The sequence below is a fragment of the Electrophorus electricus genome, chromosome 7 (assembly GCF_041902795.1).
Source record: "Electrophorus electricus isolate QZ-2024a chromosome 7, ASM4190279v1, whole genome shotgun sequence".
Taxonomy (NCBI): domain Eukaryota; kingdom Metazoa; phylum Chordata; class Actinopteri; order Gymnotiformes; family Gymnotidae; genus Electrophorus; species Electrophorus electricus.
The window spans coordinates 11,109,227-11,173,875 of NC_137503.1; the positions used below are offsets into that span (position 1 = coordinate 11,109,227).

At 41.7% G+C, this 64,649-nt stretch overlaps 1 protein-coding gene across 1 annotated transcript; it reads right to left on the reverse strand.

Annotated features, from left to right (window-relative positions):
- Positions 1-4,351: 4,351 nt before the first annotated feature.
- tafa3a (TAFA chemokine like family member 3a) lies at positions 4,352-60,349 on the reverse strand. The gene is made up of 5 exons (XM_027019207.3): positions 59,829-60,349; positions 25,240-25,352; positions 11,758-11,907; positions 10,023-10,147; positions 4,352-6,452 (listed from the first exon to the last, which is right to left on the reverse strand). Exons 2-5 carry the CDS (start codon positions 25,349-25,351, stop codon positions 6,441-6,443), a joined length of 399 nt encoding a protein of 132 aa, XP_026875008.1. The 5' UTR covers position 25,352; positions 59,829-60,349; the 3' UTR covers positions 4,352-6,440.
- Positions 60,350-64,649: the final 4,300 nt, after the last annotated feature.

A 64,649-nucleotide genomic window follows, 5' to 3' on the forward strand; every position in this document is an offset into this window, starting at 1 on the left:
ACGCATTTGGAAAAGATTACAAAGTTCTTCTCTAAGTCACTCTGGACAAGGGCATCTGCCAAATGTATCTAATCTAGAAGTTCTAAAAGCATATACTAGGTTCTCAGCATTATGCAGGGTTAACGTGTAATTTCTTAAATTATAATGTTCATGTTTAGATATGTTTTTATATGGGAGTTATGTGGTATTATTTCTAAAATGATAATATTAAATTTTAGAATATTACTTAATTAAGACTCAAAGTTAATTATGAAAAAAAAAACTATGAAGAGTTAAACCACCATCCTTTGAAGTTGTACAGTTTTTGGTTGTACAGAAAAACTACTGGGGTCAAGACTAAAATCTGCAACCTTGTAGCAGACTTTTCTTTTTCTGTTATCCAGAAATGTCTTCTTCAATTGTTTATGATCAGACCGATAGCACTCAGACCATGCCCTTCTAAAGTGATCATGTTCAAGCCTGTTCATTAAAACATGTTGCCAATAGTGTCAAATTCAGCACTCAGATCCAGCAGTACAAAACATACCATTTGAGGGAAGCAATAGGTCACTGACCACTTCTGGGATGTGATACTCCTGGAAACTTGATTAAATATTTTGAATATGTTATGTGAAAAGATCAGGACTGTCTCCAAAATCTTAGATAAAAAAGGTACATTACAAATATGACAAGGATTGAAAAGCCCAAAGCTATAAAGATGAAGTTTCACAAGAACATGGCCCAGAGTGGATGGTCCACCTAGAGGACAGCATCATGATGCCTAGCTTATTATATCCAACTAGAGTAAACTCTTCAAATTTTTTTATGGGCCCTCCTGACCAATATTAACATACAGTACATATGGATTGCTAGCTTTATTTGACCTCTTATGGATTCTATTTTCTTTCTGAAGAAGCCTGAGAATCCTTTGCTCCTAAAGAGTGGAGGAGTCTGCTCATTAAAGGCCCAGCCATTTAATATAGATACAGTACTAAACAAGAGTTTAATATTATTCTTAGTGCTTTGTTTCAGGTCTGAAAGGTATGCTACTCTAACTTCAATCAGAGCCAACACATCATCATTTTGTCACTGAAGATCACTTAGTATTCATTTTCTTTTAACATTTATGTCAGTATTATAGCAACTAAGAAAGCAAGGGGTGGCTTCATAAAAAGAGTGTTTAATATTAATGCAATATTACACCCATAAAGGTGAATCGATGAAGGCATCTGCTGGAACATTAATGGGGTTATGGGAAGCATATAGGTTAATTCTTCTCTCCGGATCTAGATTTACATTATTGTTTGTAGAGTAAAGAAAGGCCTTTTTTGAGAATGGACAACTTGTGTTTGCCCTCTGCTATGTGGAGAAGCTGAATGTACTGCTGTCTGATTAATCTTAATGAATTATGCAAATAGACTTTTTCTCCAGCGATTTTTGGAATGTTTCTGTATTGTTTTATTAATGCACGCTTGAATTGCTTCATACAATCACAAAGTTCCCTCTCTCCTTTCTGCTGGCTGCTTTGCTGTGTTTCGATATTCAGGCCCTTTCCTTTATTAAAAACCCACGGTGGTCTCTGGTGAATTGCACGCACGAATAAGAAATTAGTCATTTAATGTAATTTAATGACTTTTAACCAAACAAGACTGCAGTCTAGATTGCTAACAGTAACCCCCCACCCTCCCACTACATCCCCAGGGCCTGATCTTTGGGAGCATGTCTCCTTAATTTCTACTTAATTAATTACGTTCGTTATCAGGACTACCCTGTGGTGAGAGCACAGTTTCAATTATAGGAGCAAAATTGACATAAAACATAAAAGGCCTTGACTAATGCTCTGTTAGAAGCATCTGTCTATTGGAGACTTCTAGAAGCTTGGTCTTTAATGAAAAGAACCTCTTTGCAAGCTGGTAAAATCTTCTGAAGAGACAGTTGCAGGTATTTTATTGTTCTTGAGGGTTAACTTTTGGGAATTCCACCAGTAAGTGACTCATTAAAAGACATGTTATTAAAATGCTCCTGTATATATCTTCAAATCTTTCCAGATAAAGAATTCAGCTACTGACTAAAGACTGCATTTGTTATCTCAATGAATATGGTAAATGTAAAATGATAATAAGGTTTAGCTGAATATGTTGGTAGAAATTCTTTGGATATGGAATTAGATAGGTTAATTAGAAACATAAAAATACATAGGCTCCAGTGAATTATATTTATTATTCAAATGCCTCAATATATAACTGGCCCATAAAATGACAACTTATGCATTCTAATCAGGACAGCCAAGGATTATTTATTGTAGTATTTATTCTAACATTTATTCTAACATTTCATATTCAAAACATAATGTTGACAGGCTTATCAATGTGTTAGCAATGCCAGCAGATGACACTAGAATGTGAGCTGTATGGATCCCTATATATATCACTTAAATGTCCTATTGGATGGGTGTCCTCTATGAATACATGTTAATCTTATTTTTTATGGATGTGATTAATGAAGATTTCTTTCCTTTTCCTTCCATTTGAAAATGTAATGGATATCACTTCTCCAGTTAGACATCAAAATAAGCATTAGAAATCAAGACTACGACTATCAGGGAAGATTTTTGTTGGTCAGTGTTACACTGAGGCAAAGATGATGTATCAATTAATTAGTAAACAGCATACATAAATGTTACATACCCAAATCTTGTGCTGCTTTCGTACATATGTACTCATGCCATTGGGTGGAGTTTCCTGAACCCCACAATTACATGACACGCTGTGTATGAACATAATCTATCCCCAGGGCTTCAGAAATGACAGGGGAGGTAAGATACTACTTTATAAACATGGAATATGCTAATCTTCCTTTATATAAATCTCTCTGGCTACTCTTGAAACATATCCCTTTCATCTGATGAAGGTCCAGAAAGGGTCATGAAGAACATATTGTGGTGGAGCGTCTTATTCATGTCTTCCATAACTGTTCTGCTGGTAGTCATTTTCTCTTATCAGTAAAGCATCACCAGCCAACACATATAATCGCAATGCAAGACTTTGTTATGTCCTGAAAATAAGTGAACAAACTCCGCAGGGTAGCAAAACCTCACTGAAAACCATCCAAAACAGCTCAAGCTGGCTCACCCTTAAATGTCTCATGAATTGCATTAAACTTGGCATTTTCACACATTTGAATGGTTGCACACAGAAATTTACTTACATGTACACACAAAGACATATATACACACACAGACAAACACAGACATCCCTCCATCCCCACCTTCTGTGCCATGTCCATCTTCCAAGTATTGCCATTCAGATACAGGTGATAGCAGGTGGGCCATAGTGTTCCCCACCTGTGACTGCTTCTTTCATCTCCAAAGAGCATGGAAGCTTGTGGGCCCGTTGGCCATCACAGCTCACATCATAAGCCCTTGAGAAGGTTCCGCATGCAGATAAGGAGAGCAGGAATGATAATGATAATGTGTGAGCTTTCCCTTGCCCTCTGCTCAAAAATCCTTGATGTCAGGAGGCGCTATGTCCACCTTCAGCCAAGATAGATTAAGGCTCAGAGTCAGCAGGACAGGCTAAGGTTAATCCCTATCCCCATAAAAAGTACCTTCTCCCTTCTCTGACACTGTGGTTTGCCTAAGACCACTCATGCACTCCACAGTTGAGGTGATCCTAGATTTGGTAATTTTATTATTGACGTCTTTACAGGGTTCACGATTCATGGACATTTAAAAAATGTCCTTTTTGCCTACTTGAGATGATTAGATGTGCTGAAATGCTTCAAGTGCAAATGAAGGAGAGATGTATGAGAGCTCTAAGGAGCAAGTCAGGACTGACACTGTCGGCCCTTAGCATTCTGCTGTGAATACAAATCGAAGCTGCCTGGCGCATCTTAGTCACCTGGCACACCTACACCTACATACACACACAATTAGGTAAATCACCTGGACTCTCTGCTAATGACACATCCCTTCAGTGCAAAGCTTGCTCAGTGTGCGTGATTTAGCTAAACACATTAGTGCATTAGTATGTCATTATTACCGTTCCAGCACCTGAAAATTATGTTTATGGCATGTTGAAGGGTAGTACATGTGTCACTTGCTCCTCTCAGCAAATGACATGTTGACTTACCTTTGAGTGCTCCTCTTCCTTGGTAAGCCTAATGGCAAATTAGAATCAAAATCACTATTGAATGGTATTATGCAAATAGCCTTACCTCTGCCTTGTACAATTCAGTCTGAAGTGTTCTGTGATAGCTGCATAAGCACTTTGGGCTGCAAAGACAGAATGCTGATAATATAGTGTCTGCACAGAGTACATCCTTGAATACGTGTCAGATTTGTTGAGAATATTATCATAATTTCATGATCATCTTGACGGGTAAATGACATTTATTACTGTGTAGGAAATACAAAACCATGAGAGCAAAAGCTTTTGAATGTTGCTCTACATCTTAAGTCAGCATAGCATATTTTGGGCCTTGCAGTAGTGTAATAATGTAACAATGCTGTTATGGCACTGAAATACAGGCCCGCCAATATTATTGCCAGATCAAGTTGTGCAAAAACAGACATAAAATAAAATGTTTTTGTTATCAGCTTGATGTCACATTGAAAATATGAGAGAACTCTAAAAATGAAAGTAAAAAGATAAAACGACATCATGGTGCATCACAATTCCACTACCCTAAATCTCTCTAGATCCTTCACAGGCTTTGGTCTTAGGTTGTGGACTCTCATCTTCACCTCACCCCACAGGTTTTCAATGCAGTGTAAGCCAGGTGCCCACTGCAAAAGCTTGATTCTGTGGTCAGTGAAGCATTTTTTGTATTGATGTGGAGGTATGCCTGTTGGACGATCCAACCATGACCTAGTTTTAGCCTCTTGGCAGACCCAGAAAGATTCTGGTGTAAAATCTTTTATTTGATGGAGACCATGATGCCATAAGAGCTAGCAGAGCCTTTAGAAGAAGAAAAACAGCCTTACAACATCAGACAACCAACACTATACTTCACAGGCAGGATAAGGTTCTTTGCTGCATGACCTTGACTTTTTTTCACAACAAATATACCCTTGGTGTTTGCTGCCAAAAAGCCATTTTTTAGTCTTATCTCACCAAAAATGCAACAATTTCCTCTTCCAATATGCTCCTTGATAGAAGATTTTGCCATTTGAAACCTTTTTCATTCTGCATGGTTCCACAAAATACACTTGTGTCCTCTTTCAAGAATTTCATCTCAACACTAGTTGTTAGAAACTTCATAACTATTCATAACTGTGGTGATGGATATTTGATAAGTGTAAGGCAAGTTTTACACATTACACATATCCTTCATTTATGAAGGTCAATAGCCATTTCTCCCATTTCTTTTGTGCATTCTGTGATCTTCTCCATGTGGTTTGATGGGTAAGGTTGTTTGCCCTGTGCATCACCATATATTTATTCATATATTTATAATATATTCATATTTATGAAACAGGAAGTCATGTTTAACAGGCTGACACAATTCCTAGACTTAGGTAAAATATAAACAAAATTGTCATTTAGATTTTGCTCAAGGGAACTTTGAAATTATAACATTTGTGTTCTAAACAAAAGTAGACTTTGTTGCTCATCATTACCAAGTTGCCACTAATTATGGAGGGCATACTGTAACTGAAGATTCTACAGATATAATACATGCTGTGTGGGTGCTCAGTGTCACCTTTTAAATTCTTCCAAACTGTGGGTGGAGATTTCCCATAGAGATGCTTTTATTTGAGATAATACACTTTTACTCAATAGTGGTCACCAAGGTTTTTTTTGGTTTTTTTTTTTTTTTTTTTTTTTTTTTTTTTAACAAACAGCAAATTGGTTGTTACCAAGCTATTTTCAATTTCACTGGTCCGGTGAAACTGCCAAGTTCGAACCACTATCACCACAGTTCATCTTAATACTTTTCTTTTGATGGCACTAGTTCATTTTAAAATACAGGTGCTCTGGTATTGTCCTTAAAATTAAACACTTCACAAAGATCAAAACTCTTCCCAAAAAAGAAGAAAAAAACATTGGCTTCAAAGGATAGAGAACTGAACACAAGTGCCTCGGAACACATATACTTCAAGCAGTCATGAACTTTTCAACAACAACAAAAAAAAATAATCCATAGTTCTGCAGTGTGTCACTGTATCTCGGGATTAATCCATATCTGTGTTGTCAATATGTCAATATCTTGTTGAATATGTACTTTACATGATATATGTTCTTGTCCAATAGCTATAAAACATGGATGGAAGGCTGGAAGTTTGACAATGAACAGCAGAGGAGTCCTTTTTGAAAGTTTCCATTTATAAGAATGTATTCAATATTCCACTGAAGTTCAGATGCATGATTTCCCCAGGTAGTCTTCAAGTCTTAGTTCCTGCATTTCCATCTACATTATCAAAGAAATAGATGAGGAGTCCCAAATATTCTGATCCCAGACTATCGTGTGACCTGAAAAAAAGAAGTGCATATGTTATTGCATATACAAAAACAGCTGCATATGCTTAAAGCACTCATACTAAAAAGTCAGATTATTGACCTTGAGCAGTTACCATTGCCACACAGTGTAAATATTACAGCACTTTAAAATAGTCCCAAAAGTCACATCTCTCACAACTTCATCTCCTTTCCTGAACTGTCCTCATTATTTCAAGCTGAAAGTGCACCCATTAAAGCTTCTCTCCATGGCAGGAGGTGTTATCTCTGGGGTTAACTCTAGCTCACACCCACACCGCGACAGCTCCCATCAGCCTCATCAACTATAGCAGACCTGGCAGCTCGGTGGCTGCGTGCGGCTGAAATAGCATGCCAGGGCGTGAACTGTGAGCCCCACTGGGCCTGCCAGACTTTAACATGCGGGTCCACTCTTGCTCCGAGCTCCGGGACGCGAGAGAGGGCGCAGCAGCCCGAGACGAGGCCATGTCTCCATGGCAGCGGATGAGGCCGGCCTTCTTGGCTACTCAGGGAATCCCAGTGTAATCGACACCTTTGGGTCAGCACCAGCAGGGAGCTGCAGGGCACACTGATGAGGTGGGAGGTGTCCAGGGTCACTTCCTTCCTCCCCCCACCTCCACCCTCTACACCTCAGAGCGTTCACCGGTGTAAACATCTGCTGCATTCTGGCCACGTTACTAGGAACTGGGTTGGCCAAGTATACAGAGTGTTTGCTACTGCCTGAAATTACTGCTGGACCACCTATGCAGACATATTATGTAAAGGTCGTAAGTTTCTTAGGTTAGGTGGTTAATTTACCTATGTTAGGTGGTAAGTTACATTTTACTCACCACAACAGATCTCAGCCTGCTTTTTCACTGTGTTAATTTTATTGATTCACAGACTAAAATCAGTAAAAGATAAACAGTACTGTACATTTACAGTAGAGGACTAACAATATTATTAACTTTTCTAGTAAAATTCTCATCTTGCAGTGTGAACCTCAGGTTAACCTTTTTGAAAGGGAAAAATCTATAGCAAATATAGATATGTATTTTGCGAGTAATTTTAGGGTACTAAAATCTTTTCCGGATTTCTATAAAAAACAAAAATCATGATAAGCCAAGGTCAATCACTTCACCATTCCAACATACATTTTGAAGCAACCCATATTTAAAATCAGCAACAGTTTATGTAATCACAATCGTTGTCACACCCCTTAAGTCCAAGCAGGCATAAACAAAGGTGCTGCCAAACAGCCAGGTGCTTCAATCATGTCACCATGGTGACTCATCTGGGATTCCGCACTACTGCCGTATTTTGAAGGGATGCGCAGACGGTGGCCTGGAGAGCTCAAAGATCAAAAGCACCCAGGTTTAAGAGGAGCTCCCAGCACCTCAGAGCTATGCCCGCAGTTGACGTGAAGTGCACTGGCATGAATTATTAAGGGAGCAAAAGTAAAAAAGGGCTGCCTCACGCAGGCCCCTCTGGCCTATGAATAATGGAGGAGCCGTCTCAAGCGCGGGCGTTTTGTGAGTCAAACTCCTCAGCCTGATGGATGGCTACGAGCCAAGTGTGTCAGCATTAGGTACAAACACACATGCATGCACACGGGTGTATGCATAGGCAGCTCTTGCAAACACAAATGCTGGCAGACAAAACGCGATAACCCACATTAACCTACGGAAGCACACATGTTGCCCACTATTCACTTTATGAAATACTATGGCACTTATGTCTTGGAAGCGCTATTGTCTGTCTCCCTTTCCTTTAGTGGAGAAAATCTGTGTGAAGGAAGTGCAAAATACAAGCATGCCTTCAGCTTAACAAGCACAAACCACGGAGCTCAGTCAGCGATCTAAAGCCACACTGGGCTACTGTGGAGAGAGTCGTCTGAAAGATAGTCATCTGAATAAAACCCTTAGATCCACTAAAGGAGCCTGTTTTTTCTCAGCTGTTTTGTTTTTCTACAGAAACATTTACGCCATTTATTTCAGATATTGCATTAAAATAAGACTGCTCTTGAAATTCTGAGAACTTTTTTATGTGTAAGTGTACCTTGATTTCTATTTTCTTCTACAAGAATGTTTTTTTTTTTTTTTTTTTACATGAATTTCAAGAGTTAGTTGCGTGTCGGTCATTATGTGCCAGGTTTTGCTAGTTATTTAGAAATGGTATTTCTACCATTCATCCTACACTACCTCAGCTGGGAATATTTAAGTAGGGAAAAATGGCTTCCTTAAAACCAGTAAAACATTCTTTTTTGTCACTTCATCACACTGAAATCAAAAATTATATTTAACATTGTATTAACATAACTTTGTCTGTTCAGTGAACTTGAATAATAACCAAATCTGTAATGGAATGCAGATACACTGTACACACCAACATCTTGATGAGGATGCTTGATGAGGTGATTTGAAAGGAAATTGCTATTGACTGGTGCTTTTCTGTACAATCGAAGGAACACCTTTATTGCAGACACTTTTAGGTGGATTCAAAAAGTGTATAATTATAGAGTGTAGTCCCTCTGGTTTCATTCACCGTTCATCAGCCACCTTCAACCTTATTCATCACCAGTCAGTTTCTGACCACAGAACCATGGCTGATGGGATATTACATGGGTGGCAGACCGTTCTGGACAGCATTAACACTGACATGGTAGTTATCAGGCAGAGCAGCGGGTCTGGGGATCTTACACATGTCATTGTCACTGCAGCGTTGTTAGGGGTGGTCGGTCAGCCCAGCAGTGGTCCAGTGGTCCAGTGATGAAGGGTTAGAGGATGGCTAACACACTGGTGAATGGCAGATAAGCTTCAGACTGTACACTTACAAGGTGTACCTACAAGCTACAAAAAAAGTGGCTTTGAAAAGAATTTATATAAAGAGATTTTTAGAAAACATTTTTCAGTGTGGTTGATATGGTGACCTATGTTACAAACTGACTATACCTTAGGAATACCAATTAAACACTAAGTAAATAGCTTTCTCTTCCTTTTTTCTATTCAGAAAATCAGAATCACAAATAAAAGCGATGAACTCAGACCAGCTGTAATATAGTTGAATACTGAATGGATGCATCTGATCTCAATTTCTGCCCTTCTGAAACAGCAGAAGAGGACAGCAGAGCTGCTGCCCATTAAGGTCACCAGTGAACAGCTTGTGCAAAATATTAAGATCTCTGAAGGAAGACACACAATTGTTGAACTGCATGTATCAGTGCCAGATAACAGCGATTTTAATTTGCACATGCATTTCCATTTCTGCTGTGACTAGCTAGATACTGTGTTAACCTTCTTTTTTTGTGTCAGGGTTTATAAGCAGCTACTACAAGATCAGTACATCATGCAATGAAATCTTGTAATGTAACTGCTAAGGTTTGAATCCACACATCTGGAAAAATAAGAGGGTTTTTTGGTGCCACAAAGACTACTATATTGTTGTTATTGATATTGTAAGGTTATGGCAGCATATGTGCAAGTTGTTGGTGCACCAGAGTGTGAAGTAGCACTTGTCTAATGCACTGCTGGTGCCGTGATTCATAGAGGGAATAGCGGGTATGTATGGCTTTGCAAAGCTCTCTCTCACCCTGGTCGTCTTGACTTTGTTCCCAGTGCTGCAGCTCCAGCCTTTGAGATCCGGTAGTACCTTACATTCCTCTCCCTCCATACAAGGCTGCATCTGGCACCACCACTTCTGTGCTACTATAGATGCTGGGGTGGCAGAGAGACAGACAGACAGAGAAAAGGAGTTGGAGAGAGATACACTAACTCACACAGACCTATTATATGCATACTTTCTTGTTTCATTCTTTCATTAGCAAGTTGTATGTGGCTCACAGTTTCCTAAGGATTATATAAACGTGCACAAAAAGAGCGAGAGCTGAATAATCCCCAACCCTCTCTCTCACACACACAGGAAAACACACAAAAGCCCAATGTGCAATTTGGGCACAAGTAAGAGAGGACAAAAACATCACCAGTTACCCCATAGCCAATATTTTCAAGGAAGAGGCAATAAAAATTGAGTGGGAGAGAAAAGCCTATAAAATTTCACCCACATTCATGGCCAAAAGAAATAACACTCAAACCCATTCCCTCCTTCCCTTCCTCCCTCTCTCAGTCGCTCCATCTTCGTCCCTCTCATTCTCTTTCTATGTCTTTCTCTCTGCTTCAGAGCAAGGAAGAGTGGGAGTGTGCTTGTTCCACAGCCGACGGTTGGAATCCATCACTGCTATACTATTGGTCTCCAGAATAAGGCCAAGGTCCATGTCAAGATGAAGTGAACCATGGACAGGGAGTGATCACCAGCACCCGAGCTTTAGAGAGCCAAGGCCAAAAAGCCAAAACAGTGCAAAGGCCGTAACAACTCCCAAAGAGTCAAAAACCTCTGGCAGGTTGAGGTCCTGGTACTATGCTCCTCAAATTCAAAAATAGCTTTCTCCATGAAAATGGGAATCCATGCATCCTGAGTAGATATGGACACATAAACATGACATAAACTTACATCATAACAAATGTCACAGCACTCCACCCGTTTTCTGGCTTCAAACATGTGATAGAGCACCTTGGGAAACGTGCCCTCAGTGTGCCGCAGCAGGCAGGTGGGCAAAGGGGAGCTCGAGTCTGTCAGACATATTACAGAGCAGAAAAGAAGATGGGGATCGATTGACCCGTCCAGAGAGAGAGCCTGCTGACATGTTATTAGACAAGCAGGCTGGCCTGCGCTCCGCTGTGTAGCAGGATGATGGTGTCCTGTCGAAATGGCTGTCAACTCCGGAGTGACAGGCCCACCAGATGAGACGGGGATAGAAGTGGGTGGCTCCCTGTGACGGGCATAAAGTGTCCAGGGCCATGTCACCAGAAAATGTAATCCTCACCTTGTCTAGATTATGTGGCATTCAAAGCAGGTGCTTTAATCCTAGCCAGTGGCTTGATCGAAGCATTTATGCGAGTCTATAGTTTGAATACAGGACCTTTGTCATACTGTGGAAAGGTTCCATGGATTCACGTAATGAGAACACTCTGGTCTCTCCATAGTAGAGTTCGTACATTACTCCCAGTTAGTCTTAGTACACATTGCTCCCAGTTACTCTGATTACATATTACTCCCAGTTAGACTGAGTACATATTTTATCCAGTTAGTCTGACAATAATTTGCAGTTAAGTGAGGGCAGCTGTCTACAAAAGGTTTTTATTTTGTTTGTTTGTTTTCAGTAGTAAAAAAAAGCAGCAAAATGTAGCCTGGGACATTTATCCCAGTTTCTTGTTAAATAATGGTATCCCACGTCACAGCAAAGGCAGAGCAAGGAAAGCACTCCTACCGTCCACGCAGGAGGGGGCAGCCCTGGTTGTGCCTGCCACCTGCCCAGGGAAGCACGAGCACTTGACAGTTTGGGAGCGCTCCTCAATTTTGTTCTTGTTACAGCAGCGGTGTGCAGCTATGACCTCGCAGGTTCCTGCCTTGACATGCACTGTTGAAACACAACAAGGACATGGAGCCCATTAAAAGCAAGCAGGTGTTTAAACCTGGGCACGTGCACGTTCACCATGATGGCCACGCCTTAATGCCCACACCAGAAGCAAACGTTGTCGCAAGGGCATTGCAGTTAACGTGAAGGCAAATGCTGGGATTTGGACATTTTATATCACAGACCACATTCAGGTTTACCTGTGAACATGTGCAAGGGGTTAAGTGCCTTAATTAGGTATGTGTAAAATATATATTTCATATTCTAGAGACTCACTGTCCATTATTGAAATTTTTTTAGCGTTTATTAGGGTTTAGTATTTGGCTTTTCCAAAGATATGTAGAGGCGCATTTGCAAGCATATGAAGGACATTATTTATACATTCACACATTATTTGGTAGGCTAGATTAAAAAGTAAAAAACAAAAAGAAAAGAAAAACAATTTTTTTTCCAAGTTTTTGTGTTCCTTTCAAATAAGCCTTAATTACATCGGTAAAGATTTTCAATTTGGGACTTGAGTTGAAAATTGATTGAAAAAGGGGCCTCCATCTTCCCATTAGTAGGCCAATCTGAAAATCTCATCAACAACATTAAAAACATTTTGCCTCCAATCAATAAGGAGCCATTCAAATACGCACAAAAGAACCCGACATGCAGCGGGCCAATAGCTCGCCGCAGAAAGAAAACAGAGCTTTACTGATGTGGGTGTGTGCGAGTGCAAGCCCGAGCTCTTTTCCATGATTATTTCCCAGCCACAAGCACACACAGGGTGAAACTTCATTTCCAAAGTTTGAAAGACAGACCGAATATTCAGAGTGGGTCTGAGGATGACTAAAGTTAGAGGGGCAGGGTGGTGGCAGTCAGCAGTTGTGTTTCTCTTGTTGGGGGAGGATCAGTGAGAACTCTTACAATAAGTAAAAGGGTATGAAATATAATAAAACTATTTTATAGTTAATTAAATTGTTAAGGTGAGCTGGCTTTGTTTTTTTCCTGTCAGCTCATGTTTGAGAGGAATGAAGGTCAAGGTTCTTAAAGCCTCTTTAGAAAGGCTGCTTGCGCTGGTGTGGCTTGGCTCAGTGGTACCGGAGCAGAGCGGATCGGGGCGGTCCTCGGCCTGCTGAGGAGGAGACCATTCCTCTGGACAAGTTCATTTATTAAACTGCAGGGACAAACTTACCAGGGATGGAAAAACAGTAAGAACTACTGATTAAATAATGGCCCTTTTACGGCGGTTACAACACACACATAGCCTGGTGTGTGAGCATGTGTGTGTGATATGAGATGGCAGAAAAGTATGGAAGCACCTCAGTGTCCATGGAGGCGGCGTGAACGGTATTTGAAAGGCGCATCACTAATGACTGGTTCACTCTAGGGAATGGCAGAAACCCATAGCTCATTGACACACACACACACACACACGCACACGCACAGCTTCATGACCTTCACAAAGAGGGTGTCTTTCCCCTGACATCTGCTCAAAATTTCCATGACGCACTAGGCCTGCGATCAATGGATTTCACTTAAGGCACTCGGGCTGGTCGTCAAGCAAGGAGTCAGGTAGCATGTGCATCAGCTGGGGAAGAGGCCATGAGCTAGGTGCTAACATTAATGCACCCTGGCATTAGCCTCAGACCTCATCTCACACGGCACTCTCGGCTCTATAATCGCATCCATTGATTCTTGATTGATAAGTGTTCCATCATTACTGGAGGTTATTAGGAGGGAAGAAAGTTGTTGCAGGTTTTGACAACTTGTGTGCAGGGGTGGGGCAGTGAGTTGGTGTGAAGTCAGTGTGGATGGGTAATGTTGCCCTTGATTTTCAGGCACATTGGTCTTGTGCTTTCTAATATCTGTGTTAGGACAGACTGCGTAGGGCCTCATGTTTGTTTGGGTTTTTTTTGTTTTGTTTTTTTTTTTGTATAATGTCTTAATTTTAAACCATCAATTAATTGTCTGTGCAGTCTGTTTGCAGGGTAGCATCTGCTATCTTTCTGGTAAGACAGCGTTTCCATGCTAAACTAGAATTGCATAGCGGATGCTGAGGCGAAACGGTCCTAGCACTGGATCTGTGGCAGCCCACCTGCAGGTATAGTCTGCAGCCATATAGCCTCTTTTAAAATCCACCACCTGAAAACTGTATAAAGGTTTATGCAAATATGTTTATGCAATAGGCGGCGAGATCTCCTTAGACAGAGGATGACAGGATCCTGAGCGTCAATTGGCTCTCGTTGCTCCCAACTACTGCGTTAAGTATGTTTCTGCAATGTTTCTGTTCTGCATTGAACTCTTCAGGCTTCAACAGACCTCAAAAAACAATATAGGCCACATTCTACCTGACTGCATTCATATATGCAGAGCAAATTAAAATATTCAAAGCAATCTCACTGAACTAAACCCAAACACCAAACACAAGGCATTTGTTTAATACCGAGCTGAAAACACTGAGCGTGCATGGAGATATAACCTCACAAGCCTTCCATTAAAGATTCCTGTGCAGTAAACATATATAGACAGTGGAGTCATTTGCCAAGAAAACAAGGCTTAGGGGTAAACTGGAGATTTGAATAACCACCCTAAATATCCACTGTGCCATCACAAAGATGCCGATCTTTTAGAGGATGTGAAAATGTTACTGACACTTGTCAAGAGCAGTTAGCTTTTCTGTGTCTTCACACAGTTTTCCTTTAATGTGATTTGATAGGTAAAACATCTAACACAGAGCTGTGTGACTTTATGCACAAGGGTAAAGGCTATTGAAAAATAAAGTGGAGAATGTATTATAACTGTCTACATGATGCAAGATTGCACGTTACTCCTTCCCTTCCCATGTGAAGTTGCTATTTTTGCACTGTCTGTCTGCTTACCAAGGGTAAGCTTTTGGTGCCTTGAGCTGCTTTTGTCTAAACAGCAAGCATGATGACCATGGTTTTTGGACACCAAACTATAAGTAATATAGCATATACTAAAATAAAGAAAATCTCAAAATGGCACACTGCTACCTTTTCATTATCATCACCTAAAAATGTTTTCTGGCCACGAAAAAGTTCACATATCATTGCATATAAAATGTCTGCCCTGAGAACTACAGGAGCTGCAGTGAGTATATGTGTGGCAGATGAATGCATCTGCAATAAATTAACAATTAAATAAATAACTAAATAAAAAGGCTTGAGTTGGTGAGGAAGGTTGCAGTTAGTCAGTGGAGCTCAGTGAGCGGCTAAAGCAGCTGAAGCCCAAATCCCCACTGCACTCCTTCATCCGGCAGGAAGCTCATGCAAGGAATGCACCCAGAGAGGGCGCCTGGGGAAGTTTCAGTCCTCTAACTGCCTAAGCAGAGACTGGCAGACAGCATCAGCCTCAGCTGTTCAGTGGAGCGAGCAAGTGTGTGAATGTATGTATGTATGTGTGTGTGTGTGTGTGTGTGTGTGTGTGTGTGTGTGTGTGTGTGTGTGCGTGTGCGTGAGTGTACCTGTTTCTGTAGCATGATGTTCAGAGCCTAATGTGTACTAGGTGAGCCAGCTCTCAGATGCAGTAGAGAAACAGGCACTGTCTATTCCCCTCGTCAATATGTCACGCTCAATATAGGAAGAAGGCTGATATCGATTCAGTCGTCAGCGAGTAAAATAACATCATGAAGTATTCATAGATGCTGTGCAGGCTTGGACAAAGGCACATGCCCCGCACAGGTTAGGTTTCTCCAATGGATAAAATGAACGATAGTGAAGTTAATGGAGGAATTGCCAAAACAATGGATAAGGGCTTCTTATAATGCTTATATATTTTTTATTTCTTGACTCTTATAGCAGTGTTTGGTAGTTCTAATAATGACATTCAGATATGAGGTGATGCATCATGTGCAGTTCATTCTTGCATGCAAGACGATGTGTATGGTGCATACCATTTACCGGTCGAACCCCAGACGATTATCTCAGACTGATTTGTTATAAGCCACAGATGCTCATCTACCACATGAGCATTACTATGCCAGATTGTACGCAACAAACTGCAGACAAGTTATGAATTCCAGTGAAATCCCATTATGCCATTTGACCGTTTGTGTTTGCGCAAAGGACAGAGTCTGTGGTGCAGGGCCAGTGTAGGAAGTGCTCTCAGGCTCAATTAAACATCTGGCAGCATACGACTGCAGCGCATTATCTCAGCCCTGCCATTGTCACCGTGGCAGCAGTGAGCTTGCTCTTTCTCCCAGTAATTCAGTGATCAGACTCACTTTCCCTCCATCTGTCCTAACACTTATTACTTAGCAGGCCAGCAGCAGGCAGAAAGAAACGCAGCTTCCTCTCGTCTCCCCTTCTTCCTGTTTCTCTTTCTTTTCTCTAGTGAGGGGTTGGGCAGTGGCAGCCCAATTACCACGGCATCGGTGTTGCAATTTACAGTGAGTCACTTATGAAACTGTTACTGAAGCGATGGAGGAGGCAGCCATCTGTGGCACACGGAATGGCAAGATCAAGCAGCCGGGGCTCCTCGCAGCTCTAGTCCTGGGATCAGAGGTGGGAGGAGGAAGGAACAGCCACTGAGCCCAGCTTGGAAAAATCCAAATGAATAGATGTCATATCAAATGCTCTTTACTGGGCATTAGGTATGAATATGCCATGGGTTTTTTTTTGTGGGGGAGAGGCTGGTGGGGCTGCTTTCCTGATGGGAGAGGACAAAGAGGCATAGGGGCTGGGGGCTGGGGGCTGAGCCATGATGCTTCCCAAATGGGTATTGGTGCCACGGTGCCCGTTGGGGTGGTAGGCCGAACACAACATGGGGCAAACACTCCAAAAGCGGATGCATATCCAGGCAGAAGCTCAAACTGCCCGCACTTTCATAAACAGCAGTGGAGAGGCATACAAATGCCGCGAGCATTAATAAATTATGTAGGTGCGCGTTTGAAGGCAGGACCTCAACGGCGGGAAATCTCGCCCTCTGTCAGCTTCGTGCCGCTCTGACACACTGGAGGCCCAGCGCGACAGGCTGGGTGTTAAATGGGAATTAGCGGAGACCGAGATGAAAAGGACCACAGGCCAAATGCACAGACGGCTGGACAGTCCCAGTAACTGCTACAGCAAACCATTGCTTCATTGCTTTGAACATGGCTTTAGTTAAAGGGACACTCACCCTTGCCAAAGAGCTCAAATATTATTAATCATCCTTTGGACTTGCTGTAAGTGCAAGCTGGTCTTAAAAAAAGCCAAGAACTTGGATACAGGTCATCAGTAATGGGAGGCCCATATGAGTTTATGAAATATAAAGCCATCTGCTCTGAAGCCATCAATATTATGTAAAGGTGAAAGCCTGAGAAAATCATCTCAGGTTATGTCTGCAGAAACATGTATGCACAAAACACTATGTATTTCCAAGCAATTCATAATGTACCTGATGAGACCACTGTCAGTTTTTAAATACCTACACCATATATGCCAGTGAATGAGAAAAATCATTACATGAAAAACCAAAGCCATCTTTCGTTTCTTGCTGGCCTCTCCCACCCTTCTGTGTACGACCCCAGAGATTAGATGCTTGGTCAAGGTGGGGGCCATAGAGATTGCTGAGGCTGACAGATTCCCAGGCACAATGGGCCCAAGGCACAAATAAACTTCTCTCCAGCACCATCTATCTCTACACCACGCTTTTAGCGGCTACTTCTGATCAATGACGCTCCCTTGAGGAATCGCATGCCCATCTCAGTCAATGACCTCTGAATGTTATTACATTTCAGTTCCAGGTAAAAAGAGCAGCACCCTGAAACTAATGGAGAGCATGCCACCATTTGATCACCGCTCAGCTAGGATTGTATCACCACGTATGGTACATGGTGAAGGGAAGTGAAGATGAAGACTATCGCTCCAGGCATCAGCTAAGAAATTGCCATTCGACCTGAAGAAAGGCTGAAAAGGATGATGACTCCCCACTTCCACACTACCAATAGGCAATATTTTGGAATTACATACTGAGTTGTAAATGTGTTGATGCATTTATTCAACATGTATCATTATAACACGACTATATGCTATGTCAGGACTAATTTAATAGCTTTATTTAATTAAGCCGTAATAAAGCATCTGGTTTGATAAAATATTTGTAGCAGAGCAGAGATGTAAGGCTGAAGAAACAAAGCTGTTTACACCTATAGCATTAGAGCATCTCCTGTTCAGTGCACAGACACACACTACAAGTCAAGATGCCAGTCATGTTTGCTCTAAATTTACATCTCCCTCTCTCTCACACAAACACAAACCTAGGCACATACACACACTGCTCCAAGACTCCCAAAAGTGACTGACAGCTGAGATGTCATCACACATGCAGCTGTGGTTACAAACAACACCCATCCATTTCCCATGCTGTCTTCATCCTCACCCAGCAGCTAGCTACATCTCAGCTCGGGACGCAGGTGGGGAGGAAATCACATCATGTGAACTGGGGAGAAATAGTGGAGGTAGTGGTGCTTGTACATGTTGGGATCTGCTTGCACATGAACAACACTGAAAGGCATAATGGGGTCCAGTGCACATGATCTCATTTATATGTCTGCTGTGTTTCAGCATCACTTTGTTAACAGCAAAATTAGCACATATGGGCAAAGTGTTCCTATAATCAGTGTCCCAGAAAGTAGTCCCCAACATCACAGGAGCTGATATGTGGTATAGTAAAACCCTATATGACACAAAGACTCACCCTTTACCAGAGCTATTGAGGATTAAGGTAAAATATTGCATGGATTCATTCTTAATTATCAAAATTACACTACACATCAAGTAAAAGACCCCCAGACAAAGGTGAAATATTATAAATGTGAATTCTTAATCATCTAAATTACATTAAGTAAGACCTGATCAAGAATCATTAACCTACTGCAGACTCACTTCTAGTCTTGTCTCTTCACAGTATTTGGGAATATTGCTTTCAGTATAGGCCATTTCTTTATTCATAATTTAACCCACATCGATTTTCTGCTTGGGCCACTGGTCATTCTGGGCCAACAGACAGGTGTATCTTTCTGCCTGACAAAGATGGTCCCTCTAAATTGGTCAGTTGGTTACTGGGCAGTAACCGGCAATCTATTTTGGGGCATGTGGGCAGGGGACAAGCAAGTCCAATACTGTTAAATTCCACACCCCATTCGTGCAGCTGTATACTCAGCCGAGACAATACAGCCTTGCTTGCCTCTCTTTTATGGCATGCTCAGGACACTGTGTCAAGCATTTTATTCCCAAAGTGATACACAAGCGAGCACATAGTCACAGAATGTAATGCAGTGACTACAGCAGGATTGATAGACCTCATTTTAGGGCCTTCTATTTCACTCGAGTTCTAGAACATTCTGTTTCACTTAGCTCAAACTGCCTCATGTGAGCGTTAAAGACATTAAAGACAGGACAGAAAGAAAAAAAGAGGAGGAGAGAGGCATATCTTAAAGTCTTTGAAATGCTCTTACACTCAGTTCCTTTTGCTTCTCTTCCAGGGATACACACTCATAAATGTCTTTCAGGATTTATACTACATTATTACTTGTGCTTATTGAATGGGTGGTGTCAAAGGGACAGTTATTAAAGCAAATATCTTTATTTTACAATTTTGCACAATCAATCTGTTCTAGTAATAACAGAGGGGTGTGGTGAAAACAGTGATTCAATTCCTGGCATAACCTACCTCAGTTTGGTGGGGACAATCCAAATCTGCACTACTGGCCCTTAGAACCAACCACAAGAAAAGATCCTCATCATCATCATGTTTCAATTAACTGGGAAAAAGCGACTGGAAACGTCACTGCCTTTTACTAAGGTTAGTGCATTTCATTTGTTTGTTTGTTTATTTGACCTTAGATTTCAGCCACTACATATAAATGCATGAAACAAAATGATTAATCAACCAGGGCAATATTGGCTACTCCTACCCTTATTAATACAGAATATAACAAAAAAAAAAATTAAACAATGCTTACAATGACTTTTATTTTTTTAATTTTAGATATTAAAATTATTTGCTTTATTTACTCTCTCTGATTAAGAATTATAAGGCAAACACTGGGTTTAGCCTAATGACTGGTGTCACAGCAAACAGTCAAAAGTAAACTTCAAACTACACATAAAAAGCAGCGAACACATCCACCGACAGACAACCAATTAGCCAGGGTAATCCCAGCGAGCCTGTTACAAAGTGAGAGATAATTCCTGCGCGTCCTGTCTCTGCCCTTTTAAAAGCAGGAGTCACTAGAAGTGCTGTCAGGACGTAGCTCGTGCGGGTACTCGTTTTCAGCGGCTGCTACTGTATCGCTATCGGCGATTCTGAGCTAATTGTTTCCATCAGTAAACAAAATGTTGTGATCCCGTTATTCTCGTCCAAAAAAAAACGGCCACATTAATTTGCATCGCAGGGCATCGGGCCGTGCATCTCAATCGGTAATAATGAGAGGCTAGTAATAAGTAATATCTGTTGATGCGATCAGTGTTTACTGTGCACAGAAGTCCTGACGAATTTGCCCGATAAGCGCAGCGCTGAAATGGCGCTAGCTCTCGCAGAAACTAAAAGCAAAAAGAGTAAGGCAGCTTTTCGAAGTAAAGAACTGGTAATTACAGTTGTCTACAGTTGTTGCTCTGCGGGCCACTTATATTATCAGTCACATTTGTGCTGATATCCTTAATATTGTGTATGAAATCCCCATTAGCACGTGCGCTTTTAACTTTGCCAGTGTTATACCATCTAAGGGTTCCCTTATTACAGATAACATTTTTCTTCCATACAGTAGACGTTCAAAGTCTAATGTACCGTATACCACGCCCCAGGGACACATATCACTTCCTCCAGTATCAGTCGGTTCAAGTAACACTCCAGGCAAATGTCATTCGTGGCAAATAACACCTTTTCCAAATATTAGTCATTCCAAATATATCTCACATGCCAGTGACATAAAACGTAAAGACACAGAACACAATGGAAGCATCTTCCCCAATTCATGATCAATCTTAGTGCTATTTATGCAACTTATCATGGAGAAGATGTTGCTGTGGCAGTAAGGAGACATAAGTGATTTCAGAGCAAGAAGAGAAGAGGACATTTTAAAGATCATCACTAATCTAATGGCAGCAAGTGGTAACAACAACAACAACAACGACAAAAAGTGAGACCCAGTGCATTCAACCACAAGTCATAAAATGTTGTACAGCTTTTCCCTTCTCCAGCTCTCTTTGGCCATATCTGTCCTCCATTTTGTCATTCACCTGGTCTCTAAATGTCATACAGTAGTTCGGGCCTCATTTATTGTGGGGACCACAGCATGTGACTCTCCATACCTTAGAGGAGAGAATGACCTGGCCCCTTCAGATACCAAAAACTGCTATCCATGGTCAGAATGCTGAAGACTCTCTCTCTCTCTCTCTCTCACTTACTCACTCACTCACACTACCAATTGGTATCTCTGCCTAGCTGGAAATTCCTATAAACAAAACCTTTTGCACACTGAAGCATCATCTATTCCCCTCTAGACGTGGAAACCCACTGTTCACAACACAAAATCATTGCCAGGCCTGCAGTGTTGTAACCATGAATGAGCTATGGCATGACTAGTTGCACTGCCATGGACATGGAAGTACAGTCCAATAATCTAAAACAAGCCATTGTCCTTCTTCTAGTTAATGCACTGAATGCACAATAATTGGAGCTATATATTAAATGCATGTAATTAAGGCACTATAAATGCTTATTGGCATGAATCAAAAAAATTACTTTGTATAACAATAATCTACATAATCCTAAACTACCAGTCATGACTATTACAAACAAACCATGTTTCCTGAAGCACACACTATGAATTACACCAGTAACTTTGTCCCAAAAGGGCATCCACTCAAGCATTGTGTCATCCAAAAAGACAGCAGCTGTCAGGTTGCATCTGATAATCAGCTCTTCCTGCCTTTTTCACGGCTCTTTTATTTCACCTAGCAATCCAGCAGTTTTCCCTCCAGTGCCTGACTAACAAATCAGAAAATGCTTGATTGCTGTGCAGTAATAACTTGCAAATGCATCCTTCTAGCAAGAAAAGCAGACAGGATTTTGATAATATCTATACAACTAGATCATCTTATATTAAAATGTCCATATTTCTTATGTTTCATTAAAGGGTTTCATAAGCATTCATGATAGGAGTGGACGCCTGGGTGTTGGCACCAAGCACAACAAAATAGACTTTTAACCTATCGAATTGCGCTTTGGGCTCTGTGGTTTGAAGAACTGTTCCACCAGTGCCGTTATAACATTGACATTTAGAGAACTCTAAGAGCTATAGCAGGGGCTGTGGCACTGCTGCTGCATAAATACAACATAGCCATGGGGCTGCTGGTTCAAACTAATCCTTGGCACACCAAAGGAGTAAGTCAACAATGTCAGACACCTGCAGTTTTAATGTGGTCTAACTTTCAGCTTTCACTCTAAGACACTAAGTTCCCACTTTTGCAGTCACATATAAAGAACCATGTTATAAAAGCCCATTTCAATGACGGGATTCTTTACAAAGTTCTGCATGAGACCACATAGCTCCTGGTTCAGGGAAAGAGGTTCTACCTGAAACTTGAAAACTGTAGCCTGTTGCATTGGTAACTCAATGATTACATTGTAAATTCAATAAGTGAGCCATATATTCACCACCCATGACCACAAGACCACTGCTGGCTGAATATGTTTTTGTGTCAGACCATCAGACCACTCTCAAATCAAAGGTGACACTGACACATATAAAAACTCTAGCAACACTACTGTGCCTAACCATTTAGACCAGCACAACACCCACTGCCATCTCATTGCCAAGTCAATGTCAATGGTCCCCTAAGATAAGCACATTTATATTACAACCTACATTTTCAGTGCAAATGCAACATGAGTGTTTCTAATAAAGCTAAAATTGAGTGTATGTTGAGGCCCATAAACCATGCAAAAACATGTAGAGCTGGAGTTGAAATATTTTTTTTCCTCCCTTTATTATTTATTTATGTTTTTCTCCCCTCCATTTATTTTATTTTATTAAGACATTTTATTTTGATGACAAACAGTAGGCTTGTCTATTCTTTCTCTTTCCCTAGGCCACTTTCTCCATACTGCACGTCTACACACCCAAACCCCACTCCCATTCCTTCAGCTTCCTTTCCCTCATCTCTCCCTCCTTCTCTCATGACTGCCTAATGAGTCTTGGCATGGCTGCCGACTCGGTGGTGTCATTAGGTTGATCTGTGTGCTCTCTTAAGGTTAGCGCATGGACGGGGGGGTGGGGGGTGCTTGAGCTGCACCAGGCCCCCGGCTCGCTTCACCAGTGGGGCTAAAGAGGTTTGTTTATTGGGCACACCTTGGCCTGACCTCGGAGAGCTACTGGGACTAAATATGTGATTAGCCCAGTGTTAGCTCAGAGCAGTGGAGCTTGGGCAGCCTGGAAAGCAGTTCTCCCTGCCCGCCGAGGCCTGAGCGATTGGGGGTCCTTGCCATAATCAATCACCCACTCTATTGCTATACACCTCTGCTGGGAGAAAGATGGGCCCTCCTAACTTGTTGCTATCTTTGTCGCTACTCCTAAAATGCTGGGCAATTTTATTTAGAGCTGCCCTTTGGCTCGGGAAGGGGAGATTAATTGGTGCTGCCTCTTTCCATTGTCCCCAATGGGTCTTTGTAGGCCTCCTGGCATGCGAAGCAAGAGACGGCTCTGCTAAAATGCATGGAGCCAAGCAGTGCAGGATTCTGTGCATGCTGTCATGCTGTTGCCTGGTCTTTGTTGCATTCTTCCAACATTATTTTCCAACTTCAGGCTCATGCCCTGCCATGTTGTCTGACCCTGTGCCTGGCTCTCATCTCTCTCTCTCTCTCTCTCTCTCTCTCTCTCTCTCTCTCTCTCTCTCTCTCTCTCTCTCTCTAGCAGCGTGATCCTGCTGATGAGTTTGGCACTTCTATGCCGCCAGCTGTGACCTCTGTAACTCGGCTCAATGAGCCCAATGCTGCAATCTTACTGGAACACACAGGACCCCTACAGAACCCTGCTGTGTTCTAAACCTCTAAATGTCCAATTTACAACTTCCAGTGCATGAGGACATAAACTGTTGATTAAATATACAGTTATGAATTAATCATCAAATAAATGTCTCATCTGCCTACAAATCTTTTTTTTTTCAAAATAATTTTTCATGTTTTGTCCAAGAAAGGAACCAAAAATATCAAATATTTAACTGTTCTTTCTATTGTTAGAATGACAATTCTTCAGTATCACTTGATAATTATGTTTGTCTGACCTTTCTGCAAAATTGAGAAACATCGAAATCATTGTGTCTTAATAATTCAAGCAATAAAAGCTTATGAGTTCCTTGATCCACTGAATCAGATCTGTTGTTGTTTTAATAGCAGCATGACCTCGTGAAAGCTGTTTGTGCGCAAGATGGAAGATGGAAAAATACAAAGTGCTGAGTACATGAAGGGCCTTTTCGCAGCCAGGCATTCTTAAAGAAAGAGTGTGCCATTTTTAATCTTTAAGGAATATTAATAGATTCAGAATACAAACACGAGCTTTTTAAGTTGAAATGAAAGAAAGTAATTTAGGGTGACCTTACTAATGCTCTTTTTTTGCCATTTCTGAACAGAAACTGACTGATACTTCATTAGAAAACCATGCAGCTATTTCAAGCCTAGACGGCCAGGGCAAGAGTATATTTATAGCTTCTATGGGCAATGAGTTGGCGAGGCAAATGGGGTTTCATCTGTTATATTGGGGTGGGTTCTTCAGCATCATTTGGCTTGACCTTTTTGTGAAGCCTTGTTAATGTGGACAGGGAGAGCAGTCTTTCAAAATGCTATGGAGCTAGATATTTGTTAACTGAGGTCAGCAGTTTTGTGACCACTGTGGTCTCTCTATATCAGACTTACTAAGTTGGGACAGCCAGACCCTTGTTCTTTCTGTGGAGGTCTGTTTACTTTATTTGCCCTGAGGTGGGTTGTATTGAGGAAGGGTCTGACTGGACAGGTGTGCCATGTTGTTGCTGGACCCCTGGGCCAACTGAGGTTAAGTGGAGGTTAAATGAGCTTGCAGAAGGAAACAGGTATTGAAAGTACACAAGCACCTGGTCCCTTTTTGGCGACTGAGCAAGCTGCCCTTCAACTGCAGCTCAGAAGCCCTTGCCGCCAAGGCTGAAACTAATTAGCAGTAGTATTCACTTAATAAGAATTATCAAAAGTGTGTAATTGTGTGTGAGTATGTGTGTGTGTGTGTGGGTGTGTGTGTGTGTGTGTGTCTGTGTGTGTGTGTGTGTGTGTGTGTGTGTGTGTGTGTGTGTGTGTGTGTGTGTGTGTGTGAAAAAGACTCACCAATGTGGCTGCGGTGTGAAGAGGCCATGCTCAGTTGCCCCCACAAAGACAGCAGACAGACGGCGAGCAGTAGCACTCTCCTGCCCACGCACCGCAGCTCTCTCTCCCGCATCCTACACACACACACACACACATACACATGAACACAAACATGAACACAAACATGCACACATGTGCACACACAAACACACACACACAGACAGACAGGCACACACACACACACACACACACACACACACACACACACACACACACACACACACACACACACATTGAGAGTTAGATTCCTTACAGAAAAAACACATAATCTGATCAGTTGAATTGCAAGCATAGGTGAAACACATTCATGCATGTCCAAACCACACTAGAAGAAGCAGCTCTGGGTTCAGAAATCTGAGAAACACAGGATCACTTGGCTCCCTGTTCTTAGCCATTCCATCAATCATTTACTGTATGCTCTCAAATATCAGCCTCTGAGTCAGATGCTCTTCATATGCGTCAGCCCGTGACACAATCCCTCCCTGTGTTGGTGGCCTGTTCTTGGCTGGCAAACACAGTAATCTTGATATACTATCAGGGCCTGTTGGCCAGTAATTCCTCCTTTGTCTTTGTGAGGGGTCCAGGGAGACTCAAACACACAAAAGCAATCAGAGGCTCATCTCTCTGCCAGGCCAAGTCTGTATTCTGCTAGTATGGGGAAAAACAATCTCAACATCGCAGTCATCCTTTCAAGCTCTCTGCCAGCATATCTTATCAAATTAGTGCAAAGATGAGTTTCATGCACAGAGCTCCAGGCCTCCTTGCTTGGCAGGGACTTGTGAGGTTTCTCTGCATATGTGTAAGACAAGCTCTGCAGTTTCTACTGACTCTTGCTACATGCATGAAAAAAAAAATTGCAGTGTCTAAATAATTCAAGAAGTGAAAGCTTGAGATTCAATGAATCAGATCTGTTGTTCTTTTAATAAGAGCATGGCCTCATGATAGCTGTTTGTGTGCAAGCTGGAACAATACAAAGTGCTGAGTCCATAAGGGCATGTGTTTTGCAAGCAGGCATTCTTAAAGGAAGACTGTGCTATTTTTAATCTTTAAAGCATCTAAGTCCTCTCTTAACAGAATCAAAATTCAATCATAAGCTTCCATAAACTGAAATGAAATAGAGTGATTTAGGGTTAACTTGCAGATGCCTCTTCACTCCATTTATACATTCAAATAGATTCTTAGTTTATTAGAAAATGGTGCAATTATTTCAAGCCCACAGAGTATTGCCAATTGTATAGTGCCTTTAGTTTCTAAAGTGTCAATAAATATTACAACTGGGGCGTTTATTGCACTCACATAAAAATAAACCACAACCTTATTGCTTCTCTGCCTGGCTGTAGGCAGAGGCAAGAAAGGTGTGGAATGACTGGAGAAGTAAGGGCTGTCACGTGAATGTCGTAAGCTTCATAAATGCTTTTTAAATAAACATCTACAATTACAAATGCCTTTAGTACCATTTTGTTTTATAGAACATTATCCCAATGCAAGAAGCTGAACACTGTCAAACACTGTTAAACCCAAAAGATGATGCTAAAGTTGCAAAATACAACACACAAAGAATTAAACATGCTATCGCTTTAATAAGAAGAATTTTAATTTTTGCTTATTAAGAAATACAGAGAGTAAGCAGGCACTTAAACCTTCAGTTAAAAGCGTTGTAGAGTTCTTAAAGTTGATCTGCTCTGGGACAGTTTTGGCATCAGGAAGAACCTTAAGAAGAGAAATTCTTGTAGAATAACAGAAGAGTTCTACCTCAGCATGGCTCTGTACCAAAACCTGTCACCATATCTCATGTTTTCTTTTTCTTTACCAGTGGGCAGAGAGAGCATCTTTCTTTTTATTCTTAGTGAATTAAAAGACCACAATATATTCTTCACTGCACGGTCTCTCGACTCTTGTTTTTTTTAAATCACTCAAAAAAAGCACCTTCATATTAATTTAAAAATTGAAATTCTTTCTTTATTTATTAGAGTCCATAGTCAGGCCTGGGGTGGGTGAAGCTAGCACTCCTCAGTTGTTGTGCAGTGCTGCTCCCATCATGGGGTTCCTTCAATCATCTCTAATCAACAGGATTCATTTTAGAACACTTTTTTTTTCCAGTAATTTCAACATCCCACAGTAGCGTAGCCACAGCAGGTGGTCTTTTGCACTTCAAGTGCATTTCGAAAAAGCTGAAAACTCTTTGCTTGGCAAAAAAAACTATAAAGCTTTGAACTGTGACTTTTTATGGCTAATGCGGGACGAGGCCCACCCTACTCTAGACCACTCCTGTCCCACCTTATGTCTTCTATCTTCTAGGACACTTTTCTCCTCTCCACATCCATGATCTGTAAGATAGCATCTGTGTGTTAGTCAGCTCCTCAATTTAATTAGTCAGTGTGGACACAGTGTGTCTTGTATTACAGTTTTTTGAACAATGAAAAGGTGGAAAGACAAAGTTATTCTATGGTTACAAACTACTGTTTTCATCACTTAATATTTCTAATTAAGTGGTAGGTTTGAAAATGTGTTGCTGCCTCTCTGAACATCAACCTCTGTTAATCCCAATTGGCTGTATTCATAGATAGAATGACACATGGGAACAAGACATACAAAGGCTATTATTACTTTTTTCCTTGTTATTATTGTTCCCATTATTATTATACTATGAAATTACTTGCGAATGCATACTTAATGTAATGTAGGTTATTAATGTAAGACTAGTCTGCCATCAATGAAGCTTACAAAATACCTTTAAGATGACCATAATTGCAATGTAAGCAATGTTCCTTCAAACTACAAAAACATGAACTAAATCATTTCACTGGCAGTGTCTTTAAATTCCACATTTCATTTTATCCCCCCAGCAACAGCTAATTTCACTGCCCACAAAACCAAAGGAATACCCAAGACAAGTTATCTTGATGTTGAATTTATTACAATTAAAGTACCACCTCTCTTCTTAACCTTCAAATTCAGTTCTGCTTTTCTAACAGTGACTTACATCTCAAGCAGACAAGGGTTGTGCACTTAACTTTCAATATGAGACTATTAATGGTCTAGAAAGCTGACATGCAGACACTATTTATTTTGTTGAGGATTTCAACAGGGCAAATCTGACAAAGATTCTGCACAAATATACCCAGCATATTATTTTTCCTATTTGGGCTGAGCAGACACTGGATCACTGTTACACAGCGCATAAAAGACATTTACTAACCCTTCCCCTGCAATGTTACAGTTACACTGTTACGGTTGCACTGCACTCAAAGACAGCTACAAACCCGTCCCCTGCACTGTACAGTTACACTTTTATGGCTACACTGTACTTAAAGACTGCTACAACCCTCACCCCTGCACTGTACAGTTACACTATACTGCACTCAAATACAGGTACAAACCCCTACCCCACCATGCCTTCAGTAAAGATGATTAGACCACCATTTCTGTCTGCATACAGACAAAAACAAACCGGTGATACAGGTAAATCCGCATCAAATGCTGATATCAGGGTTAAACTCGAACTTCAGCCTACAACTTTGGGGCCCTGGTAGCACACTGGAAGGCCATGTACAATCTTCAAAGGGTCATTAAGATGGAAAAGAGAGGCTACAGGGAAAAGAGTCGAACTACCAAGGGTCTGATCTCAAGCACTTGTGGAATTGTGTTCATTCTATCCTACAAAGGTGGGACAATCTGTGATATGGGCCTATCTGGCTCACTACCAGATGAGAGAAAATCCTATATTCAATTTGAGGCAAACAACTCCTTCCCTGCAGTGAAAATACCACTGGATTGTGACAGCTCAGCACTAACCATCTGTGTGTCTTGTGCTCCCTCTCACACAAGGGACCTGGTCCTAATGGCGTCCATTGCTATGTCCTCAAAGCATTTCAGATGATGGAGGTCTTCACAGACACCTTTAATATCTCTCTTAGACTGTCTATGATTCCTACATGGTTTAAGAAGACCACCATAATTCCAGTCCCTGAGAATCTTGCGGTCACATATCTAAATGTCTACTGGCCTGTGGCTCTGACATCTACTATAATGAAGTGCTTCAAATAACTAGTCAAAACCTGTCAAAATCTGTTCCTCCTTTCTGACTATCGTGGATCCTTTCCCATTTGCAGACTACACCTACAAATCTTCAGACGATTCCATTGCTCTAGTAATGCACAGTGCCCACACACACCTAGATAAGGAACACCTATGTGAGAATGCTGTTCATTGACTACAATTCTGCTTTCTTCACTATCATCCCATATAAATTCATCACAAAGCTCAAGGACCTAAGACTGAACACTCAGCTGCACAACTGGTTTACGGACTTTCTGATGAGCACACCCCAAGCACACCCCAGGTGATGACTCCTCCACACTGTCTTTGAACATAGGAGCTCCTCAGGGATGCATTCTCAGCCCCCTCCTGTAGCCCTGTACACACATGATTGTGTTGCCAAGCACAGCTCAAATATAATTTTCAAGTTTGCAGATGACATTACCATCCTGTGATTCATCTTAGATGGAGATGAAACAGCCTACAGAGATGAAGTCAGTGTACGATCAGAATGGTGCAACGACATCAACCTCTGTCTCTGTGTCATCAAAACTAAGGAGATAATTGTAGTGCTCACACCCCCTTTTACATCAGCAGGGAAGATCTGACCTGGTCTCTTCACACACAGTGGTGAAATCTCCTTGTCAGCAACTCTACTTCATGCGAAGGTTCAGAGCGTCCGATAAGGTGCATCACTGTGTGGTTTGATAGTTGCTAACTCTACGACCCTAAGACCCTCCAGAGAGGCTTGAGAGCAGCTAAATTATCACGGGCAACAATCTCCAAGTCTTACAGGACATCTACCATACACATTGTCTAAGGAAGGTCCTCAAAATCACCAATGACTGCAGTCACGCAACACGTGTACTGGCACCCATTATGTATCACAGCATTCAATCCACAGCAAGCAGGTTGAAGAAGTTTCTACCTGCAAGCCATTAGGATCCTGAATAAACAATAAGTCAGTCTTCACTCATCCTCCCAGTCTTCCATTCATGCTTCCACTCCCACTGATAACTTCATACTCGCCAATCTCTTCTCTAGTCTCTGTCACATTTGGGCATATTGCAAAATTTCTAAACTGTATTATCACTGTACTGTCACTGAGGAACCAGTCATGTCTCTGTGCAATATAATATAATATTTATTACATACTCCATATATTTAATATATTTCACTGGGTATACGTTTTCCTAACATTTTTTGCACAATAAAAAAATTTAAACTTGAAGTCTATGGCTATGAAGTACTATGAGCTATGTTGAGCTATGGAGTACACTTTAACACAGACAGTGTGACCCAGGAGGCACTCAGTGCACTCACTTTTATTGATTAAAGACTTACATTGCTTGAGTCCATGTCAAGCAGATCATGAAGAAGGACTTTACATAACCTCTAGGCAGAGTCCTGCACCTCTACAGAACCTTCAGTGGAACAGGTCTCATAAGGTTACAAAAACCAATGAAAACCAAACTCTGAAACTCTGAAACATCAGCCTGAACATCACACTATAGGTTCAGACACTTCAAATGGGGTTTGGATTGGTGTGCATTGTGCATAATTCTGCAAGTTTCTTTTTTAGTACATGTGAAGTGTGTAAATCACACAGATGGCCATTTTGTGAAGCTCCTAGTTGACTCCACATGTCCTGTCTCTCTGATAACAGGCAGAATGACCTGAGGGGAGCAGAGATCATACTACTGTGAAGGCATAAATTCTTTGTACAAGCATGAAATGCTTCCATATGCTGAACATTAATTAAGCTGTCATTATGTGCCTTTTTGCACACTGCAACATTGCAACGCAGGAGAAAGCTGTTTTCCAGCATGACTTCGTCTCAAAACAAATGAGCCAAAGGGAACATTTTGTAAAACAACCCCCATCCTTCACCTTCCACCCCACAAAACTCATCCTTCTGCATACTCTGTAAAACTTCAAACACAGAAGTTAAGTGAACACCAGAGCTACTATATGCCAGGTTTAAAAATACACAACACAGAGGCTTTGCAGCAAAAGAATGGGCGTTCAGAAGGTGACTCTGTCTGACCGCCTAAACATGCAGCAATGATGAGTGGAGACTCTGCACCACCCAATTCCCCCGGAAGAGTGTGTCATTTTTAAGAGGGCGCCTCCAACTTTCTCCAACGGATAATTAGTCCCTTTGGAGTGGCCCTAATACAGATGGCAAGATGTCTGACATATTTATTTCTGTTCATCTCATCAAAACCCTCTTATCTCTCTCTCTCTCTCTCTCTCTCTCTCTCTCTTTCTCTATACCCCTCTTTTTCTATCCTTATTTGTGGAGGCAGGCCTCTGCCACTTTTAATAACATAAATGTGATATCATGCAGGAAGCCTATCACTGCATAACCTGTGAGGGTAGGCATGTGCATGTGTGGGTGTTTGTGGGAGGAGCAGAAGAAGTCATGGAGTGAAGGTATGCTGTCTCTGGGGCCCCACAGAGGGACAGAACACACAGGTCTGGTGATGTGTACACATACATATGTTTGCAAATTCAGAGCAGAGGAGATGATAAACTTCTCCCAGGATGATGAGAGGTACTGAAGGGAGCAAAAAGGAAGGAGGGAAGGATAGAGGGAGGAAGGATAGAGGGAGAGTAGAGTAGAGGAAGGAAGGATAGTGGAGATGCATAGAAGGACTGACAGCAGAAGAGTAGCTCCATTCTAATGCATGACCATCTCAGGTAGACCTTAAGGTCCACAGCACAAGCACTGATTGACACTGACAAGCTGGAGCTTCGAGTTGAAAGAAGGAGTTTGTCGGATAGATCCATTCTACACAGACTTCACAGCATATATGCAATACAGGCCTGGCATTTGTGAACACAAAGAAGTGCATCAGCAGGCAGATCCTCTCAGAACAAACATTATATATGCAACTTCCCCGCTGCTGCAAGGCCCACGGCATAATAAGTGAAACACCAGAATGTTAGACTTTTGAATTTGAAAAAAATGAAGGATGCCACATATGGTTAGCTTGGCAGGCCAACAGAAGACCTGTCCGTGAGTCACTGTCACTGTCAAACACTTCAAAGGAGGCTTTAGTTCAATCTGTCCCATGCTATTCAATATAATTCCAATAGGAAGACCTCAGAGTGATGCACTTTCACCACTTGCTGACAGTTTGTGCAACCTTTGGGGATTTTGGCAGGCAATGTTTCATTTGAGTTTCTAGACACTTACGCAAAGAACCACATTTGATGTTACATGCTTCACTGAGAGACATGCTTTACATTCAGCATTTGCCAGAGAAAGAAGAGGAACACTATGAATATAACTAACTTGAATGGAAGCAACAGCTTCGGTGAACTCTCATTTGAATTCTGCAAGCTGCATACGGTTGCCAGTGATGCAATATGCAAACCATAAAGCTTTAAATCGCTTCACTTTAGAATTACTTTTAGAAAGTTTACATGCAGTAGTGACCACAAACTGCAGCGGAACCTTGGAGAACTCCATGATCAAAATGGCTTTTAATGTCACAGTTGCAGCGTTGCATGTTTCATTCAGCAGTTCTGTGCAAGGACAGCTGGTGAGTGGTGCCCTCCTGCTGATTGTGGGTTATGTGAGGAGAGAGTGTGTGTAAGGATGGCATGTGTGACAGGGTGCTGGCATATATGAAGGGGTGCTGGTGGATGTGTGGGGTACTGGCATGTGTGTCAGGTTGCAGGGCACAAAGCTGGAGAGGGCTGAGGCTGTGGGCATTGCTGGCACTCGGGTATTGGGCACTGAGCCATGAGTAACTCAGATTGACACTGGCACTGCCACCACCTCTGACCTGTTGGCAGAAGGTCGTCACCCAGGGTCATCACACCAGCATGCAGAGCACAGCAAACTCTATGCACGTAAGGGCACACACTACGTGTCTCATATTACTCAGACTCTTTTGTGTGTGTGTGTGTGTGTGTGTCTGTGTGTGTGTGTGCACGTGTGTTTGTGTGTGCGTGCATGCATGTGTGTGTGTATGTGCACATGTGTGTATGGGCACGTGTGTGTGCGCACGTGTGCGTGTGTGTGTGTGTGTGTGTGTGTCCATATGTGCATGCATATGCATGTGTGTATGTGTGTTTGTGAGGTGCTCTTGATTTACTCTTTGCTCTGCCTGAAGAAAGATGAAGGTTAAACCACTTAGGTTCAAACATCGCTAGTGAAAGGACAAGAACAGAGAGCGAGTCTGGACTAATGCAAGGTGAAAGCCCTGGACACCAGTGCTTGGAGAGAGTATTACACCTGTCATCCTTCACAGAGCTGTGTATGACTATTGCCAATGAGTGCAGGGTACATACATTCAAGCATAAGTCATCAGCGAACATAGAAGCAGCAATTTAGTCCCTTCTGTGCAAACTCAGAAAGAAAAGGTAAGGTGCTCAATACAGACCAACACGCATCTCTTGAACCTCAAAACTCTCCCCTTAATTTCATCTTAAAACTTTATAACTATGTTATATAATGCCAGTTCTTTTACGTTCAACAGTACAATGGCTCATCTGTAAACCCTCTCTGGGCCAGAGATTTCGTTCAGTGAGACGAATATACCGGAGAATGAGGAGAAAATCAGACTTCGATTGAAAGCATGAGAGCTTGCGAAGCTCTAACGTGATCAAAGCCATGCTAAGTGGATTCGCAAGCCTTCCTTTCCCTTTCCAGCTGACGTTTCTGTCCACTTAGAAAATCATGCTGGTGTTTTTGCCTTAAAAAACCTGTCACTCTGCGCTTACCAGGATGGCGGAATTTTAAGAGACAAAAATGAGTAGACTAGTTAGATGCTATATCAAGATTCTATAGATATAATTCTGATAATTGTTTCCCTAAAGCCTCGATGAAGCAATGCTGCCCTGCTTTGGCAACTACTCTGGCCAACTGTTTCAAATTCAAATCAAATTCAACTGTTTCAAATTCAAATCAGAAACAATGCATACACAAAACGGCATATTCTGATTTAGCATGAAAATATTTGCTGAAATAATAATTCTAAAAACACCTGAATGCTGAAAGGAAAAATATACATACAGCTCAATTCTGTGATATCACTGTATGTTTATATTTTAACTTCACTTTCTGAGAACCATACAAAACTTAAGAAATAAACCCTTAGAGGGTAGCAAAGTAGTACATCTTCTGCAATATATTCTGCATTCCTAATGTGAGCTTTTCTATAGATATAATTAATTATGTCACCTCATAGTAGAATGACAATCATCAGTTATAATCAACTGATATTGACATTAATCATCTTTGCAGATCCATAATAGGATAACCAGAGAATTACAGGATTTTTTCTTTTAAAAAGCAGTATCCTTTTCTTTGTCTTTTTTATCTATATAATTCAGGCATGATTTTTTTTTCTTTCTTTTGTATTGTATTATTTCCAGAGAAGTATGACCCACGTGTGTTTATGAAGATCACGCATGTGCCCTGTGACAACATAGAAGCATGAACCATGTGTGTTTATGAAGATCACGCATGTGTCCTGTGACAACAGAGAAGCATGAACCATGTGTGTTTATGAAGACTACACATGTGCCCTGTGACAACAGAGAAGTATGACCCACATGTGTGTTTATGAAGATCACGCATGTGCTCTGTGACAAAGAAGGAACGCTCTCAGCCCCATTTCCACTAAGCAAGACGGAGGTCTTAAAGCAGTTCTATGGCAGCCCCAGGCATGCAAAGGGTCTCAGCACTGTTCTGGTCCCATGCAGACGATAGATAGGGGACTGGGTGGTAGGCGGCCAGTCTGAGCTATGGGGAACATCGTTGTCTCATAAATCTGCCCTCCACCTCTGCTGTACCCACCATCATTGTAATGCTCAGGGCCTGCTAAAAGAACTTTTGCTGTGAGAATATTTAAGGCATTTAATCTTTGGTGATCAACGGAATTCTCCCGGAGCTCATGTTTCCTTGGGCTTTGAGGTTATAAACAGCATTCTGAAAGATAGCATGACTTGACAGTGAATGTTCACTTGCAGTGAAAGAACACCACCAGCCAGATTTACATGACATCTGCTGTTTTACCCTTACACATGTCGGATGCTCCAGGCTGTTCCTCTGAGTCATATGAGCTGTGCTTTAAAAGAGGCCTCGGGGAAAATGGTTTTTAGTGTCTAATTGAACTTTTCCAGAATTCAAAGGCTCACTCAGTGGCTTAGAACTGTCTGCATTGGAATGTTCTGAACATGGATCTAAAAGTAAAGTGTTCTACTCAGACACATTCTGGAAATCCCTCATCGCCACAAGCTGTCCTACTGCTTAAAAACTTAGGGAATACCCTAAGGATTTCCGCTTCAGCTGTAGAATGTGTTGCATATCACTGTGTGTCCACAAGAATGTGTTTTTATTAGGAATATGGGATGGCAGGGATCCATCCTTTAAATACTGATATGCATTGTGTTTTAGAGTCTGTATGATTTCACAGTACAGCTGAGACATTTATGGTTCAGATCAATAATGCTGTTTGCCCGGTAGTCTGAATAGACTAGGCAGGCTTCATATATGTCAGAATAGAGCTGTGTGTTTTTGATTGATAAAAGCAAGGTATCATATACTGCAAACTCTCATGACCTTTAAAACTGCTGAGACAGACCAGAGTTATGACTTGAGGTGGAAAACTTGAAAATGTTACTGACACCAAAGGTTTTCCCTTCTGGTGTGTTTTGGCTGACCTCTTCTGCAGAACCTTCAAAGCTCCTTTTTCTCCTTTTTAAACAACATTTCAGCCCTACAGTGGTATATGCACAGTACAAGAATAATGAGATTGGGCAAACCCTAGAATATGTTTAAAAAAAAAAACAGAATAGCTGACCCCAAGAAAACTAAATGATTCCAACCTGCAGGGGTGATCTTGATATCAGTACAAGCAGTGGTGACATCTCCTAGCCCAGTCCTTGAAATGCGAACATGGCGTCATCTCATGTCACAAAGTCGTCTTGCCTGCTTACGGATAGATATCCTCACAGTCATACATACTATTCAAGAGGAGAGGCCCTGAAGACTGCAGCATTCGCTGCACATCTCTGAACGGGAGCCGCCGATCGTGAGGGTGGATTCCATGTGTCTGCGGCGGCCCTGGTGGGCATGCTCTAAAAAGCTAACCTGCTCTTGGAACAGCGCTTGCTGGAGAACATGGCCCCTGGCCTTCTGCATTATTCACAGCACAGACAGCCAGGGTTCCCTGCTCCGTTTGCTGCCCTGCTGTCAAGGAACAGCTAGCATGCAGTCATCCATTATTGACCAGCAGCAGCACTGGGTGGAGTAAGGGACTGAGAGAAAGACAGAGAAAAAGAGAGACAGAAAGAGAGCGAGAGAGAAAGACTGCCAGAAAGAAGAGTGTGTGTGTGTGTGTGTGTGTGTGTGTGTGTGTGTGTGTGTGTGTGTGTGTGTGTGTGCGCTCTTAATAACCCAACCAACAGCGAAGCAGGAAAGGGTTAATGAGTTATGTGGCATTTCAAACCACACTCTTTTGTGCCTGCCAGCCATGGAGAAAAGTGCCAAATGATGAATAAGCAGAGAGGAGAAAGAACAGAGGAAAGAAACAAAAACAGGTACCACAGCCGCAACATTTGGGCACACCGCCATCAGACTGAGATGATCCGACTGCTGGGATCAGCAAGGCAGAGCATGTGTGCACACACACAGTCCCATACACCCATACACACTTGCCTTACCGCAGGAGGGCTTTCTCATTGTCTTTTTTTTTTTTGTGCTCTGCTGCTTTGCAGTGTGTTCTTGCAGTCATGCCTATTACAAAGAGTCTAGATGTAAGCAATGTGGAGCTGCCTTCATTCTACCAATACCATTGTCTGCACATCAACCATTCCAACACAGGCCACATCAATCAAACTTAAAGCAGCAATTTCAGTTCAGCCAGCATATGGGGAAAAGATGCCTTGCGCCCATGCAGAAAGCCTTTTAGGGGGCTACAGCTTATACTCGAAAGCCAGGGCATTCTTGTTGATTATTCAACTGCAATATTCCTTTGGAGGTCAGCTAATGAAAATTGTTACAGCTCTTATCCCAGTGAGATGTGGCTGACGTTAATTGGATGTGTAATTTGAGTTCCTTGGCATGTTTGGACAAGTTAATTCTCAGAGCAATTTTGAGCCTTAATTTTAGCCTTTACAATTCCAGAATCATAATTTTCGAAAGAACAAGCTACGGTAAACCCAATAACGCAATGAGTGGTCTTGAGTTTCACTCCAAACAAACATCCGCAGCTCACAGAAACATAACCTCTATGGCAAGCAACCAAAGTGGGGTGAAATAGAGGCCCTCTGCCAACAAATAGTAAATGAGTCCACTAGCTTGCACTGCTTGATTAACACAAAGACAAAAGGTTGGAAATGCCAAAAAGCTACTCACTACAAAAACCCTGGGATATGATTTTAATTACATGGTAATTATGTTATATTTTATTGTTGAAAAGTCTGTGTGGATGTAGAACTGGTTTATTTGGGATGTTGAATAATAAAATCCCATCAAGGAACCATTTTAACAATGTTCTGACATACAAACCCATGTGGGTAAAAAAAAAAAAATCTCTTCACAGAAAATGTCCAAACCAGCTAAGGGAAGTCAAGATTGAACCCAAGAATTTCACAAAAAGGACTGCCTGTTCCCATAAACTAATGTAAAGTAGGTGTGCTTGCACATGTCGTCATTTTTTTAAAGTCCACTTTTGTGGAAACTGAGGTGGGAAAAAAGTCCCTCCAACTTCACTAAAACTCAAACTGGCTTCAGTAATTGGAATTTGTGGCTAGTATTGAAGTGTCAGAAATGCTGCTACTAATAGCTGTACCTGCTTTTTTATTATGGCTAATACCCTGCTGCAGGATTTGCTATGACCATACTCTTATAACACCCTTGACTTAAAGTTTTCTTGCTCAAGTCCCCTTGCCCAAAGTAAGACATGCAAGGATCCAAGTACATGTTGCTGGGAATGGCCAGTGAAAAGAAGGCATGTAGAGGCAACAAAGAAACAAAGTCATAGCATTTCAGTTTAAAACTAGGCTAACTGGTTACTGGCTTATCCACATCTTCATATGGTTTGTTTGTGGTGACGTGTTGTGATATTGTGCACAACTGGCTGATACTTTTGACAGACTTTCATTGTGGCTGAAATATGAATAAAACTTTGATGCAAATTCTTTAGGACATTAATATTTACATTTACACTATGGACTGCTAGCAATTGGCCATAGTTAACTAAGGCCTGTTTGTGCCATAATGATTTGGATATTCAGACTAATTCACCCGACAGATAAACAGTAACTATTATGTCACCACAGACCAAAGCAAGCCAAAACTTAAATTGCAGAAACATGTCATGTAGAAACAATAATATGCCACAGTTGCCAAACTGGCAGTCTGGGGCAAGCAGATCAGTGAAGGCTGCACACCCAGCAAACAGACATGGTCCAGATGTCCAAATGCCACCTCTAATGGCAGATAAGTACTAAAGTCTGAGGCATAAAAGAGTATCAGTGCAATATTTGGCTCCATGTACTACTATCAAACCTTTCAGAGAGTCTCTTAGGTTGCATCTTCTTCATGGGAGGGAGAGAATGCTTGACCCTGGGACTTCCCCAGTATACAGCAAAATCCCCAGTGGGGAAGTTACATCTACAGTGTGCATTTTAAATCCAGCTGGACACAAATAAACCCGATAAGAGTCTATACAGCGGACTGGGGATTAAGCTATGCATATCCAAATTTAATGCAGAAATGTCAAATATGAATTATACTAGGGTTAATTAAAATTTATGACAATGATATTTTGATGGAGATTGTCAGACCGAAAACTTAAACAAATTAAGCATACTGCTGCATTTCAGTATTAAAGGCCTGCTGGTTCTTGCATAACAAACAGAGGGAGAAGTAAAAGGAAAGAACAAGAAGAAGCACAAGTGTAGGAGAGAAGAAATAGACGAAGACAGAGAGAGAGAGAGAAAGAAACTGAAAGGACCATTTCTCTACCCAAAAGCCTGTTGAAATTTCTGACAGCCATGCTTAATTGCCTTTTCAAACTCTCTTCAATAGTTGCTATTGCATGCAGCCATTTCCTTGAGTACTCACACAGACTGTGGCCCTGCTTGTGTGCTCAGGGTTTGCCTCAGCATATCTGTACCAGCCCTTTACCATTTATTTATTCTGGCCACAGATGTGGAAAGGAAAATCCACATGCTCCCAGGCCCACCTAGCAGTTTCTTGACATTCACCTATGAAGTATATTAGAATACATGTACATGTGTGTAAAGTGCTATGCACTGTAGTTCGCACGTGTAATTTCACAGCCATATTATAGTCTTCTATAATTACCTTTAGGCATTATTAGGAATATGGAACATATCTGTCCATATGCTTAGCATGACGTCCAAGCAAGCCATGTCGCTCAGCCGAACAGATGCTTAAAACAACTAATGGACTGCTTATAGACCACCAGCAAGATCAAATCCATCTTTGCTCCAGATCTAGTGGTCTGAAGGGTATTCTTTGAAGCATGAACCATTTCTTTTATGTGCCATCTTACAGAGTTACAGAAGAAATTAGGAATTCCATTTAGAATTCTCTTATTGGCATGTCATCTGCATATGCTTGTGTTGGTCTGGGAAGGAATTGCCGATATGGGGAAAACGTCCCAGCAGTCTCATCAACATGACATTACATTACCCAGAAATAATTGCCAGTTAACCCCTAGCAGGTTGCCTAGGGCAGCTCTGACTTGTTCTGCATTATTAGTTATACAGTAGAGAGTTCAGAGGCCTAGCCCAGAGGCTATCCACATGGTAGGGAGATTTCTATTTAGTTCATTCTACACTCCCTCTGCTCCCCCTTCAAAAACACTGTCTCTGAGCTCACCCTCTGTTACTCTGTGCTTTCAAATGGAAGACATGCAAAGAGAACAGCATGAAGGAGTTTGCCCTGAACTCAAATACAAGCAATAATGCTGATAATATACCCTCACAGCAGATATAGTCCCAGTCCCAGATGCAACCAGTAAAAGTATTGTTAACTGTGGGCCCTGAAGCTGGGATTCAGGTTTTGCACCTAGCTCATGGCATCAAGCCACACGCCACTCAGTGGTCTGGCATGTCACAAACAGAACACTCTGTTTGTCATGTTCTAACAGTAAGAAGAATATTTTAAACAAGTCTTGGTCTAGAAAAATACACAGAAACCATGGTGCCTATTCCTGAAGCATCACAAAACTATAAAAAACTGTGAAACAAAACATAAGAACTGGGATTTCTCCTTGAGGGAAGGACCAGATCCTGAGAGCCATTTATTTTCTCCAATGGTATGTTGACATAGAGTTGACGTTGACTAATTTTGTCTATAGGAACTTTGTTTCAAATGACAATGAAAAATCAAATACACACCAAAACATCCTCAAAGCCTTTCATAAACTGATCCATTGCCATTTGTACATGAAATGGAACCTATGACTTAGTATAGATTTTTTTTAACATGACAAGCATTTATTCTAAGGGATACAGTCTGTTGTGTAGTTGTGTACTTTACTACAAAATAATTGTCACCCTCAACACAATCTCAAAGTAAGGTCTCAATCAAAAAAATCAGTGATAAAATGACCTCTTTTGACCTTTGTAAGCCCACACTAGTAGTCCCCATTGTACTGGAGTCAAGATGATTTGAGGTAATGTTCAGTGTGTCTTATGCGACCACACTTAATGAGACTAGCTGATCATATCTAGCCTATGCTCAGTTAGTCTGACTGCACCCCATCTGAGGTTTATTAGAGTGTTCAGCTTGCTCTGCAAACTCAGAAATGCCACTCAACTCAACCAGCATTTTAGACCTACACATCATATACAACATTAATCTTGAGAGACTCCGGTTGAATAATTAATTATCCATAACTGCACATTTCTACAAATGCTCAGTGTATATTTTCTTAAGCTACAAAACTCACCACTGAGAACTGGCTATGGTACTAAAGTAGATATGAAATGCTTTCTCACAACTTTCTTTTCAAGCTGCCACCAGATTCATTACAATATTTTCAAATTCAGCATCATATATACTTAAGTATAGAGCTACACAGCATGGCCTTTGCATAGACTAATTTAATGTAAGTCTTAAGATTAGGCTGGCAGAAGTGTACCAGAGTCACCTGAGGGAACATTAAAGAACCATCCAAAACCATATGGTCCAGCACATCTGTTACCTCTGTGCATACAAGGTAAATGTAATGAGCAAGAGTCATGTTCTCTATCTGACCCAAATGAGCAAAATCACTATTCACTGGAATTCACTGTTACAGAGAATTTCAAAGCAATCCTGAAAGTCTGGTTATGCCAAGGTAAGCTTGGAAATGTAACATACTTTGTGGTACTTTTTTCTTCTCCAAAAGCCAAAATATCTAATGCCACACTGTGTAAACTGTGAAATAAAAGCTGAAAATAAATAAAAAGTCCCCAATGTGTCTTTGTCTATCTCTAAGTCTATCTCTTTTTCTCACTCTGTCTATTATATCTATCATATAACAATGCACAGGGATTGACACAAAATCAATTATTGTTCCATTCACATAAATTTTCTTCGCTGCCTTTTACAATGTGCCAGCAGTATAAGTATAATATACTTCTTCCCAGAATCTGGGTACTTTACTAATACATAGTAGCTACACATATATAGTGATAATGCATTAAAATCACACAGATGTTCTCTAGACAAGAAAGGAGTCACATTACATTTTCTTCTGCATTTTATATCAAATAAAACTTCTTTAGACCTTTAAAATGAATCCGGGGACCAAAGATTTTAAATTTGAAATGCACGTCTTCAGCAAGCAAACAAGTTGTAACAACTACAAAGAAAAAATTAAAGGAAGGTGTAATATTTAGAACAAACTCCCACCTTTACTTACTCACACTGAACAATTAATTATTTTAATCAACACCTTAGTTCAGATTTGCTCATGGTTAAAACAATTAAAGAAAAGAAATCAAGAAACAGGTGTCAGAAGTTAATGAAATGTTTTTGTCATTACTGAATGGCAACAAGATTTTTTCCTTCTTCTTCTTTTCTTCATCTTCTGTTATAGTTTCATGGTTGCCTGGATTTATGACAACCTGATTGAAGGGCCTGACAGGATAAACCTGTTAGACATCTTCATCCATTAGCCTCTCACATTGCAATTACGTCTACCTTATCATTTGCAAAAAACACAGCTCTGAAAGGAGAAGCCTGAGGTTTTCATTACTGCATTGTGGCCTGGTGAAGAGATAAGGTTGAAAATAGTTCGCTGTTTGACTGACTTTTTTCATTTCCTGAAAGCAAAGAAAAAAACCTATTAGCATACTAGCATTAGCATGGCTCAGACATAGTATCTGGCTCTATGGGAGTGGAGGTGAAACTGAATTTAACGTAGCTATGCAGCTGAATTCTGGTCCTGCTCTGAAAGCTGTTGAGGTTTTCACAAATGCATTTGGAAACATCAAGGGGAGGTTGCAGGAATAAATGAAAGAGGAGGCAGAGGCAAATATAGCTCCTACCCTGAACAGTTTGAGTGCCATGGCTTTGTTTTTAGTACAATTTGTTCTCTGGTGTCTCAAAGAGCTTTGGTACAAATAGGTATCTTATTTCCCTTTTCATTTTTTTTCCCCACAGTAGAGGTTTTTTTTTCCTCACCAGAAATTATTAGTAAAGTGCACAGATCTAAAGAGGGTTGACTTTATCCAGCCTACTGGCAAAATATTGGCACCATACAATGCTCATGGCTTGTAAAATATCAGAACACTGTCAGATCAAAATCCAGGCTTATGGTCTCCCACAACTGACCTTGAAGAAAACATGTTCATGTTCTGTTTTAGGCCGCAGCCAAAGTCTGCTTCCATTGCCTTAAACACTATCAACACTATTTGCTTAGAAGAGAATGGTACACTGCCTGGCCAAAAAAAAGGTCACACTCTCTAATATTTCGTTGGACCGCCTTTAGCTTTGATTACGGCATGCATTCGCTGTGGCATCATTTCCACAAGCTTCTGCAATATCACAACATTTATTTCTGTCCATAGTTGCATTAATTTTTCCCCAAGATCTTGTATTGATGATGGGAGATTTGGACCACTACGCAAAGCTTTCTCCAGCACATCCCAAAGATTCTCAATGGGGTTCAGGTCTGGACTCTGTGGTGCCCAATCCATGTGTGAAAATGATGTCTCGTGCTCCCTGAACCACTCTTTCACAATTTGAGCCAGATGAATCCTGGCATTGTCATCTTGGAATATACCCGTGCCATCAGGGAAGAAAAATCCGTTGATGGAATAACCTGGTCGTTCAGTATATTCAGGTAGTCAGCTGACCTCTTTCTTTGGGCACATAACGTTGCTGAACCTAGACCTGACCAACTGCAGCAACCCCAGGTCATAGCATTGCCCCCACAAGCTTGTACAGTAGGCACTAGGCATGATGGGTGCATTCTTTCAGCCACCTCTCTTCTTACCCTGATGCGCCCATCACTCTGGAACAGGGTAAATCTGGACTCATCAGACCACATGACCTTCCATTGCTCTAGAGTCCAATCTTTATGCTCCCCAGCAAATTGAAGTTGTTTTTGCCGGTTAGCCTCACTGACAAGTGGTTTTCTTAAGGCTACACATCTGTTTAATCCCAATCCCTTGAGTTCCCTTCACATTGTGCGTATGGAAATACTCTTACTCTACGACTTGATTTCACCACACCACAAGTGATCGCCAATCATGATCATTACAGATTTTCTTCCGACCACATTCCTTCCTCAAAGATAATGTTTCCCCACTGTCCTTCCACTTTTTAATAATGCGTTGGACAGTTCTTAACCCAATTTTAGTAGTTTCAGCAGTCTCCTTAGATGTTTTCTCTGCTTGATGCATGTCAATAATTTGATCCTTCTAAAACAGATTAACATCTTTTCCACAACCACAGGATGTGTCTTTCAACATGGTTGTTTAACAAATGAGAAGCTACTCATTGCATCAGTTAGGGTTAAATAACTTGTTGCCAGCTGAAACATAATCACCCATGCAGTAATTATCCAATAGGAGGCTCTTACCTATTTGCTTAGTTAAATCCAGGTGGTGACTTTTTTTTGGCCAGGCAGTGTATTATCACATTGGTTAAATTTAAATGCTCCAGGCTAAGCCAGAAGGATGAGACCAGGTGCAAATGAGCTGTTAAAAGCTTAACACCATGTGCCTGATATGTGCACCCAAGAAAGACACTTAACCCATCTAGCTTGTGGAGCACTGGCAAATAGCTGACTCTGTGCTTCTCCCCTCATTATTTTAATGTAATATAAATACATAGCAGTGTCTGTTTTCAAATTTCTGTGCTTCACATATGCTAAAAGCTATTAAATATTAAAAAACACTCTATATGTGAAAATACTGTGTGCAGTGGGGAGTGAACTGAGTTTATGGCCAAAGTTCCCATGATCCAAGCAGCAAGTTGATGCCATAGACCATACAGGTGCACAGAAATGTGCTCCCAAGGTCCGGCACATTGTTTAAAGCCTGCAGTAAGCATGGCAAAGACAGCAGTTCATCAGCGGTCACACCCCCGGCAATGAAGTGTCACCATCTATGGAAAAGCCCTCTAGAGGAAGGTTGATTTGCTGTAGAGTAAGAACCCCCCAAGCAAGTCTCATTGTCTTCACAGAGGGATGCTCAGCTGGAATGTTCAGTCCTTGAAGGGATACAAATCTATAATTCTTTGTTAGGCAGTGACCTGTGAGGATACAGGCTGGAATTGACAGTGTGCTGAATGCTAAGAAGAATTTCTAGGGATGTAAAGAATTGTGTTTGTTGTGTGGGGCTGGAGCATGGGTCAGAGAGGGAGGTTAGGTCAACACTCTTGAGAGTTTGATTCCTCATTTGCGTTGTACCATAATAATAGGAAAAAAACAGGAACATGTGAAGTTGCAAGTTTACAATTGTCCCTCTATCGGTTGTCATAACTGTCAACAGATTGCAAGCCACAGATTAACTATAATTGTAGTAGTGATCATCTTTAGCTGAAAGGACACAGAATAGTAGTTTAAAAATAAAGCATGTTGGAAAATTCACATAGTTCCACCCAGGCATGCCTCTGATTATGATATCATGCTTCCTCATCAGAAAATGACAAAACCACAGATGTACCAACAATGCCGCTAAACAGTTGGCCCCCATGTCTCTGGGTCTTCTGCCAAGCATGGGGAAAATGCCGCTCAACACAAGTACCCCAGGCATCTCCTTCTTAATCCTACTTAATTTATTCATCGCCATGCCTGTGTCTGTTTGTCCCTGAGAGGAGTACAGTGTCTGTAATTACCTAAAGGCTATTCATTACAGTGAGAGACACTCCAGATGCCACTGCAGCAGGGCAGGGAACGGGGATGTGTCCTCACACTACGATCTGCATTCATGCAACAAAGTGGGACTTTCATCCTTCAACCAGGCACAAAGTCTTTCTTTCGTGCTGTGCAGAGTGTCAGGTTGGAGCTGTCAGAGGCACTAGCCTTCATTGGAACAGACAGAGAGAGAGAGAGAGAGAGAGAGAGAGAGAGAGAGAGAGAGAGAGAGAGAGAAAGAGAGAGAGAGAGAGAAGAAATGCCTTGATCTGCCTATAGCGAAGGGTGCTGAGAGCGAGCTGTTTGGAAGCAGAAGGTGAAGGTTTGCAAGTGAGACAGGTTTTCAAACAGATCAAAACTACAGGGAGCCAGGTGCAATCCCAACCAAAGTCAAGTCTGCCAGCTCCATTTTTACATCAGAGGAAGCACCTTATTCACTTTACCATGACAATTTGGGCACGAGTTGGCAAAGCTTTAATGATAACTATCCAAATAAAGCCATGCCAAACAAAGCTGCCCAAATGCATGGTAATCATTCCTCTATCTTGTGCCTAGGCCAGCAGACCCTTGAGGAGTATGGTAAATGGTGTTTATGGGTCATGTAGACAAGTCATTGTTTCTCAGCTCTATTTGAGTGCTATCTGTTTATGAATCAGAGCTCTGAGTGTGGCATGTTAATAAATCAGAGCTCTATTTGAGTATCGCCTGGTAATGAATCAGAGCTCTATCACAGTGTTGACCTGTTAATGAAATGAAGCTCTATCTGAGAATGGCATGTTAACAAATCAGAGCTCTATCTGAGTATGACCTGGTAATGAATCAGAGCACACACCATATTCAGATAGAGCTCTGATTCATTAACAGGCTACTCTCATATAGGCCACACTCTATATGAGTGGGGCCTGTTAAACAGTACATTCATTCATAGCATCCCAGACAGCCATTTGCTGTGTTACTACTGTGCCTCATTAATTATAAGTGAAAAATGAATGTTTCAATATGCTGATGGCACAAACAGAATTAGCATCATAGATTTTGCAGCATAATTATTTAGTAATGATCATGCATAATGATTTCAGGTCTCTTCCTCACTGTACATACATGGATATATGCACAGACATGGCCATGCACAATCAGCATCAATTCACTCTCAAGCCAGACATCCCCCATTTTACCCATTTTCTTTCTGTGCACAGGTCAGGAAACAAAACCAACTAAATAGATGTTTGGATATTTCCGTAGAAAGATGAAGAGGATAAAGTACAGATAGAATGAGCACAGTGTGTATTTAGAGAATAATTCCTAAAGGAGAACAAGAAAGATCCAGTCAACTCAAGCCATACTTAAGAGTGATTATTTTTAGCCTTGTTTACCGGGTGGCCTCTCCCACTCCCTCCGTCAGAAAAGAAATGGGAAGGGGAAAACGAGAAAGGGGCTCCGAGGAATGAGCACATCGCTATAAAATCAGATGCCACCTCATTAGGATCAAATCAAGCACCCCCCCCCCATTCATTCTCACCCCCATTAAGGTGACAATATAAAGACGCCCACAGAGGGAAGAACAACAGAGTGAGGTTAGTGCGGGAGTGTGGACACTATGTAACGAACGAGCTGCATCTGCGCAGCGGTATTTTCATCTTCAATCTGAATGAAAATTCCCAGCTGCAGACATGGCCCCTGGTGGCGCCGTCGGATGCAGCATCTTTACCTTATGCCTAGCAGGGTAACTCAGGCATCTCAGTGAGAATACTGTGACTAGCACGTTTATTCCTAGTTTTGCCTTATTATGAGGACGTCATGCTTGTCTGTGTCACAGAGGTGTTGAGGACCTCTTTCAATCATCGTGTGCCCATGCGTTTTTTTTCATAGACACTACACATCTGTGGAGAATGCGCTGAGCCACGTAGATCCCTGGTGCTCTCTCTTTATGCTTTGACAAGGGACACAAATGCAGGGGAAAAACGTAAAAGAGGAGGAAAGGAAGGGTACTGAGCAGAGGGAGGTCGCCACAGTAACCGGTACAGTAGCCACGGAGCGATTACTGAAGGAGCCCATTCACTGCATCACATTCTGTGGGTAGGGCTTCCCGCACAGGCCCTCATTCATCTCACGAATGGAGCCATCCTGTCCATAGCCAGACGGACCAAGGCAGAGCTCGTCACTGCACAGAGGGCCATTGCTCTGCGACGCACATAGTTGCACAAGCGCTCGTGGATGGGCCTTGCGGATTGCATCCACAAAGCCTGGTTAGCAGCATACGCAGGACTCGCACAGGTGCGTATACAAAAATGCTTACACACACACACACACACACGCATATGTGCATATGCACACACAAATATTGGATGTGCACATGACATAAAAGGACATCCTTATAAATGTCCTTGTTCCGCTCTCTTGTATACACACCCACACAGAGTACAGCACTCTAATAGCTTAAAGTCAGTATGTGTCAGTATCAGTATGTGTCTGGGGAATTCAGATCCAGCCTCCCAGAGAGAGTATATTAACTTAAGGGAAAATGCTGCATAGATTCTTCAGAACTGCTTAACCAACAATTTTTGTGGCACCCATGCCAAAGAGAAAGCTGTGTCAAAAAAACAAAACCACAGCCTGATATCAAGCGAGGCTTCCACTTTTTGTCATTCTGGTTGTGCTGGTATCAGCTGGGCATGCATGTGCTCCCTCTTTTCACCTCCCCAAGCTGTCACCGCACTAAATATGAATATTTCAAAGCCACCTGCCTCTGAAATAGAAATGGCTACTTCCTCACTACACATGTGAAATGAAGGAACGTCTGACTGCATCTCATGCACGACACGTTCAAGACATGCAAATAACTAAGTGACTCAAGTCAATCAAAACGAGGGAACCCTGTCAATGCAGCGTTTTGCTTCCTTCAAGGCACTGACAGGAGCTTTCCAGACTGGGGGTCTTCCGGCAGTTGTGGAAGTTTGGTCTCCCCTAGCACACCTGAAAAAGTGACCTTCCTACCAGCTCTCTCCCTGTTCTGTCTACCACCCACTCTTTCTCAGTTGATTCATCCCTCTATCCGGTAAGGCCCGTTTCCTCCTTTTGCACGATTCTGTCACGCAGTTACATCAGCTTATCCAGAGGGCAGGAGAAAGAAAGCGAGAGATGAGAGAGAGAGACATAGAGAGAGAGACAGAGAGATAGAGGAAAGAGAAAGAGAAAGAGGGAGAGAGCGCAAGCAAGAAACAGAGACAGAGACTGTGCAAACAGGGCTGACATAGGCAGCAGATATCACAGCCAAGTCCCACATTCTGTCCATTCATCATTCCTCTGTGGGGCACAAGTTCATTAAACCAGCCTTAGACCTCTAAATGCCCCTCAGTCCCGCGAGTGTGAGCATGTATCTGACTGTGTGCATGTCTGTGTATTCTGGCAGACAAGGGGATAATTCCTCCTAACTAAGGTCTGTGAGAGGAGTCGGGTAGAGAGCAGGAAAGACCAGACCAAAGAAAGAGACATTTCATTATCAAAAAGCAGCTCTGAAGCACACTGTGCTATAATAAGTCTGATTTGCCTATGAGAATTCTATGCTCCAAAAACATCCAGCACTTAAATGCATTCTTCTTCAGTAAATACAGTCAATTCATACTGGCAAGATTATGCTCTACAGATAGACCATTCCAACCTAGTCCTAGCTTTTGTTTTGTTTAGCTACTTGTTACATATAGCAAATGCAAGTCATTTCATATCATTTCATGGCTTTCTTTTGTAGATACCTGTTTTACAGTCAAGAAGGACAAATGTGTTTAGTTCAAAGGTTTCTGCCTTCTTGAACTTTGCATGTGTTTAGTTTTGTAATTTTTTCTAATTCTACCGTGTCTATACTTGAGAAGTCATTCTCTTCCTTTTCTAGCTATTTTTCTCTGGATAATGCATATCTGCTGTTGGCTGACTGTCAAAAAATGAACAGTGGAAATAAAAATAAGACCACTGTCCTTAAGAAATAGCACCACCAACACACACATAACCACACACACCTGCACATAAACACACAGCAAATGTTATTGGTGAGCTCTTCTTGACAGGCTTTAGCAAGTGAACAAATTCAGTCACGGTATATGGGCCTGCAAACATGCTGATCCACACATTTTAGCTCAACTAAGGCCTGAGTGTTACAGCACATACATGTGTTCACATGCCATAAAATCACCTGGCCCAAAATACACCATTCCCCTTAATATTCTCCATTAGGACATAGAACATAGCAGAAACATTCAGTTCTTACATTCACTTCCCTAAATAAAGTCCACAAGCCATCTGCCCCAATGCTTTAAGCAGACTGTCACACACCAGGAGAGACTGGCTGTGAGCACTCCACTGCCCTATCTACATTATGTATGAGAACAAAACGATTCAGCCTTAATGAGGGTGTGTGTTTGCGTGTGTGTGTGTGTGTGTGTGTGTGTGTGTGTGTGTGTGTGTGTGAGAGAGCCTGAATATGCAATATCTTTGCCTATTTGTGTGTATGTGAATGTTTGTGTGTGTGTGTGTGTGTGTGTGTGTGTGTGTGCATGCATCTGTGTGTGTTGCTCTCATGCTGCTTGCCTCCACACTGCTTGCTCTCATTTTCTCTCTCTTTCATTATTTATTTCTGTCCCTAGCTTCACTTGGCAGTTATTTTGTCAGGCTGTGTGGGAGACAAAATAATTGCCTCTATATTTTTCCAATTGATTTTCTTGTGCAAGTCTAATACAGTGCTCAGGCAGAGTCAGGTGACAGCTCCTGTGCACTGGCCCTTTGTGTTATTTCATCTACATAGTTAGAGCAGTGGGGTTTACAAAGGCACACACTCTGAGTCTCATTCACATGTGTGTTTAATGCAGGAATATTTGCTTTTTTATTTGATTTGTCAGAATGTTTTCATATTTCATTTAATGACTCACTGCACATTAGCGGCCACTGAATTAAGTGAATAAAAATCTTGCCATGTTGCTTATCACTCATTCTGTGATCCCATTTATATTTCATAAACAACTATGATTACAGTGGAGAGAGGCTGAATTCTTAGGTTGAAAGATAATAATAAAGAAAGATTATGTTAAAGATGGGGGAAGCATTAGTATAAAAGTTTAGAGTTCATTATGTTGATTCTTGAAGACCACAAGGAATACTCTCATGCACGTGGTGACTCAAACAGGGCTGTATCACACTTCAGAAAAGCAGCTTAAGGTTTGCATGGGGGATTCCTCCTGCCTGGTGTCTGGCTGACCTGCTGACTGGCGATTAGACTGGGAGATGGAGGCAGACATGGCAGGCTCCATATCACTCTACAGCAGGCCAAATATAGGCCCTGACTCTGGAGAGCCCGAAACCAGGCCAGCTGCTGAGGAAACAGCACCCGGAACCAAGAGGGAAAAGAAGAGGAGAAAGTAGATGAAGGGGAAAATGAATGGTCCTCTTAGCCACCTGTCGTCTCCCTCTCCACTCCGCACCTTCTACCCCATCTCTACATCTCCTTTCTTGGGCCCAAGAAGATGGAGGAAAAATCAGCAAGAGAGAAAGAGGGGAAAGAGAGAGAGAGAGAGAGAAACAGAGAAAGTCAGGGAGAAAAAAAGGCAGGCATGGAAATGGCCATCAGCCATCACCCCTGAGCCAAGGAGCAGTGCTGTACTGACACAGAGAGGCTGAGGGCACACTCACAGGAGGGAGAACGCAGTAAGGGAGGGTGTTGGAGCAGCAGCATGCTCTCCACCTGCCACTAATGAGAGGCCAGAACGAGGAGTCTGTCCACACACGTCCTTGCTGTCACGACACACACCTCTCTGCCCTCCTGGCCAGAGACATGGTAGCAGTGGTGGGGGGGTGCAATAAAAAATTTATATCGACGCTTTCAAAGTTCAAAATGAATGCAGAGTGTGAGTGTGCGTTTGTGTGTGTGTGTGACAGACGGCGGGCGGGGGGGGTGAGAAAACGGGGGTTGTTGAAGACACAAAGTAAAACAGATCTCCCCCAAAAAAGTGGCCATTATGTAAGTGATTATGAAAGGGGCTAAGTGACTTGCTGGCAGGCATGTGAAGCCAACTTTCTGCTGTCACCTATTAGAGTACTCCAATGCCTCTGTCATGTGCCTCATTTTTTTATTCAAACGTTCCTCACTGGGGTGGTCGTTCAAAATGTCCTGTATAGGAGGAGTTGAGGAGTTTAACCTTCCCCTCCTCTGTGAGCAAGTTGCTTTACATTCAGCTTAATTAAGTCCCCTTGTGAAATTCTTAGGACTGATCAGAGATCAGGCCACAATGGAGCGTGTTAGGTTATAGCGGCAGTTTCACATTGCCAGATTAAACATGACTGTAGTCTGTAGGCCTGATTGTGCATTTGATCAAAAAAAATACCCTGAGTGCAGCTGGGATTAAACATTGGAACTACAGGTCTGTGCTGAAGACACTGCAGTAAGTCTAAAATGAGCACCTCCAGCACATCTGCTGATTGCCTGTCTACAGGCCCTGCTGAATGGTGACAGTTGAATTCGGGGTGTGAAGACATGTAGCTGGAAAAGTGTGTGTGTTCTCTGCGGCATGTGTGTGTATGTGTGAGCTCTAGGACTGACTGACAGGTCTTTTCCACCCGCCTGACACATACTGAGAGAGAGGAAAATACAGGCGAGAGAGAAAACATCAGGGTTGGCTTTTCTTACTGAGCATCTGTAGAGGTGAGAGAGAGAGAGAGAGAGAGAGAGAGAGAGAGAGAGAGAGAGAGAGAGAGAGAGAGAGAGAAATGGAGGTTGGACATTAGCCGCTCAAGATTTGTCGGTAGTTTCTGAAGCGAAGAAGTAAACACAGATCAGCCTGCCAGACATCAGGCCACAGAGAGAGATAGAGAGGGGGAGAGAGAGGATGAGGGAGTAAGAGAGAGACAGGAGGGAATAGAGCGTGGCAAGTTTTAGTGATGTAGGCGGCTTCCCCCATTCCTGTGAGAATTAAAGCAAAGCCTATTCCTCTCTCTCTCTCTCTCTCTCTCTCTCTCTCTCTCTCTCTCTCTCTCTATCTATCTCTCCCTGTTCCTCCACCTCTCTATCTCTCTTCCACCCTCTCTCCATCTCTCCTTTTCTCTCTATCACTTCCTCTTTATTCCCAATTCTCTTTCTCTCTTTCTCTCTCTCCCTCTCTCTCTACCTTTTTATGTTTTTCCTCTCCCTTCATTTTTCTCCCCACACCCTCAGAGCAGGACCAAAGCCCAGGAGAAATTAGTCCCTTTCACTTATGCAGAAACTTCCAACAGAAGCTGGGGCTCCTTTCTCTCTCCTGACTTGTGATTCCATACTGGCTCTGAGAATTGATGGTGCCTCCAAAAACAGCCACCCCTGTGGTTTATAAGAGAACAATAAAGATGCATGAAAAGACATGGTATTTGGCAAACGAGTGCTAACACTGTGTATATGGTGGCTATGAGCCCTTAACTAATTTTCAATTTTTTCTTGTCATGTATGGAGGGAAAGGTGTGACAGATAGATTAGAAAGTTTCAGGGCTGTCTTTAATTTCCTCCAGAGCACAGGGGCTCTAGCCACTGTCACTGTGACGACGGTGTGCTCTACATGAGACAACACCCCAAGCCGAAGTCTGTTGTAACCCATCAGTTTTAGAGAACTACAAAACATTTGTAGTCCTCTGATGACAGCTGGTGTGTCTGTAGTGCATTTTTCCAGTGCTAGCTTTTCAAGCATTCTCCTTCTAGTGTCACAGGGTCTGATGTTTGTGCTTCATCTATGGTACATCTATTCTAATCTCAGCATACAGCTATCCCCATACACATGAGAGGCAGGACAAAGCAAGCTAGATCAAAAGGCAGAGCGCCAAAGTTACCCTGTGGCCACTCCGGATCCCTAACGCGCGTGTGTGGAGGGGTGGGCGATAAAGAAAGTGAAATATCTCCACATCCGTTTCACATTCCAGTACTGTAGTGTAGATGAAGGCTCTGTACAATGAGCCCATGGGCTCGTACGGGGCCACTCTCCTTTTGATGGGGCTGCCTTTGAAGTCTGCACAGCTCTTTCAGAGAATCATCTGACAATGAGTAAGTTGAAGACTCTCTCTGTTAGGTCAGAGAACGAGCGCTAGCAGGCGGTGGGGAGAGGGAAGCATTCCCCTTTTCCTCTGCCATCTTATTTATTAGACATGAGAGGGTCAAAACCCGCCGCAGGCGCTCTTTGCAATCTGTCAACGTTTTTGCCTTTTTTTTAACCACACCCCTTTTTCTGCCCAGGATGTGAAGGGCTGGCCTTGAAACAAAGAGGAGGCGTAGACCTTTAGAATAATTTTGCACTTTTTTTGCCTTGTAGTCACCGAGCAACAATCAGAATAGGGACACATTGGCCCCAGACGTCCCTGATGAAGAAATAACAAGCATCAATAAATAAATAAATAAATAAATAAATAAATAAATAAAATAAAATAAATAATGGAGAAAAATAGGGCTTACTGCCAGAGCCTGTAATTGCAATTTTCAGCCTGAAATTGTGGCCTAATGATTGTGTAGAGGCTGGGAGGACACTGAACAAAGTGAATGAGGTGTAGAAATACTTTCTGTGAAAGGAGAGAGAAAGGGAGAGATTTGGTGAGAGGAGAAATGAGGGTGAGAGAGTGAGAGAGTTCGTGAGAGGAGGAACGAGGGTGAGAGAGTGAGAGAGTTGGTGAGAGGAGGAACGAGAGTAAGAGAGTGAGACAGCTGGTAAGAGGGCATGATGAAGGGCCAGGCAGGGAGAAAAAAGATTGCTTTCCCTTTTCACTGCAGCAATGAGTGAGCAACATACCACCTATATGCAGAACAACAGGAAAGGCCGTGCTTCCACAGAGCAAGGCGGGGACACTGGACAAGCTAGTCTCAGAGGACACAGAGACAGGGGGTACTGCTGTGGAGGGCTGAGCTGCAGATCATGCCAAAGCTCCATGGCTCTGCTCTGAGGCCAAACCTCGCTGCCAGCAGTGCAGCCACAGCTCACAGCACCTGGTGCTCTGAGCAGAGGGTGAGCTTTGCTTCTGTGTGCTCTCACAGAAACCAGCTGCATTCTTGGACTGGGTTTGTGACATGTTAAAAACTTCTTTTTTTGTTGACTTTATGTAGACTTTAAAGTAGACTTGATTTTACCCATGATTACATGTGTTTTATATGTGATAAATTGCACTTAATATCTTATTTTGCCAAGCCTGAAGAGCAATAATATACTTGATCTATGTTATAAGATTGTCCTAATCAAGAATAAAAAGTGGTTAATACTAGGCTTCTAAAATTCTAAAATGTATTCCTAACTCCCTTTCTTTTAAATCCACTATGACAAATCTGGGGAATTTGTATTCACCACAGTCACAGCAGAGTCTGGCAGGCACAGGTGCACTGCTGCCTGCTCTCTGCTTTTTATGAAGCACTCTTTATTTTATATGCAACAAATACAGAACTATATTTGAGGGAAAAAAACATAAAGGCAAATCCATCCAAAAGGGAAAAGTATTTTTGATGAATAAAGGAGATTATAATTCTAAGAAAACAATTCTATGCTAGTTGTACTACAGATAAATCGACTGCAAGGCTCCAAATGTTTGTATGAGCCCAAACTATGGAATATGGTGGACACATGAGAAGAACGGTAGAAAGATTTCCTTACCCAGTGCTAGGGGATAGTGAAGACTTATGGTAATATGACTTGCTCTTTTGAGTGGCGTATTGAAAATAGGTCCAGAGAGAGCAAAATGGAGTGGTGACAGGGGGAACCCGCCCCAAGCAATTTCACTGTATGTTTACACGTCGATTCACAACAATGCCAGCTAACCAGAGTGTGATGGGTCCTGGGGTAGCACAGGGCTATACGGGGTGGACAGCTGAGGGGTGCAGTGTGGCTGGTGTAATACTGCTGGATATATACCTGCCTTCTCCACACCTTCTTCTGGCACATCGGTTGCCGCCGGAAAAAAAAAAAGGGAGTAAGGAGACAGAGAAGAATGGGAGAGCTAGACAAACAGAGAGAGTGGAAGGGGGCAGGAAAAAAGGAGGGAAATATAATTCAGCAGTTTAATCTCTGAGGAGCACTCTGTACCATGAGATGGGGTCTTCTCTCCTTCCTGATGCAGGGCCTACCAAGGGCTCCCAGGCAACCAATTTGCTTGTTTGTTGTCACGGCGTTTCGTTTGGTTACAGTTCATTGCAGCCATCCTCCACTCTGGCATGCTCTCTTAAGTGGCATCTATAAAACATGGAGTCCCTACCTCTGTCTCTCTGTCCTTCTCTTCCTCTCCTCACTTTCTTTCTTTCATATCTATCTACCCTTCATTCCTCACGCCTTTTGGTTTTTCTATACAGAAGCTTCCACTTGTGAACTCTCAGCTAACAAAGCCTTCTCGCTTGCTGCAAAATCCAATCAGTTTGTTCACTAGAGTTTGTTTCTGGTTGTTCCAGGTTGTTCCAGGTTGCACAGCATAATCATATTGATATTGATAATGCAAATAGTGTTTCTGTCAGACAGCAATTAAAAATAAACCTTACATATGTCGGCCATCATGATAATTACACTCTAAAACAATGCATAGTAAATACCACAATTATAACAAATGCAACTCCCCCTTGGTGAACCAAACCTGCTTTGAGAAGGGCTGGAATGAATTAGATTTAGACATCAAATGAACTCCAGTTTGGTGCAGGGATGAATCCTCTGAGAGCACACAAGATAAATGGATTAATTTGCACATGCAATGATTTCTAAAAGGCTAAAATATCAACTAATAGAATTCATAAACTGATATATCGTTCTGCCTTTAACTGCAATTCAACCCAAATTTTCTACGCTACCATAAACCTTCATGTGTTTGAAAGGCGGGAGCTAGCATGTCGCCTCACTCCACTGCTCTCATCCAGATGGCTCACGCTGGTGTATTCAAGCACATATTGTGATGTTGGGGAGCCGCTGTTGTTTGTTTCACGCTGAGAAAAGGATAAGCCCCCACTCTTATGAGCTGTCACGGCTCAGGCAATTGGCAGGCACTACACCCACGACGTCCGGGCACGTTGCTGAGGGGGTGCGGCAGGCATCTCTGAGTGGAGCACCATAGTGTGGATGCAGTTTGTAGACTCCATGCTGCATGGGACTTCAAGGAGCTGCCACATGGCTGTGGATCTAGGATAGGCAACACCCTGAAAATCCAGTTAGCTTTTACTTGCAGGCTTATTAACTGTTCTACCCATAAACCTGTTATTGAGGAGAATTTGGTGTTCTTTTGTTTTAAAATGCATACAATTTTATATTGAATGGGAAAAGGTGGTCAGCACTGGATCAGGCTTGGATCAGCATTCAGACACAATCTCGGTGCAGGCTGGTTTTACAGCACTGTGTGACATCACTATGAAAATGCATACATTTTAGCAAAGCACAGATGATCAGGAAGAGAAGACTTGGGATTTTTCTCTTTGCCACAAGCACTGCTTTTGTACACTGCTTAAACGCCCCAAACTGCACAGTTCGCACTGAATTTAGTTTGACACGGTGACAGTCCAAATCATGGAGCACAGAGGGTCGAAGACAAAAGCATATCCAGCCAGTCTTGGCCCCACTCACCAGCACAAGCATGCAAAGCAATATCCCTGAATTAGTGCCTCTCAAATTCAACAGCAGGCTAAAGGGTAAGGACACCGGTGCTCCGCTGTTCTTTTGGAAACAAAACGTGCTGGATGTGCCGCTCGCACTTCAGTTTCATCTCCTCTCACCTCTGCAATAAATCATCTGCCATCTCATGCATGTAAAGTAATCCTAGGCTACGCTCACTGCAAGCCAAAGTTGCCCCGAGCTTTGTTCCAAAATCTGCCTGCGCAAAGAAAGCATTAGCTTGGCCTTTATGGAAGAAACAACAGGCTGGAGCCAGGCACCGGCCCCAACAACCACTATTCAAAGGAAGCTCCACCTGTCTTTCTCCAGTATCAGAAAGGAGACATATGCTCATCCTGTCTTAAGGACTAACACATATAGTAGAATCAAGTATGTGGATGTACTCCAGCTACACATGCTCCCTTCATTAGTCTTTTCCGAATGCTCCCGAATTCTTGTTTCATTGCCAGTGTAAGAAGCTGTTAAAAGTCACTTGTCATCTCATTACTGTTAAGGGTTGCTGTACTGACCTGTCTTGGCAGACAGATGGAAGAGGTCATCCCACATATTCCTCTGCCATATATCTATCATGCACCTTACCTGGCCAGAGCTCATTCAGCCTCACCCAAGTTTTAAACCTGGCCAGAGATACAGCACAGAAAAAGTCTGGCGAGAGGTAATTGGTTTAGCACATCTTGGAAAAGGATTGAAAGTACCACTCATTAAAATGATAGGTAATCACATATTTAGTGTGCTAAGTAATGGGTCTGAAGATTTGTATTGTTAAATGAACAGTATTGACTATTCAAAAACAGTGCTCTATCATGCCCAGATTAATAACTAGCATAATTTGGTCTGTAATAGAAATTTAATTTTTTTGTTTGTTATGCACTATAGCAGGCAATACAGATTAAGCACTATTTACAACACACCAAATAGATTGTGCACTATAGCTCACATCCGACTTGATGAGCAAATCACAACTTTAGATAGGCCTCTTCAGCTATCCATTCTAATTTGAAGAAAGAAAGAAAGAAAGAAAGAAAGAAAGAAAGAAAGAAAGAAAGAATGATTCCTGTATGGGTCCTTTGCTCTACCCGTCAGCAATTCCCACAAATAACACCCCACAATAAAACCATCGGCCAACAGACCCACGGGCGTTTTCAAGGGCTGCTGACGGCGATCTATAAAACACTGTAATGGGTCACTTGTCACGGGGTGTGAAAGAGAAGATCTACGGCACCTTTCCCCCCGCTGTCTTGGGACTGCAATTAATCAAGGGCGAATAGTATCAGCGTGCAACAAGAGCTGTAAGGTTATTACCGGCGCTGTTCCGCTGGATGAAATGCGATGATAGCGCTAATTGCGAAAAACAGCTGACCGCACACAAGACTTGGAAAAAGAAGATGAAGGGCACGTGAAAGAATGGTGGAACAGTGCGGCGGGTGTCACAAGAGCAGAAGAAATACACAAAGCAAGGGAAGTCATGCCTGACCCTCTTAACAAGATTAAGTGGAGATTTCCCCCTCTGTACATTATTTTATTAAGCTTATTTATTTATTTATTTATAGCTCCTAAATATTAGTAATAGTTGCACTTTGCTCAATCTTATTTTATCCGTTTGTTTTTCAGTCCTTACAACTTACTCTCAGTTTGTGCAATGACAGAGATCGAGATTTTTCTTGAGGGCTTGCTAAACATATGCAGATATTATTGCCTGACTAGCTCATGACTACTCGGTACTCTATTCCGTAATTTCTTGATAATTAATGTAAATGAAGATGAACTCACATCTATTAATGATTTTGGGAATGATGCCCGCCTCGGGCTGCCTCAGCCAAGTTATAGATGACACACTACTGCTCTAGTCAGGGGTTTCTTTCACCAGTGAACACTTTAAGTAATTTTTTTCATGTGTGAACGTTCCATGTGGAGCCATCTTCATCAGCATACTCATCCTCACAGTCAGCGGCAATAACAACAGCTCTGCAAACACTATTGGCCCCTTTGCCAGCTCTATAATCTCTGCGGCCACTCTAATCATCATCATCATCATCATCATCATCATCATCACCTTTGTTGTCCTCATCAGTACTTACAGATTTGCCAAAATTTCTATCGCCATCAAGCTATGATGGTGCAGTAATTGTCTGACGTAGCTGCGTTAATAATTTGTTGGTGTTGCACACCTGCTGTGATCCTGGACTTCCACTCTTCCTTTTGTCGAGATGAAAGTCCGCCAGAGTGCTGCTTTTATACTTAATTATACTGATTATAATCAGTTGTCTTTAAAATCACAGCATAATAGACAATACTAAAATGCGTAAATCTAAATTCTTAAACCTGTCTTGTGTTTTGTGTTCTATTTATTATGAACAGAGCATTCGAGTATAACGAATTCTCTGAAGTATGCATTCAAATGAGATGGCTTGAGGCTTGGGGTTTTACGAATCTGTTACAGTGCATGCAAATATCTGAATATTACGACTACTGGATTTCACATAATTAAACTCAATCCAAGTATCTGAAATAACTATTGTATAACTAACTGATAAAACGTGCTTACCTGTCGTTGAACGTTAATAAAAATCTGGAAATAGCCGTCTCATTTGCGTTCCATTGTCAAAGAAAAAAACCCGACAGTGTCAAAGGTTGATCATTTCCTTTGCGCAAAAACGTCCCCAAGAAAAGCATCACCTACAGGTAAAAACACGATATGTATATTATTTATTGCTTTCTAGACCTGTATTTCATTAGTCAAAATGTAATCTAAAATTAGACGTCCACGCTCCGCCTTGGCAAAGTTCCTTCCCGCACTCGAGCCTTGGCAAAGTTCCTTAGACGACGCGCGCTGCCTCCAAACTTCCCCGCCGGATGAGAGCGCGACTTTGGATGACCAATTACGAACAGCTCTTCAGTCCCAATTATGTGATAGAGGGCTCAATTACGCAAAATCCCTTTATCAATTTCCTTCCTCTCATCTGGTATTGAGAATGTGGCTTTAGCTGCTTGAGTCATCTATGGAAGCGACGTGTTAGAAATGTTGTAGCCGGAGTTCTGTCGAGACCGGAAGGCAGGGCTCTCGACTTCTCGCCTCTGAAGCGTTCAGCACTTCAAGAATCTGAACGAAACACTGGGGAGATGCGTGCGCTCACCCTGTTATGTTGTAAAATGGCACCCCCCAGTGGTTACCTTGGTAACGTCTTGTTTGTCCTAGTAAGATATAATAGGCTAGTGAATAGAAAGTAAATGGTTAATAATAAATTTTGGGAAAAAGAGAAATTTCAGCTTGGATATAAAAACACTGCTCTCTCCGAATCAGCAGAGTTATCAATGATAAAGTTTGTAGAAATACACTAACAGAACAGATGAAGTTGAAGGCTACACCAAAGCAAAAAAAAAAAAAAGTTTCCCCTTTTGGGGGATTGAAACTGAAAAATGTTCCAACATCTTTACAGGATCTGAAATTTCAATAAGAATGCACAAGGTTCTGTTACTTTCTTAGTTGCCAAGCCTTCTTTTCACCTAGGTACTGCCTAGACCATTAGCTCTTGCTCTGAAAAGGTTTCCATTTTGGTAATATCATTACATCGGCCTGCCTCTGCTGTTTTACATCCATAAGGCAAAGGGGAAGCAGTAATCAATAGAGCCTGAGATTGCTTGTGCTCACTGATGGCACACACAACAGTTCACCTTTAATGACCAAAGGAAAAAGTGGACTGGCATTATAAACTATATCACCCTCCTCTTCACCGCCAGACTTAAAGAAAATTCCACATGCAAGATTCACTGCTTTAGGCTTGCTTAAATTTACACAAAGTATTAAAATCAAAGCTATTCTGTCTGGGATTATTTCATTTGTATGTAAAACAGGTAAAGGAATGACTTCTCTAACTTTTCTACACAGATCTTCAGTGATATTATTGTTATGTGTGTGTGTATATATATATATATATATATATATATATATATATATATATATATATATATATATATATATATATATATATATATATGAACTAGGTCTCCTAGCATAATGGCCCTTTGCCTCTTTTAAGTCTTATGGGACAGAGCAGGGAGATGAATGTAAGGGAGGATCTTGAATCTAGAGCTAATCTGTCCTGCTTTACTACTGATGGATGATAGTCCATGTCCTTACATCATGTAACCCTTGCTCAGAAGGAGCTTCATCTGCCAACCTCCAATCTGCACATAAATGGATGACTGCACACACAGATACAGCCCTTAAGGACATGGCCATCCTTGACAGGGTAGAGAAAACTGCTGTGATTGAAGAGTCTCCAGGAAGCTACCTGTGAATTTCTGAGACACACTGCTTCCAGGTCGTTCAGCACTACCTAATGAAGACACTGCAATTTTAAAACGTCACATGGAAATAAACTACTGTCTTCATATGAGGATGTTCCTTTTATTTAAAAAAAAATACTTTCTGCTCAGAACATTGCTTAGTTTCCATAGTTGCCCGATATTACATGGCACATACAACAAGGAAATTAAAAATGCACACAATAGCTTAGAGATGCTGTCATGAGGCTCTACCTGCTTTGCTGAAGACTAGGGCAGGAAGTAAAGAGTTAGATGGTTTCTTATAGAGGTGTGCTGTAATGTTCTCCCCATCCTGAAGAACAAAATGTCAGGGCTTAATTGATTATGTACTGACATGTTAATGACATGCAGCAGGCAAGGCAAGCCAGGCCTCTGCATCAATATGTGGCTGTATTAAACTATTTACAATAGCCTCTGCTCAAACAGATGAAATAAGAAACACATTCATCGTTCTTCCAGGCTCCTATGTCAGCTCAGGTCAAAAATCACCTCTGAAAAGTAATGGAGCATTAAGAAACATATTCTGTGTGCAGAACATGTTATCTTAAAATGGCAGGCCCTGCACATAAATGCAGTGTCCTCCAGTTGAACCTGTGCTTGTCTTTTCCATTTCCGTAAACTTAAAGACAATGGCTTTATATGTGCTGAAAAAAGATAAGTGGTATGAGACAGAGAGAGAGAGAGAGAGAGAGAGAGAGAGAGAGAGAGAGAGAGAGAGAGAGAGAGAGAGAGAGAGACCTGTTGCATTATGTGACCATTAACTATAGTCCATGTTGAATAATTGATACAGCTCTGCCCAGAGGCCATTACTACCCCTTTCTCTCTATTTCTCTTTCCCTGTCTTTCTCTCTTTCTCTCGGGCACACTCTGTTTTTATCTCTTTCCTCCTCTTTCTCTCTTTCATTCTGACACTCTCCCTCTCTTTTTCTGTCTCTCACTCTCTCTGACAGACACATACATACCGTTTAGAATACTTAATGCAATTAAAAATGAGATGTTTATATTGAAATAAAAAAATTTAAATAAATTAATGACAAAAAAGTTGCCCTACCAGATGCTTGATGTTTGAGGTTTGTTTTATCGATTGTCTGACATCTATGCTATGCACATCAGTGATAGTCAAAAGCTATAATGACAGTTGTCATCAGTATGCAAGGAACAGCATCTTAGAGTGACCAGTAGATGTCAGCAATTAAATGTTCTCTTGTAAGAAACAAGTAACTGTCATATATTTCATAGCAGGGCTTTAGTGCACAACTGTAGTTGTGAAGTCCAGCACAGTTTGTTGCTTTCTGCTGACTGTTTGGTCCATTGCCTCTAGGATCACACCCTGTTCTCATGGAAGGCTAACAGACACTTATGAATTTCATGGAAGTATGCATTATTTTTACAGTATAATTGGTAGAGGCTGAGAACTGGAGGGAAAAGCCCTGTCAGAAAGATAGCAGTTAAGTTTAGAAGAACCATATGACACTGATTGCCTCTGCTGCATAGGTAATGAAGCAGTTTAGCATACTGTAATTGGGCATGTGGCAAATGCTAAGTCTATCATGATGATCAGGATATGATGATATGCTTGACTGTTGAGGCACTCACTCCAATTACAAACTCTGCATTAATCATATTAGTAGTATTTTATCATGCTCTAGATCTAAGGAACTATAAATTACAGGAGTGTTGAAGAGAATGAATAGAACTTAGAAAGCCTGTGGTTCTCAGGGATCTGTTTCCCCAATGCCGTGGCTATGGTTTACCATGTTTACCATGTGAGAAACATTTACTGAAGCCACAGCTAATGGAAAAATATAATGAATGCTTAAATGAATGAATTGGTCAGGTCACTCTAGAAGCCTTGGGCTGGCATGTTTGTTAGGCAACGATACATAAATAATGCTTATGAGCTCCACTACAATCATATTCATTAAAGTGATCATATTTGAAGGCTATTGTTTTTAAGTGGCTGTTCAGTCCTGAAAAGCGGGGGTGTGGTATGGAGAGAAAGAGAGAATGATGTGTGTTGAATGACAACTGGAGCATCATTAAAAGATGCTTTGTTAAAGGGCACTTAACTTTCATCTCTTGTGTACTGGCTCCCTCTTTTGGTGGAAGATATTTATTCATGTTTTTGTTTAAAGATCCTTGACTTCCGGCTAACAACATGCAGATCACTGTGCAGTCATGCATGCACGCGTGAAGAGCATACACAGCACTGACATGTCATAAATATAGTACCGTGGGAATAAGAAGCTTGTATGTTGGGGTGTTTGGTGTAGGATTACCCTAATTACATGCTCAAATCTTCATACACTGGCCTCAAACTGCTTTTTAATGTAATACATACTTAGCTTTGTGATTCACAAGACAATATGGGTTATTTATGTTATTGTAAAGATGTTTCTTTGTGTTTTGTCTTTTATTTGTCTCAAGCTCCTCCCACACACCTGTTTTTGTTATCCATCTCTGTCCCTTGGTAGTCTCAGCCATGGTCTCAGTACATATATTACTTCCTTTCATCATGTTCCTGTGCTTAACTCATGTTCCCTCTCTTGCTGTCATAAAATGTTGCTGCTGTTTCACATGTTATTGAGCCAGTGTCTTGCATTTTTTTAATGTTTCTATTCTGGATTCCCTGGTTTCTGGTCTCTTAACCTGTTTACTGGTAAAGATTTTGCATTTATCTACATACTTCCCATGCTTGTATGTTAACAGACTGCATGAAAAGTTAGTAGAACATTTTATCGATTTGAGATGAACTTTTCCTTCAAGATCTCTCTGTATATAATATTTGTTCCACTGAGGTCCCTTGCAATATTAGTAACTGCAACATATTGCAACAGTAAAGTAAGTTAGTTACACCATCAGGTGTTCATACCAGTGACAGCAGGTTTCACAGATGGGGTGGTAAATTTTGGCTCATGAGTTCCTTTTTTTCTTGACATCTTCCTGTTTTCATCTTTCTAGTGCATGTCCCAGACCTCTACAGGCTTTATTCCTTATTAGGAAAATGTAGTAAAGCTTTTCTGTTCTTGAGACTTATCGA

What these genes read in the sequence shown, in the direction of transcription:
- tafa3a (XM_027019207.3), bottom strand. Translation starts at nt 25,351, where the DNA reads ATGCGGGAGAGAGAGCTGCGGTGCGTGGGCAGGAGAGTGCTACTGCTC. An exon ending in TTCACACCGCAGCCACATTG is followed by an intron (nt 11,908 to 25,239) that starts GTGAGTCTTTTT and finishes GTGTTTCAACAG; the next exon opens with TGCATGTCAAGGCAGGAACC. An exon ending in TGCCCCCTCCTGCGTGGACG is followed by an intron (nt 10,148 to 11,757) that starts GTAGGAGTGCTT and finishes CTGCCACCCCAG; the next exon opens with CATCTATAGTAGCACAGAAG.